This window comes from Strix uralensis, unplaced genomic scaffold, assembly GCF_047716275.1.
Source record: "Strix uralensis isolate ZFMK-TIS-50842 unplaced genomic scaffold, bStrUra1 scaffold_88, whole genome shotgun sequence".
Classification (NCBI taxonomy): Eukaryota; Metazoa; Chordata; class Aves; order Strigiformes; family Strigidae; genus Strix; species Strix uralensis.
This window is the reverse complement of record NW_027436737.1, coordinates 114,645-186,733: the sequence shown is the minus strand read 5'-3', so window position 1 is coordinate 186,733 and position 72,089 is coordinate 114,645. Positions and strand designations below refer to the sequence as shown.

Here is a 72,089-nt window from a genome sequence, read left to right as displayed (position 1 = left end):
GAGACAGGTTCCAACACAGGCCAAACACCGAGCAGGAACCCAGCGAGAGCTGGCATCTGTGAAAACACAAACATAACCCTCGCTCCAAGTTAATATCTCATTCGGTTTCTGTTTCATCTTTCTTAACTTCCTTTTTCCAGGGTCGCACCCATCGACTCGGAACCCATCTAGTGCCAGTATCGGTAATAACGCAGGCATAGCCTTGACCCGTCATTTTTAGTTCCACAGGTCCTTTCCACTCTCCTATAGTAACATCTTTGTACTGAGCAAAAGCACCATCTCCACACCGGCTTATATCAGATTTCAGATCCATGCTATGTATTACTACTGGTGGTTCCTCCCTATCACCTGTGAGCCGTAAGTACTTTAACACATACACCGCTTTTGCAAATGGTTCTGCAGCAGCCAAGACCTCTCCCCCATTTTGTTTTTGCAAAAGCACTTTTAAAGTTTGATGCGCTCTCTCCACTATGGCTTGCCCCGTGGGGGAATGTGGTATACCTGTGATGTGACGTATACCCCAGAGTTGACAAAAAAGAGCAAATTTTTGAGAGGTATAGGCTGGTCCGTTATCAGTTTCACGGATCAATTGAACTAATTTCCCATATTCTCTGGCGCATTCTGCCCTACCACAATGGTAACTTCTCACAGCTTAGTACTTTTTCACAGTTCAGTGTTGCAGCTGTCCGCTGGTTTTGCCTGCTACCTTGACACATCTCAGCAGTTTCTTATCTATCTTCCAAGGCCTGTTCTTCATCAACCCTAGCTATTGCTTAGAGGCTGTGTAAGGCTGACAGGCCAATGCCTCCCACAACTCCCCTTTCTTTGTTTTGCAGCAGCACCTGCAAGACTTATTTCGAGACTTTATCAATTAAGGGTTAGGCAAACTTCAAAAAAACACAGCATACTTAAAACAGCTTCACAGAATGCTAGAGACAATACAGCAGTTACAGTTATTAGGTAAAAAAGAGTAGGCTAATTTCAGTACCCATAACTAAGGGATATGACTAAATACTACAAAAATAAACAGTAAGGAAAATACGAAATAACACGCTTGCTTAATGGGGTGCTAACATTCAGATCCGCAATTGCTGGGGAACCCTGGATGCATCGAGAATTTAGAGTGCCCTTCCTCACAAACCAGAAATCCTACGCGATGCGTCCATCTGTAGGTGAGGCATCCAAAGTCGCTGCAAGCAGGTCCAGCCTCATATATCCAAATCAACAGGCCAAAATAACTGGCAATTTTCTTTGAGCGGAAATATCTGATTTCATCCTCCTGTTGGGTTCCACCCAGAGCCTGGCCACCACTCAAGGGGGAAAACCAAGGGAGTTTCTAATAAGGTTAAACACTTAAGTTCCTAATTCTTAATATTGCTAAAGAAAGAAAGTCAAATACACACATTCTTACAGCATTTCATCCTTATTAATAGCTACATTCTGTCTAAGCTACATCTTTCACTAGTGACTAGTAAGCCTATAAATTTCATCAAGGAGTTGCAATTACTGTTAGCATTTTCTCTTAAAAGAGTTGGCAACTGCAGTGTGATTAAGGACAGAGATAGTGTATTTTGTCCTATTGCAGCAGCAAGCATTACCCATACATTCTGCTTAAATGATCAGTTGAAGAGACCACAAACTGTCGACACAGGGGCATCCACAGCACACACAGCTGGCTCCTGAGTGTCCACCAAAAGCTGCCTCTCACGCCTCAGGTGTAGTTGCGCACAGCTTGCTGGTAACCACCGGGACTGTAACCTGTGAAAACACAAGCATAACCTCTTCCCCAGGTTATTAAAGGATATGGTCCTTCCCAGTTACACTTTCCAGGACTTGAGCCTTGCCCTGGATTTCTTGTTGATCTGATATCTGTGATGAGAAGTGCTGCAATATTGACGGCACCTATTTTAACGATCCAAATGCAGCAAAGGGAGTGATGTCAGATTGCCATAATTCTGAGGAGTGAGTCCCCGAGGGTTGACACCACTGGCTGTTGAAGAGAGGGAGTCCTTCTGGCATTCAGGGCAAGTCGCAATGATGTCTTCAGCCTGATGCCTTGATAAAGAAAACTGGTTTTGTATTGCCCTGGCATTTTGGTGGAAAAATTGCATGTGAAAGCCGTGCTTACCGTGTTTCTGAGATGGCATTAGCTGCACGGTGGAGATCTTGTTTTTGCTTTCTCTGTAAGTACTCTGGGTGATGTCAGTGAAGGATCTCTTAAAATATAAAGCAAGCTATGCACATCATCATTAGTTAGGCCCAACAACAGCTGTATCCAATTTATGGCTCCCAACAGTTTTTGTAAATCATTTAAAGTCTTAACATCAGTTTTAAGTTTAACCTGTTGCGGGACAATGGTCTGTCCACAAATTCTCCACCCCAGGTACTGTCACGGTGATGATATCTGTACCTTTTCAGGCACTATTTGCAACCCCACTTGAGATACTGAGTCTTTGGTTAAAGCAAGAGCCTTTTCCATGATCTCCTGTGTTTCTGCTGCTATAAGGATGTCACCCATATAATGATATATAACAGCCTGGGAGACCTGCATTGTGGCAGTATTCTTTATGCCTTATGGTAAAACAACCCAGTGGTACCGTGTTGCAGGTTCACTAACATTAATACTGGGAACAAAAAAGGGAAATTTAGATGCATCATCCAGATGCAAGGGAATGGAGAAAAAATCAATCTTTCAGATCATTTATTACAAGATGCCAGTTTAGGGGAATCAATGTGTTGGAGATCATGTAAAAGTCACCATTTACCACTTTTCTTTAAAATAACAAACACCAGGGGGTTCCAAGGACTGGTGGTAGGTACGATATGTCCTGCACTTAACTGTTCATGAATTAAATCATTCAGGTGGAACAACTTTTCCATTGGCAAGGGCCACTGACTCACCCACACAGATGATTCTGTTTTCCAGGTTAGTTTCAGGGTGGGTTTAGGGGTGGGTTGTGCTGCAGTGGCCCTTAAGACAAATTTCATGCAATTTGAGTTCCCCATGGAGCCATACAGTCACGACCCCATGATGTAATAGGTGTTTCCAATATAAATGGATGAATATTTGCTACCCAGTTTTCTGGGCCCCTTACATGGATGAGATCTCTGCTTTGAAACGTTACAACATGACCACCAACCCCGAAAAGCACTCGAGTTACCCGAGCTAACGGCCAATCTGCTGGCAGATATTACAGTCACATCCACACCAGAATATAAAATGCCTGTCAGTGCAACAGATTCTTCTGCTTTAGTGAGGTTACATTTTATCAGAGGTCGACTTTGTCTTCCTGTCTGAGCTGAAAATACTTCGGGAGTACTTGCTGATCCAAATCCTGAGTCACCCCAGCCTCTCGGCATACTATTAGGAGGAGCTGTAGTAAAATAACAAGCTGAGTAATTTTTGACCCTTTTGTTACTGAACATGCGTCTATGACCTCTGGTAAAACGAACAACCCCTGTAAGGTTGTTGATGATTTTTATGACAATACCCTTCTCAGATAGATGGTACAAAGGTGCACTCTCCCCACAGAGTATGCACCTGAATTCAAGACAACAATTAATACAGAATTACTGCCTCCTGCTAGAGGAGTTATTTCAGCTATGACACTTCAAACACTGAGCCCAAACAAACAGGCAGCACCGATGACCCAGCGGGTACTATGGCACTCTGTCAAAGAAGTCTGCAGTCCGCAGCTGCCGCTGGGCTGCATCTCGCACACGCAAAGCAATCACACAAAGAGGCCTCTTACACTTATTACTCACACAACATAAAATGATAAACGCTGCAAACATCAAAACACTGTTAAGAATATATAAAGCCATTGCTTATTGATTATGTGGGGCGCTGCATGCCAGTGTCAGCAGCTTCTGTAAAAACTGCTGCTTTTGGCGGGGGGGGGGGGGCGGGGGCGAGAGCGCAGTGCCGGTCTCGGCCACAGGCGGTTAAGACTGAAGACTCTTTCAGCCCTCCCATCAGCACCATCATAAGTAATGATAGTGATAAAACTAAGAAAGTCCCAAGCCCCCCAAGCATCATCATGTAACTCAGGATTAACATCAATAGCGGCATGTAGTCAGGCAATAAATTTTGGATAGGGCTCCGTGGGCCCCTGTCTTATTCCTGTAAATGCTGGCGCTGCTTTTTCATTGTTTTTAAGGCCAATTCTTCGGTTAACGGTAATGCTTCTGGTTGAAATCCGACTTCTCAGTTGGAGCTAGCAAAAGGGCCTGCACCTGTCAGCGTTTGAGCTTGCACCTCATACAGAGGATCTCCTTGCTGATGGGGTGTGGCTGCGGCAGCGTCACAGGCCACTTGCCAACGTTGGAAAAATTGCAATTGTTGGGAAGCTGTTAGTAAGATTTGTACAATCATGCGCACATCAAACGGAGTTAATAAATGTGCTGTAAAGATATGCGGAATTACTGAATTTGTATATGGTGATTTCAACCCATATTGTGTTACAGCTAATTTTGCCTCCTTAATCACTTTCCAATCTAAGGCTTCCCACTCCTTGCCTTGTGGGGTTACTGTTACCGGGAACGTCATTGGGCCAAGTTCGTTAAACTGCCCCTCTATTATAGAATCCCGAATAACTCCCAGCCATCGGCTTGCTGGATTATCATTACCACTCGCGCGTTCCAGTGCCCCCCCTCCCATTTGAGCCAGTGCCCCCCCTCCCATTTGAGCCAGTGGCCCCCCTCCCATGTGGGCCGACGATGGCAGCGACCTGATAGCCACCATTTCCCTCTGACCATCCCCCTCCCCACCCGTGTCGCGGAGGAAGGGGTTAATAGGAAGAGGGGGAGGTGGCGGTGCTGTAGGGGTGGGCTGAGCCGCTTGCTGCATTCGGATTTCAAATTGCTCTAATTTTCTCATGAGTTCTTGCAAGTGCTGATCTTGTAAATCATAACGAGATTGTTTCTGCACCGGGGTATCGGGGGCGAGGGCGGGGGCAGGGCTGGGTCAGCGCCGTCCTCTGGCGAGGTGGCGGCGGCGGCGGGGGGGTCGGGCGGGGGGCGGCGGGAGAGGGGCGGGGCCGTGCGCTCCGGTGATTGATCTTTTGGGCTTGAGGGGAGGGGGAGTCGATCTGGAGTAAATCTGTTGATTTTTGCTCTTGATTTTCCTGCCGCACGGGTGCTGCGCATGAAGCGTCCCCGTCCCTCCTTTTAGGAGCCGCCTTGGGGAACAGGGATCCCACAAACGTCCCAGCAGTGACGGAATCCTGAGAGCCAGCGCGTTCTGCCTCTGCTGACCGGGCAGTGAAAGCAGAGGCGGGGGTCTGCAGTTCCGCTTTCAGTTCTTTCAGAGTGTCTAGGACCAATCTCCACACAGTGGAGAGTTTCCTACTGTCTTTAGAGCCTGAGCTAATGTCATCCCACAGCGCCGCAATGATCTTTTTCCAAGTAGCAGGTTCAAAGGCTGCGGTCACTGAGGGGATTAGTCCGCGCTGCCGAGCCCACAACAGCACCCTCCTCAGGTTCCCCTGATAAGATAATCCTCTCTTAGAGAGTATATGTTGGAGGAGCTTAACCACTGCTGCTTCTTCTTTACCCAGCGTGGACCCCATCTCCTCCCCAGCCGCTCACCTGATCAGGGCGAGATTCCCAACGATTGCGTGCGTGTCTTCCCAGGTGCCGGGGCAGCACCTGCTACGGCTGCTTCCGCCCCCTCCGGACCGTCTTCTCTTGCTCGGGCGAGCACCAACGGGAGGGTCCCAATTCCCCAGGGCTTGAGTCCCGCGTATCTTCAATGAGGCTCCCTCGGGTCCCTGTTCGGGCGCCAGTTGCTGACACGGAAGTCTCGGACACAACTTAGATGACCAATTTGATCAAGTTGATGTCACTTTATTAAAGGCTACACAGCAATTTATACTCTATCACAAGCTTCACGCGCCGCTATCTTATTGCTAATAGGCTAAAGCTACTTGTTCACGTGCCTTTCTGCCCTCTATGATTGGTCCCAGTGTGGTGTCCACGCGCTGCTCTCCCCCCAGGTAGACCCTCTGTTTTCCACATTCCAACATCTTTATCTCTTGGGCAGGAATGTAGTTTCTCAGGACGTCTCGGCCTTGTTTTTGTCCTTGAACACAGCTGCAGCTTGCTGTTACAGTGAGGCCCCTTGGTCTGGACCACTCACAACATGTCCGTTGTTCTCCAGCGATGCCACAGTCCCCCAGGCTGCTATATATCATTATATGGATGACATCCTTATAGCAGCAGAAACACAGGAGATCATGGAAAAGGCTCTTGCTTTAACCAAAGACTCAGTATCTCAAGTGGGGTTGCAAATAGCGCCTGAAAAGGTACAGATATCATCACTGTGGCTGTACCTGGGGTGGAGAATTTGTGAACAGACCATTGTCCTGCAACAGGTTAAACTTAAAACTGATGTTAAGACTTTAAATGATTTACAAAAACTGTTGGGAGCCATAAATTGGATACAGCTGTTGTTGGGCCTAACTAATGATGATGTGCATAGCTTGTTTTATATTTTGCGAGGAGATCCTTCACTGACATCACTCAGAGTACTTACAGAATCACAGATTCATCTAGGTTGGAAAGGACCTTGAAGATCATCTAGTCCAACCGTTAACCTAGCACTGACAGATCCCAACTACACCATATCCCTAAGTGCTATGTCGACCCGCCTCTTGAACACCTCCAGGGATGGGGACTCCACCACCTCCCTGGGCAGCCCATTCCAACGCCTAACTACCCGTTCTGTAAATACTTCCTAATATCTAGTCTAAACCTTCCCTGGTGCAACTTGAGGCCATTACCTCTTGTCCTATCACTTATTACTTGGTTAAAGAGGCTCATCCCCAGCTCTCTGCACCCTCCTTTCAGGTAGTTGTAGAGGGCGATGAGGTCTCCCCTCAGCCTCCTCTTCTCCAAACTAAACAACCCCAGTTCCCTCAGCCGTTTCTCGTACGACATGTGCTCCAGACCCTTCACCAGCTTCGTTGCCCTTCTCTGGACATACTCGAATAATTCAATGTCCTTTTTGTAGTGAGGGGCCCAAAACTGAACACAGTAATCGAGGTGCGGCCTTACCAGTGCCAAGTACAGGGGCAAGATCACTTCCCTGGCCCTGCTGGCCACGCTATTTCTGATACAAGCCAGGATACCATTGGCCTTCTTGGCCACCTGGGCACACTGCTGGCTCATGTTTATCCGGCTGTCAATCAACACCCCCAGGTCCCTCTCTGACTGGCAGCTCTCCAGCCACTCCTCCCCAAGCCTGTAGCGTTGCTGGGGGTTGTTGTGACCCAAGTGCAGCACCCGGCATTTGGCCTTATTGAAGCTCATACAGTTGGCCTTAGCCCATCGCTCCAGCCTGTCCAGATCTCTCTGCAGAGCCTCCCTACCCTTGAGCAGATCAACACTCCCACCCAACTTGGTGTCATCTGCAAACTTACTGAGGGTGCACTCGATCCCCTCGTCTAGATCACCAATAAAGTTCTTAAACAGTAGTGGCCCCAAAACCGAGCCCTGCGGGACACCACTCGTGACCAGCCGCCAAGTGGATTTAACTCCATGCACCACAACTCTTTGGGCCTGGCCATCCAGCCAGTTTTTTACCCAGCAAAATGTGTGCCCATCCAAGCTGTGAGCATCCAGTTTTGCCAGGAGAATGCTGTGGGAAACGGTGTCAAAGGCCTTACTGAAGTCAGGTAAACTACATCCACAGCCTTTCCCTCATCCAATAAGCAGGTCTCCCTGTCGTAGAAGGAGATCAGGTTTGTCAAGCAGGACCTGCCTTTCATAAACCCATGCTGACTGGGCCTGATCATCTGGTTGTCCTGCACGTGTTGTGTGATGGTACTCTGGATGAGGTGCTCCATCAGCTTTCCGGGCACTGAAGTCAAGCTGACAGGCCTGTAATTTCCCGGATCATCCTTCTAACCCTTCTTATATATGGGTGTCACATGGGAATGGTGTATGGTGGGAAGTTGGATGGTGGATGGTGGGGAGATGGATGGTGGATTGTGTGATGGTGATTGTTGGATGGTGGATGTAAGAATGTGGGATGGTGTGTGGTGGAAGAGTGATGGTTGATGGTGGGATGGTGGATGTTGGGAAGGTGGATGGTGGAAAGTGGGATCGTGGACGGTGTATGGTGGATGTTGTATTGCGGGATGGTGCATGGTGGATGGTGGGTTGTGGGAAGTTCATTGTCGATGGTGGATGGTGTATTGTGGGATGGTGGATGGGGGATTCTGGATGGTGGATGGTGGGAAGGTGGTGGGAGGGTGGATGGTTGGAAAGAAGAATTTGAATGGTGGATGGTGTATTGTGGGATGGTTGACGGTGGGAAAATGGATGGTTGATGCTGGATTGCGGGATGGTTGATGGTGGATTGTGGATAGAGGATGGTTGATGGTGAGATGTTGGATGGTAGATTGTGGGATGGTGGATGGTGTATGCTTGATGATTGATGGTAGATGGTGGATGGTGGATGTTGTATGGAGAATTGCGGGATGGTGGATTGTGGATGTTGGTAGGTTGATGATGGATGGTGGACTGGGCGATGGTGTATGGTGGAGGGTGGGAAAAAGATGGTGCATGGCCATGGTTGGATTGTGGTATTGTAGATGGTGGATTGTGGGATGGTGAAAGTTGGATGGTTGGAAGGTGGATGGTGCATTTTGGGATAGTGGATGGTGCACGGTGAACGGTGGGAAGGTGGATGATGGATGGTGGACTGTGGGATGGTGGACGATGTATGGTGCATGGTGTATGTTGTATTGTGTTTTGGGTAGAAGGAGGACGGTGTATGGTGAATTGTGGGATGGTGAATGGTGGAATGTGAATGTTAGACTGTGGAATGGTGGGTGGTGGGTGGGTGACAGTGGATGGTGGGAAGGTGGCTGGTGGATCTTGTATTGTGTGATGGTGGATGGTGTATTGTGGGATATTGGGTCGTGGATGGTCAGAAGGTAAATGGTGGATGGTGGGTTGGTGTAAGATGTATGGTGGAAGCTGTATTGCGTGATGGTGCATGGTGGATGGTGGGTGGTGGGAAGTTGCATTGTAGATGGTGGATGATGTAATGTGGGAAGGTGGATGGTGGGTGGTAGACAGTATTGTGGGATGGTTGATGGTGGGAAGTTGGATGGTGGATGTTGGATTCTAGTATGGTTGTTGGTGGGAAGATGGATGGGGGGTGTTGGATGGTGGGATGGAGGATCGTGCATGGTGTATAGTGGATGGTGTATGGTTTATGGTGCATGGTGGATATTGGATGGTGGGAAGGTGGATGGTGGGTTGTGGATGGTGGGTGGTGCATTGTGGATGGCTGATGGTGTGTCGCTGTTGAGACGGACACGACAAACACCAAATTGTGCAAAATGGCTACTTTATTGTTCTAACAAGCTTTTTTATAACTTTATTAAGAGTATGTATCCATATATGATTGGTTTAATTAGAGACTAACAGTTCATGATTGGATGACCTCTTCTCTGTTGCACCCTCAATAACCTTCCTTTCCTTGAGGTCAGGCAGTTCCGGTCTGGTAGTTCCTTACTCTTGTTTACTCAGCTCTTCTTGGGACTTTCAAGCCTCTTAAGGGTACACGTTTATCTGCTCAAGGTCAATATCAAACTTACATTCTGATCCCTCGGACCAGCCGAGGTCTCCCAAAGGTATTTTTTTTTTAAAAAGTGCTTCTGTGATGTAATAGCATATTATAAAATATTTGGTACAGGTGAAAGCTCTGTTAACGTCTCTTGTTCCAAGTTGTTCACTCTCACCCCTTCTGTGACTTTGCCTCTAATGTCACATGATCAATAACTTGAAGATTCCTTGAATGGAAATATTTGCTCAAGTAATTTGCAGATTGCAGTTAATCAGAGTCAGCTTCAATGGGCTCACCGACCATTTCAAGCTATAGTGTTTCATTTTTGCAATCTGACCCCGAGGCATTCTGCTGTCTACTGGAAGCATTTGCCCAGGTCTCATTAATACTGGAAGGAGATAACGGTTTTTATCTGATTGGATTCCTTTTTTCTAGGTACTTTTGCCTCCCGTGTTAATATTTTTTTGTCCTTTCCAATGCTATCCTAAAACCCAAACCAAAATAAGTAATACGGGATAGAAGTAATGTACACATTTCCCTGTGGAGTAAGACATTGCATGCATCTCCTTAGAGTAAGTCAAATAATACTTTTAAAACTAGTTTCTGCCAAACTTCAAACAATGTTATCTTGTAAATGTTATGTGTGGAACAGGTTAGCAAATTGTAAGAACAATCATTTCAAATGCATCTACTTCTATAACTTCCTTGTTTAGGTACTTGTGTAGTAGCTGTCTTGCCTGGGAGTCACGAATGCTGCGTTCCTCTTGAGATTGGCACTAACCTCCTCATCCAATAAGCAGGTCTCCCTGTCGTAGAAGGAGATCAGGTTTGTCAAGCAGGACCTGCCTTTCATAAACCCATGCTGACTGGGCCTGATCATCTGGTTGTCCTGCACGTGTTGTGTGATGGTACTCTGGATGAGGTGCTCCATCAGCTTCCCGGGCACTGAAGTCAAGCTGACAGGCCTGTAATTTCCCGGATCATCCTTCTAACCCTTCTTATATATGGGTGTCACATGGGAATGGTGTATGGTGGGAAGTTGGATGGTGGATGGTGGGGAGATGGATGGTGGATTGTGTGATGGTGATTGTTGGATGGTGGATGTAAGAATGTGGGATGGTGTGTGGTGGAAGAGTGATGGTTGATGGTGGGATGGTGGATGTTGGGAAGGTGGATGGTGGAAAGTGGGATCGTGGACGGTGTATGGTGGATGTTGTATTGCGGGATGGTGCATGGTGGATGGTGGGTTGTGGGAAGTTCATTGTCGATGGTGGATGGTGTATTGTGGGATGGTGGATGGGGGATTCTGGATGGTGGATGGTGGGAAGGTGGGAAGGAAGCACAAGTTATTTGAAACTATGAAATATTGTATTTGATACGGGGAGCTATCAATCAGTAATTTCAGAGATGTCAAATGGCTGAAGATATTTCTATTACTTCCACACATTTGAATCAATAAAGAAATCCTACACGCAACAATCAAGTAATTCAGCATTCTTCCAATCCTGCGCTTATGTTGCAGATGTTTTTTGGTGAAATAAGAGCTATAAGGCCATTTGATGATTTAATAAGCAACCACGTGCAGATGCATCTGGCTAACACCAAGAAGTTAAACTTCCACAGCTGAAGTTTTTAATAAGGTAATTAAATATAAATACATATTTTATGTGGGTTTTTTCACCAATCATTTTCTCCAGAACACAAACCTGGATATCACAAGTCTACAAGCAAGGAAAAAGCTTATTTGTGCAGCAACAAATACTGTAATTCTGTCTTCTTCAGAAAATATAACCGTTCATTCTATTGCCAGCTGCTTTTAAGGCAATTCACTCCTGTCAAACACTCTCAAGTACTCACTCATGTCAGCTTCCTCCCATACTTCTATCCTTTGAGCAACTGAATCCATAGGAGATTGCATGGGGACATATTGCCAGCCAAGAACCTTTCAGCTGGCTTGTCTGACTACACCCGAAGTTTGAAAGGTCACTCAGGGGAAGATTAGTCTTTGGGGTTTTGCACAGAGCCTGTGCAATCATTTTTGGTGCTGCTTTGAGGCAATAACACATGTCAGAGCAGAAGTACTATTTAAGGGTTATTGACCACAGATGACAAGAAAAGAACATCTAAATCTACCCTGGTCCGTCATGCACACAGGAGCATAGGTGGATAGCTTTCTCCATATGCAGTCAGAATTATCCACTTGACATGGGGTCTCCAAGACGAAGTATACCTGCTCGTAAGGTATGATACCTTCAGGAGATCTAAAATAGACATGCTGTTTAAGGTACTGAGTTATTTCATCTACACATGCTGCCTCTCCTTTATCCACTTCATTTATTTAGCCAGAACTTTCTATTCTTTCTAATCTGACATGAAACAGCACTGAAGCATCACATTAGCAATTCGTCTATGATTCAAAGGGACTCCTTGTTAAAAGCAAATCACACTTTAAACAGTTGAAAACGAAGTGAAAGAGGTGCAAGCTCATTTTACCCAAATCTAATTATTTAATGAATTGAAAAAGCTGATCTTTCAGTTAAACTCCCAAAAACTGTCTTTGTCCCCAGACAAGAGTTTCAGAACTCATTTTTCAGCAGCAATCTGTGAGCACATGGAGGCTTCAAGTGCCCAGCAGGGAAGGTACAATTTGGCATTACGTTCTGAAATAAGCCAAAGCTTGCTTCTCAGAATAATCCTTATTCTCATAGATAATTCAAAGATAAAACAATGTTATAGCACCTACATGAAATGCACCCCTATAGCAGAATACTGCTTTTGTTTAGTGTCAACATCTCTAGGCAGAAAAAAAAAAAAGAGTCCAACTTTATCCATCAATACAAAGACCTATAAATATTGAATCCAGGAACTCTGGAAACAAACTCTCCCTTAATGAATCTGATCTCATCCTTTTTCTCAAGCCTAGGAGGACCTCTAGTTCTGCCCAATGAATTTTACAACGGAAGTACCTTTTGTCTTTGTTAAAAGAGAGTATATAAACTCCTGTGAAACGTTCATGTGCAGCAATGGATGAACAGGTTACAGTAGGCATCAGTGTATATAAACCAACACTTTGTCTCAGAATCCTGACCCAAGAAACAAAACCCTGTCCCAGGGCTATATATTCTAATCGCTTGTGTGCACGGGTAGTGTCAAGTGAATTTAGTCCAGCAGGGTCCCGTTCTGCACTTTTTATGCAGCTTGGCTAAACAGGCTGCAAAGTGCGTTAATTTAAAACAAAGCAAAACATTTCCACCCCCCTGCACCTCCCAGATAAAATTCCTGGTGTGGAGACCGGCTATCTCAAGCAGTGCCTCGGCGCCATGTCCTGGGGATTTTGCTGTCGTACGTGAGACATGGTAACCGACTGCAGAGACCCAAGTAAGCATGTTTTACTAAAAATATTTTCTTTTTCCTCTCTCACAGCCCTAATCAAGTTTCATTAACGTTCAAGTACTTACATTATCTATGGAAAGCTATTACTGAAAAATCACCCCAAAAATATTCCGCTCCCTTGTCTCACTCTCAACTCCAGAAACAGTTCCCCTCACTTTATGAGCTGTCTGATCAAATGGTGCCACTGTTCCTCCTTGTTTTCTCAAAGAGAAAAGTTTGACCTATATGAAGTAGTGTCCTCATATTTTCCTTCCAGAAAACTTCATTATGTCTGTAATTGGAGTGCCATGAGCATGGCAAAAGAGAAAGTGTTCACCCCAAAGAAGCTGAAGTTGAGTAAGGAATAGTCTTTTCAAAATGAGGCTTAACCACTGGAAAAGTTGGAGCAGCTTGACACTAGTATAGGCTATTTTCTAAGAATTATCCCCAGCGTGACGTGCTCAAAAGGAACTCTTCAAAGACAGCGGTGTTGCTGTACCAGGCACTTTGCAGGATTCAGGTGTTACATACTACAGAAGACTTTCCTTCCTTGTGTGGGAAAACAAAACACCAAAGAAGTGAGGCCAAGTCTTAAGAGACTGTTATTAAAGTTATAAGGTTAGAAGCTTATTCTGTTGGGAAACAGAAACTTTAAGTATCAAAAGTTTTCAGTGCATAGAAGAGATTGATACTGAACGAGGTTGTCCTATTGCAGATAGTTTCAGGAACTAGATTTACCCAAATGGGGGTGGGGGGCGGGGAGAGCAAACCAGTGGAAGTCACTGTTGGTACCCCAGGAGACTTTCCTTTGTGGGATTTGGGTTCTCTCAGCACACCAGCAGTGCATGACCAAAATCCATACACAGAAGCTTGTATTCCCCTCGTCAGCCAACGCTGCAGAGATACACGCATCACACAACACTGCTGGAGTACAACCTTCCTGCGGCCAAGGGAGTTCTGAAGAGAACAAGAAAAGTTTCAGTATTACCATGTGAAAACATAGACCAAATTTCCATGAAATGGTGCTTGCCTTTGGTCTTTGCTAGGTAAAGAATTGATCTCTCCTCCATTAATAGACTAACACTAATTCTCTGTGCTCTGCAAGCTGATTGATGAATCTTACACTAAGGTAAGACTAAATTAAAGAGTAGGCCTATTCATGCTCAGCTTTTAATCAGTTACAGCACTTATGAGAAAAAGTCAGAAGGCAAAAGGCAAATGATGTCCTAAAACACCTTTTTGCTTCGCTGTCCAGAGGAGCTGAAAGAATGACAATACCCAGCCAGTCTCAGTATTGACCAGGAAAAAAATTATTTCCCATTACTGCCAAAGAACTGAAAGTGACACCTTTATATGTGACAGTACCAAAAAAACCTTTTTGCTTGAATTCTTTTTTTTCCTTCCTATCACACCTGTGCTCTTCCTGCTCAGGAAATAATTGATACTCCTGACATAGACAAAGGTGGTACACAAAGTCTGACCCATTTTCTAGGCTTCCAACACACAGGCTCAAACTCCAAGAGCTGTAGGAAGTACAGAAATCACCATCCCTTGACCAAAGCAAAGGGAGCATGCTTTATTTCTGTATATATTCAAAATCAGTAACCATGGAGTTTGATAACCAAGTCTCCACCTGTGGAGGAAGTTAATTCAGTGCAATTCTTGCAAAGGCTACCTTAGGGACAGAAAAACAGGGTAAGGGAAACAGACAACATTTTTGTACATGTGTATATAGCTACTCTAATGCCCAGATTATATTGAAAACACCCATTCAAATGACTTCCAGAAAAAACAGGTTGTCATACAGCCTCCAGATAGCTCAGCAACACTGATAGAATTTTAGTAAATACAAGAACTTAGAAAAACTGGCAACACAGGTGGAAATACAGGGGCATCCCCGAGTGTCACAGTGGCTTGACTAATTTGAGAGATTCTTCTTCCTAGTTAGTTGCAGATAACTAAACTAAAATTTACCAGAGTCATTGAAATAAACTGTTAAATGTTTTGACACTTGTTATTTACCAACAAAATCAGAAAGAAGCACAAGTTATTTGAAACTATGAAATACTGTATTTGATACGGGGAGCTATCAATCAGTAATTTCAGAGATGTCAAATGGCTGAAGATATTTCTATTACTTCCACACATTTGAATCAATAAAGAAATCCTACACGCAACAATCAAGTAATTCAGCATTCTTCCAATCCTGCGCTTATGTTGCAGATGTTTTTTGGTGAAATAAGAGCTATAAGGCCATTTGATGATTTAATAAGCAATCAAACTGCCATTCAAGACAACACGATGACATATGAATTTCACTGCAGGCAAGTGCCAGGTTATACACAATGGAAGGAACAATCCAGCTAAACAGGCACATGCTGATGGGTTCTAAAATTAACTGAAACTGTTCAGAGAAAGCAACAAGGGTCAAGATGAACAGCTGACTGAGAACATCTGCTAAAAATGGAGAAAACCAGACAAAATGTTAAGAGAAAGACAAAGAATAACTATTCCAAGTACTGTCCTATTGTTTAAGACTGTTATATGACTTCACCTTGTATATTTACTGTCTCCAGCTACGAGACTTCTGTAAAATGAGCAACTAGCACCTACATGAGGCAAGAATCTTCACTGCTGTGCTCTTCTATAGCCCTGAAAGATCAATCCAGGTATCTGGACACGGATAGCAGAAAATGGAAGATCTCAGGAAGGACAAAGGGGCTCAAAGTATAAAATCCTGCCTGTAAAGAGATACTGCATTTATTTTTATTTAGAATTATCTGATCATCACCTGAATTTTACATCTTTCTTTTACAGAACGAAAAGAGGGAAGAAAGAAGATGTCAAGAGCAAGCTTGACAAGGAAATCTAAGTTCTCATTCACACAGACAGATGAAGACAAAAAGTTGAAGCAATGGAAGAACTGAATGATTGGTGGATCAGGCTCACTTTGTCACTTTCAAGTTAGAAAGAATAAAATATCAATCTTTCTTTGTTGAAGAGTATAGGGGTACAACTCCATTTTACAGCCATGAAACTAGAGAAAAGACAGTATGAGAATCTGATCTTACAAGTCAGGATCTACAGAACTGAACTATGCATTATCCTTATGAAAAGACATTTCATGCTCAGACAATCTACTGGATAACAGCAGAGAAAACCATGTCAGAATTTGTTGCCACTGAACTGACTCACAGCACATTTAAGTTACAGTCACATAAAGAGGAAAGGAAAACTACTTCTACTAAAGAAATACTAATGACCATTTTTACGTTGATTTGCATTTTTAAAGGTATCACATTTGTTAAAACAAAACTGCAACAGGTATTCAAAGTCCCTTTTTTTCCCTCTCAAGAAAAACAACTTTAATCTCATGTTCAAGTCAATCTGATTCTTTTTGTCTTCAATCAAACAAAAGACAACAGAGAGCAGCAGTCCAAGAAAACAAACAGAAAACCCCACTTATAACTTAAATCATGGAATCATTTCAAAAGGACAGTAAAGTTGCAGCTGTACTATCAAAAATAAGCAGCACTTATCTGGCTGTATGAGCAAACTATCACTGCCTCTACAGACCAACTGGTTGTTGCTGATGAACCAGTATGGCTTGGAAGGAGGGAACAAAAAAAAAAATAAATCTCAGACTCAATGTTGACAGAGAATTTCTGAAAAATTTTTGTGGTCAAGACAATACCAAACCTCAAAATGCAATCCTGTAGACAAGATATTCTTCCTGTGGTGCTATACACGTGCAAAACAGACTGATAAGGAGTTCTTTAAACAAAGGCATCATAGAATCATATAGATGATGGGTGACAGACCAAAATGCAGTAATAATCAAAATAATCCAATAGTCCACGTAAAAACAGTGTTGTATGGTTGGCATTAATTCAAGAAAATAAAAATAAGAAAGCTGCATGAGCAACAAGTTAGAGTACCTGATCACTTACTGGGATTGTCTTGTTCCATCCATGCCAACAGCAGGTCCTTGTCAATGTAATTTCAGCTCTTTCTGAAAGGTGATCAGGACTGTTCCTCAAACAGTGCAAAATCCTACGAAATACAGTCACTGCCCGTGACTTAGGTAAATGCTACATTGGTGAAACCAAAAGGGTTTTAAATGTTTACTCAGTCACTGATTATAAGCTGAAACCTTACTACATATAGCTGTTCTAGTTGAGCAGAACTGGATGGTTGGAATAAAACGTCAAATGTCTGAGAGTGGGTCACTTTAATAGCAGATTATAATTATCTATGGATATTATAATCCCCAAAGAAATAATATTGTGCTTATAAATTCCTTTAGAAGAGTAAATAAAAGACAGTTAAACCACACCAGTGATAAAAAGCATATTTCTCCACATAGTGCCAATTCCTTTTTTTGTCACTTCACAGAATTTATTGCATACTCATATTTTTTTCATTAAAAGTTATGGTTGGTATATTGGCCAGCTGAAAAAAACAACTTAAACCATTCCACACAGGCATAGTTCTTACTGCACAATGGATAAATTATGAACACTTCCAGAGACACCATTCCTAAAAAAAAAATATTCAGACACAAACTTCTTGAACAGTATTTCAACTTTAATGGAATCAGAACAGTAACCCATCAGAACAATTCTATACATCTCTATAAACACTTTGGAGCATGACTAAGTACCTATTACTTCCTATATACAATCACCTGAAACAATACACTGTAAATATGCCTTAACTAAGAAAATACAAACATGCTTTTGCAAGATTATTTAGCTCTTTTTGAGCGTAGCTGTCGCTTGATGATTAGCTGATCGCTTTCCTTCTCTTTTTTTCTATAAAGACCTGAAAAAGATGATATTTCAAGAGTTACTCAGCATTTCTTCAGTGACAAATGACATGTACTTCTAGACCCATGTAACCAACAACATGTTTTTTCCCAGAAGCTGTTTTCAGAACGAATTTTGCCTATTATCTTCTAGTCAGAGGTCTCCAGAACAGAGACACCATTTTAGTGCATCATAATAAGCAAAAAATACTGGGAACATATGAAATCCCTTTTTTTGCTGAAACAAATATCAAAGTCCAAAGAAAACAGTGATCTGAAAGCAGCTCTCACTTCTTATCTCTAATACTCATTTTGTGAAACAAGAAGCGTTCAGAAAACATATTTTTAGCTTAAATTTCTTTAGCTTTCTGACTTTCCCAGGATTCAGTCTTTAACTTTTTCTTCCACTTCCAAGCTCCTTAGCTTCTTTTGCCCTGCCTTCCTGTCATTTCCTTCAGCCTCCTGTGGACAGCATTTTGGTTACTGCTGCATCTATTCATACAGTTTACAGAAAAGTCAACAGAATAACTCAGTATGGGCAAATGCTCACCAGAGCGAATGAAAAAGGACTGAACAGAATGAAGAGATGTACTTCTAACAGCCAGAGCACGCTCAGCACTTTAGTTACTGACAAAACCATAAAGCTGGATTTCAGAAACAGTCCATCAAGCCCTGGCCTATAAGACTCTCTATAGGCTGGTTTAGACAGGGCAACGCAATTTAAGCACACGCAGAAGACTACTGAAACTGTGCTTTGAAAAGCATGGGTGTATCCAAATCCTAAAGTAACCCTAATAGCAGCTGGGCAGAAAAGGAATCGGAAATTACCTCAGATGCTCACTTGCCCTGCAAAGTTAATCGTACATGCAGACCTTTCTCTTCAGTGTTTCAATCATGCTATTCCAAATCTATGGATTCCTTAATGGTCTCTATTTCTGTTATCCCTTCATGCTACTCTTAAATGAACACCAACTACTGGAAAAACAAATTAAGACTCAACTGCTGTACTAGAGGAAAAAGTAACACTCCACATACCACAGCTAAGGTATCTAAGACTCCAAATGTGAAGATATCGCCATGACTGCTATATAGGTGATACAACAAGTCAGCAGTCACACACAGAGAAGATAAGTGAGAAAACAGAGAAAATTAAAGTAACACATCAGGAAGAAAAGACCAAAAGAAATAAGTCAGTACTTTCAAACCTCTTCTGCAACTTGACTCAATCAGGTTTGTTCTGTCCCCCCAATAGTTTATTTTAAGCCCAGATTACAGAAATAGATTACAGCAGACAGAACACTAACCCGTAATCACTTACCGAAGAATCAGGGATATCTAGAGGGCAAGAACTGTCCGTTGAACACAGCTTTCTCTTAGATCGTTTTGGCTTGAGCTCCTTTCCTTTGACATTTTCTGGTTCTGCAGACTTGGGAGAGCTTATTGTTGCCATCAGCTTCTTTGCTACAAGAAAAAATTTATTGTAAATCAATGTCTTATTGGTTTTATGAGCCTCAAAATTAATGAATAAAGGTTTAATGAATAAAGGTTTATTAAAATCAGTTTAAAAATGAAACAGATGTAGTCTGAAATTTAAACATAAAAATTCAGACGTGGTATGTATTTGACTACCACAGTCTTCTATATCCTGAAACAGTTTTCTATAGCTTCAAATGCAAAAGCTTAAAGGACACATTTAAATAGCACCAAAAAAATCAATTGGGATTCAGATTTCACTGGATGTTAAATACAACAGGAATTGAAAACCAGGCTTAACTTCTTTGTACTGACAGAAGCACAAGGTTGAGTCAATTTTCTCTATGTACTTGTATAGTTTTATCAAACTAGTACCAGCTCTATGAAGAGATGAGTGTGTGCATCTTATGAGCTAGAAGGAAAGAAGAGATCCCAATCAATACTAAGTTATGCAAAGGAGGGAAAAAATACAGGACATGGTAATAAAGGTTACAAATTAGACCTCATTTGCTCAAATAAAGTATTTCCAGGGTGAAATTTTGATTACTCTGAATTTGGCTTCCATTGATAATGACATGTTGTCCTCATGGAACCACTCTGACAAATGTGAAAAATGTTAGAAATCCCACTATCTTAACTGTGCATCGTGAATAATGACTAACCTTGTTTTAACCAGCCAAATAGTAGTGTCTTTTAGAATTTAACACTGGTGATTCTTTGTGCCCTCTGCTAATTTTAATCTTTTTTTTTTAAAAAAACCCAGTAACTCAGAAATCATGTCTTACTGTAGGAAAGAATAAAAATATATTCTTCAATGGAAGGTCCTAGCAGTTAATTTTCCCAAGGCTATACTTAAACTTGAAATCCATTAACTGCTTCAGAGCTAGTTTATTGAACTCTTCCACATATTTTCTGGAGATACTGGCTTTCAGATTCTGTAGAACTAATCTTCCTCTCCTACATACATACTTCAAAAAACATTAATACAATTTCCACAGAAACAAAACAGGAAGTGGGGGGGAGATTGCTTATAGAACAAGGTCAGATCTGGGTTTGAATTCAACTCTTGATTTTTTTAGATCAACAGGTCAAGTTTCTGAAATTGCCTTTAACTGTTTTACTGTAAGCAAGAACAAAGTAACTCAGACATTTTGAGCTTATCATTGCTTTTATGATAAATTTATATGCACATAGTCCACACTGCATCCTTTCGCTCTACCTGGCTTACCTTTCACACTTAACCTAAACTTTAGAACCATGTGGTCCTTGTAATCCAGTCGGCCTCTTCTACTCTGCAAGATTCAGCAGAGCAGGCCCCAGCTCAGACTCCATTGTTTCATAAATGAAAGAACAACTGGATGCAGCAGACGTGGCCTTTAACAGCACATACATTAACAGATTACAGTAGAAAAAAGCTATTCTACAATACCCAGATAACATGGAATAAGCCTTATTTATTCTGTACAAACCTTTAGAGTGAAAAATAACAGGAGAACTTTGGAAAAAATCTCCAATTTTTTGTAGTGTTCCATCTTTCTTTTTAGCTGACTTTTTACGTGAAGTAGATTCTTGCTTTAAGGGGTATTCTTTTCTTTTCTTCTGTGTAGAAGACATCTGTACAGAAATACACAGTCATTGTTTAAGTCAAAAAGTTGACTTATCTTCAAGTTTAATTCCATTTTGTTTGGCTTCAATGTTATTTTCAAGCTGACATTTTGAGCTTTGCTACCGAAACCTCTGCTCATTAATGATACTGCCGCAGCAAGCAATGTAGACAACCTTATTTTATACCCAAAAGAAAAAAAATTGTCAGTTTCACAGAATACATCTAAGGGCATGAGTAATATAGGAAACAAATAGTTTCTTTTAAAAAAGTAGATTCAAAGTTTTAGAGTATTTCATTAGACTAGCTGTTCTAGTTATAAAACAGAAGAAAACTGATGGTGAAAATAAATCTTCTGTCCACCCTTTGAGCCTGCCCAGGTTACTACTAAGGCCTAAAATCATATTTTTATAGTTGTCATGCATATAGATGACACAAACCTTAGTTTTACTTCAAAAGGAATTGCCTATAACATGACATATGCTAAGAGTATGCTCAAACTAGTCTTCATAACTACTCAGCATGCAACATCCTTCCCTGGGAATCCCTGTACGCTGCAGCCAGTACACGTTCTGGGCAAATACAGACTGACTCTCCTTGGTTAGCTTAGAAAGTTTAGTAGGAAGACAACGTACGTGTTTAAGAATCCTATTAAAATACATAGATAAGGATTAAGATACTGCTGCATAAGAATGTTTGCTCCTTTCACAAGTCCACCTTTACAGAAAAGGTGGACTTATGAAAGGAGAAACTAACTTCAAAATTGAACAAAACCAAACTATTTTCTTGTTGCTTGTAGAAGGTGAATTAGTCATAGCAGGTTTTGCATTTTCTTGTTCTCACTTTTCACAAAATCCTAAGAAAATAAACATGACAAATTTTAACTAGGATTCTTCCGGAAAGAATAATGATTACCTATATTACAGAAGCAGCCACTATTTAAATGCTATGACTAACAGTAGGGAGGCATTGACTACTGCTGGATAGAGGTAACTATTCAAACGTGAAATAAACACTAAACAAACTTGTGGAAGGGAACTAGAAATGCCTGTAGTCAAACCATTCTGACATTTACTATTTTCTTCTCTCTGTTATTTCCTATACTTTTGACTTTAAGAGATTTGACAAGCCAACACCCAAATTGAAATTAATAAATCTAAGTGTAAATTTGGATTTATGGTGACAAGTATATAAAAAACAGGTTGGTAGCACAGTGCCATTGTTAAGCTGTCTTTTAATGACATCTTCTATCTTGTGAAGTGGTGCTGAGAGATTTCAGATAACCGACAGCCATACCAACTGATAACAGCATCAGAAAATGGAAAGAGGATTTTGTTCTTTAATTAGAAGGGAGCCTCTGAAAAAGATTTGGTTTTGTTTGTTTCTAAAACACCAGGGAGTTTGTTTCATTTTTAAAAAAATTTGACATGAGCAGTATGTGGTTATTTTAGCACTACAGGTTTCCCCTCAGTTTTAGTTTTCACAATGCTTTTCAGTTTTAGGAAATTTAAAAAAACAAACTGTGTCTTCAGTAGACTTGTAACAGTTAAAGTTACTGAATCATTTTATAATCTGTTTGGCATATGTAACATGAAGATAAATATTTAAATATTTAAATATGGGTACAGAAGGCCCCATATGCAGACCGGACCCGCTTCATAGGGAAGTCTGCTGCCTCCCTGGGGGCCGCGTCAATGACCTCAAGGCAAAACTCCCCACTCTAGTGAGACCCAAGGACTACTACCCTCTCCTGGTTTTTCAGGTAGGTAGTGACGACATTACTAGGAGAAGTCCTAAAGCAATGAAGAGAGATTTCAGGTCCTTGGGGAAAGTGATTAAGGGGTCGGGGGCACAAATTGTGTTCTCCTCCATCCCTTCAGTTGGAGGGATGGATGAAGAAGAACACAAGAGAACTCAACAGATGAGCTTGTGGCTCCAAGACTGGTGTTACAGTCAGGGCTTTGGATTTTTCAATCATGGGTTGGTATACAGGGCACCAGACCTTTTGGCATTAGATGGAATGCACCTGTCCCAGAGGGGGAAGAGGATCATGGGACAGGAGTTAGCTGGGCTCATTGACAGAGCTTTAAACTAGATTTGAAGGGGGAAGGGGGAAAACATCAGCCCATCTGAAGTACATGTATACCAATGCACACAGTATGGGTAACAAACAGGAGGAGCTTGAAGCCATGATGAAACAGGAAAATTATGATGTTGTGGCTATTACAGAAACATGGTGGGATGTCTCCCATGACTGGAGTGCGCCTGTTGATGGCTACAAGCTCTTTAGAAGGGACAGACAAGGAAGGAGAGGTGGTGGGGTGGCGCTGTATGTTAGGGACTGTTATGATTGCCTTGAGCACAAGTGTAGCGAAGACAGGGTAGAGTGTCTTTGCGTTAGAATCAGGGGGAAGGCCAACAGGGCAGATGTTGTAGTAGGAGTCTACTAGAGGCCACCCACCCAGGACAGAGAGGTGGATGAAATATTCTATAAGTATTTAGAAGAAATCTCATGATCGCTTGCCCTTGTTCTTGTGGGAGACTTCAACTTCCCAGACATCTGCTGGAAGTACAGTACAGCAGAGCGAGACCAGTCCCGGAGATTCCTGGAATGTGTGGGAGACAACTTCCTGACGCAACTGGTGAGAGAACCAACCAGAGAAGGTGCCCTGCTGGATCTCCTCTTTGTGAACAGAGAAGGACTGGTGGACAATGTGGCAGCTGGAGGCCGACTAGGGCACAGTGATCATGAAATAATAGAGTTCTCTATTCTTAGAGAGGCCAGGAGAGGGCTAAGCAGAACTGACATCCTGGACTTCAAAAGGGCTGACTTTGTATTGATTAGGCACCTGCTTGAAAGGATCCCTTGGGAGACAATCCTGAACAGTATAGGGGTCCAGGAAGGCTGGGCACTCTTTAAGAAGGAAGTGTTAATGGCTCAGGAACAGGCAGTCCCCAGGTGCTGTAAGAGAAGCCAGCGACAGAGAAGACCAACCTGGCTGAACAGGGAGCTTTGGCTGCAACTCAGGGAGAAAAGGAAAGTTTACAGCCTTTGGATGAAGGGACTAGCCACTCACAGTGATTACAAAGACACAGTGAGGCTATGCAGGGCAGAAATCAGGAGGTCTAAAGCCCAGCTGGAAATTACCCTGGCTTCAGCAATCAAGGATAACAAGAAATGTTTCTATAAGTATGTCAACAGCAAAAGAAAGACCAGGGAGAGTCTCCATCCCCTGCTGGATGCGGGGGGAAACATGGTAACAAGTGATGAGGAGAAGGCTGAGGTCCTTAATGCCTTCTTTGCCTCAGTCTTTAATAACAAGACTAGTTGGACTGAGGGAATCCAGCCTCCTCAGCCAGAGGACAGAGACTGGGAGAACGACCCCCCTGCAATCCAGGAGACAGTCAGTGACCTACTGCATCACATAGACACACACAAGTCTATGGGACCTGATGGGATACACCCGAGGGTGCTGAAGGAGCTGGCTGGGGTGCTCGCCAAGCCACTTTCCATCATTATCAGCAGTCCTGGCTGACCGGGGAGGTCCCGACAGATTGGAAACTGGCCAATGTGACGCCCATCTATAAGAAGAGTCGGAAGGATGATCCAGGAAATTACAGGCCTGTCAGCTTGACTTCAGTGCCCGGGAAGCTGATGGAGCACCTCATCCAGAGTACCATCACACAACACATGCAGGACAACCAGATGATCAGGCCCAGTCAGCATGGGTTTATGAAAGGCAGGTCCTGCTTGACAAACCTGATCTCCTTCTATGACAGGGTTGACCTGCTTATTGGATGAGGGAAAGGCTGTGGATGTAGTTTACCTCGACTTGAGTAGGGTCTTTGACACCGTTTCCCACAGCATTCTCCTGGTGAAATTGGCTGCTCGAGGCTTGGATGGTCGCACACGCTTTGCTGGGTAAAAAACTGGCTGGATGGCCAGGCCCAAAGAGTTGTGGTGCATGGAGTTAAATCCACTTGGTGGCTGGTCACGAGTGGTGTCCCCCAGGGCTCGGTTTTGGGGCCACTACTGTTTAAGATCTTTATTGATGATCTAGACGAGGGGATCGAGTGCACCCTCAGTAAGTCTGCAGATGACACCAAGTTGGGTGGGAGTGTTGATCTGCTCGAGGGTAGGGAGGCTCTGCAGAGAGATCTGGACAGGCTGGAGCGATGGGCTAAGGCCAACTGTATGAGCTTCAATAAGGCCAAATGCCGGGTGCTGCACTTGGGTCACAACAACCCCCAGCAACGCTACAGGCTTGGGGAGGAGTGGCTGGAGAGCTGCCAGTCAGAGAGGGACCTGGGGGTGTTGATTGACAGCCGGATAAACATGAGCCAGCAGTGTGCCCAGGTGGCCAAGAAGGCCAATGGTATCCTGGCTTGTATCAGAAATAGCGTGGCCAGCAGGGCCAGGGAAGTGATCTTGCCCCTGTACTTGGCACTGGTAAGGCCGCACCTCGATTACTGTGTTCAGTTTTGGGCCCCTCACTACAAAAAGGACATTGAATTATTCGAGTATGTCCAGAGAAGGGCAACGAAGCTGGTGAAGGGTCTGGAGCACATGTCGTACGAGAAACGGCTGAGGGAACTGGGGTTGTTTAGTTTGGAGAAGAGGAGGCTGAGGGGAGACCTCATCGCCCTCTACAACTACCTGAAAGGAGGGTGCAGAGAGCTGGGGATGAGTCTCTTTAACCAAGTAATAAGTGATAGGACAAGAGGTAATGGCCTCAAGTTGCACCAGGGAAGGTTTAGACTGGATATTAGGAAGTATTTCTTTCCAGAACGGGTTGTTGGGCGTTGGAATGGGCTGCCCAGGGAAGTGGTGGAGTCCCCATCCCTGGAGGTGTTTAAGAGTAGGGTCGACATAGCGCTGGGGGATATGGTGTAGTTGGGATCTGCCAGTGCTAGGTTAACGGTTGGACTAGATGATCTTCAAGGTCCTTTCCAACCTAGATGATTCTGTGATTTAAGAGTAACATTCAGGTGAATAAAACAGCAATAAGATACTTCTAAAATTAGTTCCATGTTATTGAAAAATTACTTAGCTAAATGTTATCCCATCAGGATATGAACATCTACGCTATGAAAGGATTTATAAATGGATTGGTAAAACAGTCTTCTCAAAACATGGATAACTATGTTAGATGAAATATATTCATCTGTAGATAAGGTTCAGTACTTTTCCAGTGCCTTCAGAAGGATGGTTATTTTTACACTTACTTTTCCAGCAGCCTAAGAGAATACTCCTCTCAAAGAAAATTGGTTCAAGACATAGGAAGTTTAAATCAAATCTGGACATTATTCCAGAATGAAGCGTTCAATTCCAGATGAATTAACTTACACAACTTTTAACAGTTACTTTTGCAATCCAAGTTTAACAAAATGAGTTTATTGAAGTACTGTTGAACACTAATCACTGAAGTGACCGTTTCTCTTAACTATTTTACTAAGAGATTAAAAAAACATCACTTGAGAACACTTGAATGAGAATGCTAGAAAACCATCAGACACTTCACTCTCCAGCTGAGACAAACTCAGAGTGATCACTTGCCACTTATGCAAATGACCCACAGGTCATCTCCCTATACTCACCTGTCAGCTTCAGAAGTCCTTAGAAGTACAGAGATTCATAAGCCCCACAAGTAGGATTACAAGTAAGTACCACCACAATGAGGTATTAGGGTTTCATAGTCTTTGTGTCTTAGAAATAGCTCTGTTCATGCTAATGTTGATAAAAGTCAGAGGAAAGAAATGTGCGGTTCAAGTAGGAGCAGTGAAGATTTTTACCACCCTGAACTGCTGTGAAGCCTTAGTCTCGCACATAAACACCACAGCACACTAAGAACGCTGGCACATATAACCTAGCACAACTGAAGGAATTAAAGAGGAATTAAGTTCTACAGAAAACAGGGAGGTTCAGGTGCTCGTGCAATTAGTTCTGTATATTCCCTTTAAATACAAAAAGATCAAAGAAAACACAGACTGGACAAAAAGTCAAAGGAAGTGGTCTTGAAACTCTGAAATGCAATGATTAAGCCCAGAGGCTTAACTTTTAATTGCCTATTAGAAGAGGTTATAGTTGATACCAATGATTGCTTAAACCAAAAGAAGCAGTTCTATTGAACTGGTCTCTAATCCTGCAGATCACAGCTACAGACAGAAGCAAATAGTAAGAGCAAGGAGAGAGAAATGTAAAAGGTGAAGAGGAAGTACATATCAGGGACAAGCGTCCAGAGTCTGGATAAATTGAAATCTATGACTTTATTCAACATAGGCCAGAGATCCACACCTTGGCAGGGGGTGGGGGGTGGGGGGGAAAGAGGTTTAAATATTCTCTGTATATATCCTTAGGATCTCAGTGAGAATCAAAAGGATAGGATTTTAACAAATGATCAGAGTAATAAATTGAAAGACTACACAACACATTTTGTCAGTTGGTCTAGGTCATACCTCATCCCTCTCTTCACTTGTCCTTTTCTTTCTTGGCTTGAGCACTTTAACTGTAGCTGGTAAGGTGCTGCCCTGGTGTTTCACCTCCATCTTATCGGGTTCCAGAGGTGTGAACTGAATTTCCATCTCTGGTTTTGGGAACCGACTAGTATTTCCACTTTCTGTGGACACTTCTGAAGAGTCAAGGACAATTTCTGAATGCTCCTGCAAATACATGGAAATTTTAAGAACACAAGTTTTAAAATAACTGAGTTAAAAAACCCATAATACACATCTTTCCCCAATGGATTGCAAAGTAAGCATTCCATTTCCCAGCTTTCACTTTCAGAACACTTCTAATTGAAGGAATCTACTTCAACCATAGCAGAGTTTAACCCTTACTTTCTAAAACTTTTTTGTTACATTTTAAAAAGTTAACGTTTCTATCTACAGTGACAGAACTTGAACTCAGCCTGATACTTTGTTTCCAAGTCATTTTGCTCAAGGGCAGAGACAGTCACAGTTTTCACAAGTAGCAGTAGTAGAATGGACATGACTTTCATCTTAACTCTGCTGCTCCTTAGGAGCTAGGCAGTGATAGCAGCTTTTGAGAGAAAAGTATAACCTTTCTCTAGCCTATCTTTAAGGAATTTTCCCTTCCCCTTCTACACCAGAGAAGTTGTGTAAGTAACAAGGTCCAACTAGCAAGCTACAAGCCAAATTCAACCTATGAGAGGCTTCTACATCACTACCTGTTCTCTGGAGGAAGAGCAGGCATTAAGGCAGCCTGCAGCCCACAAGCTGAAAACCTTGTCTTGTACCTGCTTACAGCCAAACTGCAAGAACTGCACAGTGAGGGTGGGATGGAAAAATCAGTTTGACAATTCTTCTTCCTCAGCAGCACTTACCTTCCACCATCCACCCAACCTGTTTTTCTTAGCAAAACCAGCAAGTGAGAGCTGTGGTCCTCCCAGCTCCTGCATCTCTGTGGCAGCAGTTCAGCTGCTGGCTAGCATACAGGAATGGATTCAGCAGCTGTTTGAATGAAACCTGAAAGACAGGCTGCTGGGGTGGTTGGTGCTTAGAAACTGCAGGTGGCTGCTACTACTGCTGCTGGTGGGGTCCCAAACAGAGCAGCTGCTGTGGCTTCTCGAAGGGCACTCTCCTCCTCTCAAAAAGGAAAGTGATCAAAGCTCATGGAAAGCCCAGAGATAGTCACATTCTGCAACAGGCTCTGCTGGGATTCTGAGTAAGAATACAAGCACCACTGCATTCCCAAGAATGGAGTCGGCTAATAGAAACATTTTTCTTTATAACTGCTATTTCATGAGAGTTAGCCATCAAAAAGTTACACAGGAATGGCTAGTGTCATTAGCTAACACAGCTACACACAAGAATCCTGTAGTGGAAGAAAGCAAATCCAATTTGCCCTGCTACTGCTCATCCATTTAAAAGGGTTTATATATTTGTTTCAAGTGACTTATCTAATAATCAGCCACTTCATAAGCATTGGTGAGAGGTAGGATTTCAAGAGCATGCAGCTGAAGTCAGATATAGCTATTCACATGATTATGTTATACATCTTTTATTTCTACCAAAAGCCACTAAAATGAGGTGATCTGATCGCCAAGAAAGGTATTTGCAGAATAAAACTTTAGAATTATTCAGACAACAGGATACATTTTCTTCCCTATTCTGCATTTAGCAAAACCCATACAACTGCATAAAATTTTTAAATTTCAGTTTTGTACCAACCTCACTTAATGAAGAGGCACTGCCAGGACACTGAGATAATGAATAATTCCCTTTAACTGCGTCATATCTAACTGAAATACTTGACAAAGTATAGGATTAGTCCTGCTTTGTTTTTCTATAAACTGTAAATATTTAGAACGAGAAGAGATTATGCTAAACTGTAAACCTCAAAATATTTTGATTTTTCTAAAGCTACAATATAAAAGCTCAAGTGCAGACAGCTAATGAACACCTGGGCTGAGAGACAACACAAGTTTAAGGCAGTAACCTCTACTCACGATGCCATCATGAGATGTGCCCTGCTGGGTCTCACCAACAGTCCGTCTAGTTCAATATTCTGCCCCAAGAGTGGCAAAGGGAGATGCTATTTAAGGATAAGATAGTGATCCTGGTCACCTTGTCATCTGTCCTCTCCATACTCTCCCAGCATTCTTAGCTGTGCATTACAATTGTCAGAGTCTACACCACTGTCTAACCCTCAGAGTATCCATTTAAAAATATATTGATGGATTTCTACTACAAAATTTTTCTAATCCCTGCTGACAGTAACTGTTTCCACCACCTCCAGAAAATTACTAGCTGCTTCATATAGGAATATGTTATTTTAGCTGTCTTAAAATTATTTCCTATTAGTTTCACGAAGTGCTGCCCAGTTCTTGCAGGATTTTAACAAGGACAGTTCTGCCTTCTGTTTACCCACCGCAACCATGATTTTGTAAACCTCAGCCCCACAACCCTCTGGTGGCCTTAACCTCTCCTAATCACAGTGCCAGCTTCTTAGCCTCTCCTCACAAGGCAGGAGACACACATCGTCTTGATCACCTTAGATTTTCTTCTTTATCTCCACTATATCTTTCCTGAGAATTATTTGACTTCCCCCCAAAACTCTACCCCATTCACTTCACACCATAACAGTTTATCACATGATAATCCTGGTAGTAGCCTCTCCTTATTCATAACATCAAGTACTGTGGCTACTGGCTTGAGGTAAATACTTCAGCACCAACTGTTCACAACAATTCTTCTCTGTAACTAATTTTATAGCAAAAATAACTAACTTTATGGTGCTCTCTTAGCTGCCATTACAAAGCTGTATAAAGCAATAACCATTCTGAGAGCTCCTCTCTACTCCCTCATACATCACAAGCTTTATCTATACGGCACCAGCTGAATTGATGAAGTAGCAAGAAACTGGCCAGTCTTATTTGGCAGTAGACAGGAGAGAGATGAAGAGATGCATTTCATCATTCAGTCCAGTTCTGCCACAAGAGGAGAATCGCATCTTCTAGCAGCCAGGGGAGGGTCTGCTAGGAAATCCATGTTCAGCTCTCTTCATTACTAGTTAGCAATGGAGTCACGGAGCATTAATTCAGTTTGGGAGGAAAACTACCTCACTGAATACTGCTCACGTAGCACACAGGGATTTGGTCAGAATCAGAAGGCTCAGTACAGGTGCAAGCCTTTCAATTTTTGTTCAGGAAATATGCAAAGTCGATCTTTTCTTTGTGTAAACTTCAAATATTGTTTTGTTTTTAAGTAAGATGCAAGATACCGTTCTGTTCTTGTGAACCCCATACGGGCTGGCAGCTCTAATTACAGAACCATCTCTACTACCACACTATAGGTGGTATCAGGAAAGTTGTCTGAGCTGAAATCCCCTTAGCACTGACATAACCAAACAGAGGTGACATCACAAATATTATGTCTTCAAATCTCTAGAATCTGGATTAGTTAACTAGTTTTTCCCTCAGGTACAGAAGTTTTATAGTGTATAGAGAGGTGGTATTCTCTTAACTAGAGTACTTCTTTTTCTGAGAGGGAACTTGAAAGAGGGAGAGAGAAGAATAAACAAGAACTCAGAATTAATGATATAGTTAAAGTACGAAGAACTACAGAAAGTAACTTTTGGGAGATTCCCCACATTGCTGAAATATATACTGAGAAAACAACAAAACAAAGATGTTACTAACAACATATCATTAGTACATACTTTCTATAAATATAACAAACATACCTCTTTGTTTACAGACTGATCTATTTTATCTTGTCCTTCAGGTAAAGGTACTTCTGCCAAAGACTGAAGACTTTTATGGTTAACGCCTTGTTTCAATTCCTTTATAAAGTCATCTTTCTCAGCCAGCTGTTTTCTTAGTTCTTCTGTATCAGTTCCCTCATCCTAATAAACATAGCAAAAATTGCCACAAATTGCAGGATTGGCAAAAGAAATTAACATGTGCATGAGCATCATTACAATTACTCAGTAGCACCAGTTTTAGAATTGCAGGCTCAAACAGCCAGCTGTCCAACAAAAAGCCAACAACTTCATGTATGAGTGGCCTCTACTTAAAGCCAAGAAAGGTCATACAACAGCCTGGGAAGATGCAATGCAAAATTTTTATTTTAATCTACTTATGTAGGGTTATAAATTTCACCTCCCATTGTTTGTGAAGTTCTTGGTTCTGTGCAAAAGGCAGCTGATGTGATAGTTGTTTCAGATTTCCAGTCTAATCAAATTGCAATCAAATGATCAAATAGACTTGAGTGTTTATTTGAACTACTAAGTTTTTTGAAACTTCAGTTACTGTTACAAATTCAGTTTCAGAAAAGCATAAAGCTTTTTTTTTTTTGTATTAGCTGCAAACAATTTCAATATGTTTGGAATAGAGCCAAAACATAGTGTTTTGCAGAGTTAGTGAATAACAAAAGAAAAATCACAAAAACAACTGAAAAAAAAAATCCCACAGAAACAACAGAAAGAATGAGAGAGGACCTTTCCTGAATCATTTACTGCAGCTTATTTCAGTTCTGCTATTTCTTTATCTTTTTGTATGGTGATAGAAGCCAAAGTCTTGAGCTGTACTTCCAAAGCTTCTATTAATTTATTTCTTTCTTCACGCCACTTTTGAAGATTGTTGTCCTTTTCTACCAGCTGTGCAGCAAGTCTTTCCTGAATGGGGGAAAAAATAGGTTAGAATTGAACACCACTTCTACAAACCATCTGAACTGTTCTGACAGCTTAGTTTGGCATAGTCAGTACTATTTTATGGCCTCAGTAGACTTGAGAGCCTATGTAGATCTTAAAAAGCTCACACAGAACTAGTTTCACTACAAATATACAAAAGCAAACCATGCTTCAAATGAGAAAAAACTGTATCTATATTTATACTGTTTGTGAAGAGAATTTTTGTCAAGAACCACCACTCCTGCTTGCCCACTTACTGATTTTATTACTGGAAAGTCTCAGGCAAGCAAAGTCACAGACAAAGTGAAAGTAGTCCCAAGCTCCTAACATCCCCCTGTACTGATTGCAGGTCCAGAAGGTCATTGCTAACTACTTCTAGATGCAAGTACAGTTTTAGATTGCACAGATTCATACAATAATTTCATATGCTTAAGAAATTACAACCTTGATACAGCCCAGTGACCAGGCAAGGTATCCACCTTGTTATTAACTATCAGTCACTCTACTTTGAAAGTGGTATGGGAGCAAAACCACTAGCATTTTGACCAAGTATTTTTACTGGAAAGATCTGGAAAGAGGCTTTTTTTGTCAACTACTGCTTGCTTCTTCTCCTCCTTCTAAAGCCTCATAGGCTTCTCCCCCCCCCCCCCCCCTTTTTTTTTTTCAGAAAAGCCAAGCAACAAATCTTGTTTTTCAAAGTATGTTTTCTTAGCTTCATTAAGTAGCAATTCATTTAAGCATAGGTTAATTATTGGTGTTTTACACACAAGATGAATTTTGAAGAAGGTGGTGGTGGTGATAGGATAGAAAGGAACAGGCACACTAACTTCCATTACGTATTACGCTTTTTCATTTTGTGACACTCCTATTCTTCCCTTTCACATTGAGATGATCTCATGTAGGCTTTGTCATGTGATAAATGAGGGGACTTTGACAAAGGCCAGCTCCCCTCAAGCACCCACACTGTTAACACTTGACACGAGATCTGCTCTGTACTAACGACTTATGCTAGAGGACTCTGACGAGACCTCCAGTCACTTACAATTTCTGCTTGCTGCTCTACATAACGTTCTCTGTCATCCGCAAATTTTCTCATTTCTCTGTTGTGATGGCTCTCAGCTTCTTTCACTTCACTCATGAGTCTCATTTTTTCCTCCAGCCAATTCTTTTTATCAGTTTGATACTTTGTCTCACTTTCCTATTTTAGTGGAACCAGAAATAAAGCCATAGGCAGAGATTAAGCAACAAAAAAAAGAAGTCTTAAAATCCAGATTACCATTAAACTCATTAATTTCAAAAAGATAACAGAAATACTAGCACAGTTTTACTCCAGCATATTCCCAAGTGCAAGTATTATATTCTCATTTGTTCCTTTCCAGTTAAAAAAATTGTTCAGCAGTTCTCAGAACTTATTATTCGGACTGGCACATCTTCAGGGAACAGACTTTTTTCCCTCTAAAAAATGCTCTGGGTAGGTCACAAACACTATTAAAGTTACACCAAAGGTAATGGCAAAAAGACCCTTTTTACTTACAAATTCCCAATCTTTTATACTTGCAGAACATGTTAAAAAACCTACTTCAAGACTGAAAGGCAAAAAATGCAGCAAAATTTGAATGGTAAACAGAGAGAGTGTGTAACTAAGAATGTCGCTTCAATCACAGCAACTTTGCCTCCTTCTCTGCCACAATCAAACCTCTTGTCAGACATTCTCCCACATAGGACCTGAAAAGCTGCTTGAGAAAAAAGTCTACTTTCTAATCCAAGGAGAATTAAGAGGTAAATCCTTAGTCTAACAGGAAGGACTTACAGGTCACACAGCAAGCACAAGATCTTTAAACAGTCTGATTTATTTGCCCAAGCAACTGACGGGAAAAAGGCTTGAAACAATCCAACTCTTGACATCTGTTCAAGACAATTTTAAGAGGAGCCCAGCTAGAGAAGCACCGTCCATGGTAGCATAACATAGTGAAGGGTGCACTCCATTATGGAGCATCAGTGATGCTGTATATTACAAAGACACCACATCCAGACTTTGCTGCACTGATGCACGGCAGTTTTTAGAGGAGGTTTCCTTTACCAGAACTTGCCACATTGTGCCCTAGTTCTTGAAGATAGCAACACAAAAAAAATTTAGACTCCTAAATGAAAGTTATGGCTTTAAACCTAAGTATGAATTACATCACCATGTTTTACCTTCAGTTCTTTTCGCAGCTTTATTAATTCCTCATTTTCATCTATGTTTTTTTCTGTGGTTTTGCTCATCTTTTGCTGCCAGTCACTATTGCTCTGGTTATCCAGCTCTCTATATCTCTGCTTCCATGCTTCCAGTTCTAGTCAGCACACAAAATGAGGTTATATAACATCGTCTTAAATGCATATTTGACCACATTCACATCCTTCTACTAAAGTTACTTGGATTTATCAGCCATGACCACAGAGGGACAACAGAAGCCTTTAACTGTTAGAAGTTTGTTATGTACTATATAAAATTAATGCCTAAATAACACTCAGCAAATCAAAACAGAGATTTAAAGCAGCTATCACAATACATCCAAAACAATTTTGTCTCCTTGCTCCCTTTCCATGGAGAGATTACCCCAAACTAATCTGTTGGTCTCTTCTAATTTGGTTTCAATCACTTGATCTTGTTTAATATGAGTCTGTTCTTGTTCTTCTAATGTCATCCGCATATCTTCAATTATTTTTTCCTTTGCACACAGATCTGAAAATATATTTACAGATGAGCCCCCATCCTAGTTCCCACCATTCTCTCCCAAAGTGCCTTCATCACAAGTAATTTCCCCCATTTCCTGAGATCTAAAGCTCTATTAGAAAGAAATAGAGTATCTCTACTAAACTTTCCAAATCCAAAATTCTGAAGTGATTCTCATCAACTTGATTTAGGTGAGCATTTCATTGTTAATGTCAGACTAAGGCTTGTATTATACGAAAACCTAACTATTGTTCCACTGCTAAATGTTTATCAAACCTGCAAAAACTGTTATTGTGCTAGTTCATGTTTCAGGGTTTGACTTTTTCCACAATAGGCTTACTTTCAGAGCAACGTTTTCTTCCCACTTTCAATAGAGTCTCCTCACAATCCTTGAATTGGCTGCTTTCAATCAGTTCATTAGAGTTCTTTTCTGCCAATTTTCTTTTAATGGTAGTTACAGTGTTGTCCTGTGTTAAAATAAGATAAATTACTTTGAAGTTTTACAAAGTGAGCACTTAATAGGCTTAGTAATCTTTTAGATGCAAATATTTTTACAAATCTATCTGGGTAACCTGTATATGGGTTGTCAGAAGAACAAGTCAGTTACAGATCAGTTGCTTAAACAAAAAGCAGGTACACCTTCAGACAGTAATAAGCACAATGCTTTGCACTGTACAGAAAGTAGAGCAAGAGACTAGGAAACTACGAAATGCAAAAGGAGTTTACCACCTGAAGTATCCAGTGTCAAAAGAGTTGAGGAAATCCATGATTTGCTCAAAGGGCCAATGGTCAGCTCTACAAGTTCATCACTTTCTTGTCATAGTTGGTAGAGCTGGGAGTCTTAACCACCTTCAGCAAAGCCACAGATCATTTTTATCATGAAAGATCTGATGCAATTTGAAAGCCTAGTCAGTTCTGTCATACATACTTTAGACTATGTATTTGACCAAGAATAAAGTTTCTTTACTCACAAGATGACACAAGTGGCAAGCCATGCCGGTTGCCAAGGACCAATCACTCATCTAAGTAATTCATTAAAAGAAACAATGATCTATAGAACAGACTTGAGGTTTGTTGTCACATTTTAAGTTTCATCCCACACAGTCTCATAGAAACGCTGGACAGAGCTAGAGCCTGTCTCTTGGAAGGAGCAGTGATAGGAAGCAGTCATCACAACTGTTACCACTCTGAGCATTAATACTATTGAAAAGCTAAGTTGCTCAGAGGCAGAGAGGGAATAGAAGATTAAGTATGGTCAAAGCTTTAAGTTCACAGTGGAAGAGAAAAATGGATCAGAGCGCTGCCTAAGTTTAACTTAAAATGTTCTCAGAACTACATTTCAGGTTACAGGGCATCAGGCTCAAAAAAACACCTAACCGCATGTTTTGATTTTTTTTTTTTTTAACCTGTGTACATGTAGCCAAGCCAGCCTTTTGGCATTCAGCAGCCAGCAGCAGACTAGCCAGCTGCAAATTTTATTGATCGCATCAAAAGCAGAGATACCCTGGCCATCCACTCTTAGATCAAACTCTGCTCAATACATTCATATTATTGCTCTGCCTTAGAAAGTTTGTGTGCATCATGGTAGTAGGTGGGACACACTGATTTTTGTTGCCAATTTACACAACCACTGTCCTTCTCACACTAACTTCTAACTTCAATTAAATTTGAGCTTTTGCTGCAGCAAAACCTCCTTTCCTTCCTCTTCCATTCAGGCAAAAATAAAAAAGACAGTGACATAATCCCTCTCTTCCCACAGCTGGAGTCCTCCCAGTTTGAGTGTTGTTTTTTTCTTTAGAGTGGCTCTTCATAGTCTCATCGACAGTCCTCCAATAGTAACTCCAGATCACTGCTTCCAGAAATCCTATTTTCCACACACACCTCTGCACACATTTTGCCGTAACTTCAGTTGTAATGCCAACTTCGCCTGCTACCATTTCAAGAAAGTAGCAATTACTTACAGAAAATTTCAATTTTCCAAAATAGTCAAGTCCGTTATAAGCACAGATTTAATTTTTTTGTAAACAGAAAATTGAGATGTCTAAGACTTACATAGTCTTTTATGGTTTCTTCTAAACAGGATATCAAATCTTGCAGTCTCGTGATAGCATCATCTTTTTGCTCTGCGATGTCCATTAGTTCTTGAATCCTTTTATTCTGCGTATTCATTTTCTTAGAAAAGAAAGTAGTTCAGTCAATGCTAAATTCTTGAACTATACAATGCATTTAGAAGCAAGATCAGTTAAGCTAAGCTTGATATAAAAAAAGCTAGAAACATACTACAATAGCATTTTAAGCTACTGAAATTTTGTACTAAAGCAAGTAATTTTGCACAAGTTTTTTTTGAGAAAGTTACCTCAGTTGCTTCTTTAAGCTGCTCAGCAGCCTCATCCGATTTAATCATCTGCATTTCAAAGTCTGTAACAGGAAGAGAAGCCTGCATCAAATAAGTGGCTATTACATAGTTTACTCAGTAATCCATTTTTCCAGATCTTCTGGTACTTTAGTAGCTTTTGAATAGACTCATTTATTTTTGTGTTGGCTTCTACTTACAGGACACATTTCAAAAGTTCAGGTTTTTTTGAACAGAATTGGGCCCTGTAACCCGTATAAAATATAGATCATGTCAAGAGACTTCTGCTGAAATCATATTATGAGGTATTGATACTTTTATCTATGAATGTTCCACAGAATACCTGAAAACACTGCATCAGCAAAATGTGAAGTGCTGGGATCACAATATAACCATGAAATCAAGAATAAATAATGTTGACATGTTACCCCCACAATTCAGAAGTCTTCAACTGACAGTTCTAAGTTTTGTCTTAAAAATGAAATAATCAAGGCCTGTGGAATTGTTCAACCCAAACATACACAAAACAATTGATTACCACCTATAGAGGTAACATACGATTTGGTTCCAAAATCCTGCTCAACTGGATTATTTCTATTTTACAGTGTCATTTCTTTTTTCTTTCACATCACACACACACCCAGCTCACCTTTGGTTTTCTGTGTCAGCTGTTCTTCAATTTTGATTAGTTCATTGGTTTTCTCTGTCAGCTTTTCTTTGGTCTGAGTTAGTTCAGTGCTAGTTTTTCCCAGTCGCTTTTCAAGCCAACCTATAGCTTCCTGTGGGTCCTCCAGAGACACAATGTATCTGTATGTTTCTTCCGCCTGCTTTTTGGTATCAACGACATCATTCTGCAGAGAATCAATAACATCCTCAAGATCAATGTAGGTGCCTGGCCTTATGCCATGTTCTCCATCCTGAAAGATAATTTATATCCATTTAGAAGTAGCAAATAGTTACACAATATCCATTATTTCTACTGAAAATTTCAAAGAACGTTATGTACTCAAACATCTAAGTACAGTTAATTCTGACTTCAAAGCCATCTTGTAGGTTCACAGGCAATTTGATTGCCAGTTTCTCTCTACCTTCACACAGAATTCTCCAGCATCAAGTAACAGCTACTTTATTTTTAAAGCATTTAATGGCCCACCATCACATTCCCTTTTATACCACCACAAAAGCATCCCCTCCAAATTTAATATAAAAGCTAGCATTTTTACCCGATGAGAACACTGAATGAACACAGCAAGCAAACAGTTTTAGAAGGAATACATCTGAAATTTTCAAATATCAGTAAAAGTTTGTGAGGTCAAATAAGTTTGTGGTAACTTATCAAATTAAGCTGTACTTAAAACACTGACTTTCTTTCCTCCTTGTTTTTTTAAAAACAAAGGGTTCGAAACTCACAAGAACCAGCCTCAACTTCAGAGTTTAGTTATGCTTAAGTGTATATACAATTATCATTGCTTCAGTTGTAGCCACAATAGCCTTAAGAGGAAAGAAGTCTCTGGGACCACTCCAGTACCATCCATATATGGGGTCTTAGAAGTCAGCTTCAAATACCTTAAACAGGCACTCAATGCAACAGTTTATAGCATAATTGCAGCTTTTCCCCCAGTTTCTTTGTACACAGTAATTCTCACTTTGTGTTGCAGAAATGCAGAAAACCCCAGATTCCTAAATGCATATCCGAGGCACAGCAACTACTCCTATTGAACATGATAAATATATCTTGCTGAGGATACAGTTAGGCAGCATGCAATTCCTTGAAACCATTCTTCTAATTCTTGAGACGTACCATCACCATAACAGGTAGTTAGTGAAAGGGATGTTATCAGGGGCATAATACCAGAGGTCCAGCTTGTTCACTGCAAGGCTTATCCTTTAGTTCATTTTCTTCATCCATGTCTTCAAGATCACCATTTACAAGTTCCTTGAAGATTTCCAGGCGTCTGTCAGAATCTTCTTGAAGCCGTTCTCGTTCATAAGAAAGGAACTCACTATAGTAGGGAAAATAAGTCAGATAAAAGCTAGCTAGTATGAGCTGCTACAAAGTTATTAGTACAGCTGCCTATAAACAAAGATGTTTTTTTCTTTATTTTGGCACAATAAAACAATACACAAAATGGTGTTGCTACACCAGAGTACGCACACTCCTGAAGAATGAGGGGGAGACATATATACACAGATATGGCTAACACTTGACTACAAGCATTTTTTCTAAGCTTCTTGAGCCAGAATACCCATCTGAAGTATCACTAAGACTGCAGTAACCAAAGAATTTGCAAGTGTCACTCTTTCTACAGACATCCTATCAAAGCTCTTCTGTTAGGGAGAGCTCTACAGGAACACTGCTGACAGATTACACACACACACACCCTATGTGCCCCAAATCAAAGCCTTTCCTACACAGTATTTTTCCTGAACTCATAGTCCAAACAGAAACTGATCTATTAACAGAGGCAGTAAGTCTAGCAGAAGAGTGTGGTCTCTTATAGCCAAGAGACAGATTTAAGAAATAAATGAATGGAATTTAATTTTTTTTAATCATTAACTTTAAAAACCACTTAAAGCTAACTTACTTGAAATATATTTCCTGCTCAGCAAAATATTGGGCAAATTCCTGCATCACCTCTTCACGAATCTTTAGTTCCAGCAGTAACTTATTCTTCTTTTCAGCAATAAGTTTGTTCTTCAACTCTTCTATGAGATTCAGCAGCATCTAGAATTACCATTAGTATTAAGTTTTTCATAACGACATGGTTTCCCATAAGTGAGATTTTTCTCATTCCTCAAACACTACAACACCACTTTACCCTTCCACCTGACAAAATTTCTTCCAGTTCTTTTATTAGCTTATTCATAAACAGGAAGATTTATGAGTAGATCAGAAGATCTCTTTGGTACTAAACACAGCAGTTTATAAGTTTGCACAGAGCAGGCATTTGTAAAGAACATCCATTTTATTACAAGAATTCTTGAAGTTGTCTTAAACAGGCTTAAGCTCCACAGGATTTGGCTCTTGTTTTCCAGGTGCTCATTTTTGGGACAATATTAATGAAACCTCCACAAAAGAGTTTCTAGTCCTCAGTTCCCTCCTCATCTTCCCTAGAAGTGACTAAATTTGCTGTTCCTTAAGGAACAGTTTTCAGCATTTTCTTGTACACAGAATACAGAGAAACAGTCTTCTGTATTGCTAAAAGCAGGTAATACTTGCTGTGCATTGACCACAGGCTACCAAAAGGAGAGAAAGCCAGATCTGCAATTCTTACTGCTTGGTCTATATTCAGACACATTATAGAGTTTTCCCACAACAGGCATCATCACATCATGAGTAATCCCACTTTTAGTTCTTAATGCTGGATTTAGATAAAATAAGGGTGATCAGAAAAAAAGGTGAGAGGGGGGAAAACCAGAATAATACCTTGCTTCAAGACTCCATGCTACGCTAATTCTTAACATACCCCTGGCACATACCATGTACTCTTTTTTTCCCATAATAACTTTATTATCTTCATGTTTCTGCACTGCTTCTTCTCCTGACATATGCTGTTCCTCCATCTCATTATCATCTTCAATCACATCTTCTAAGCTCCTGTCCCATAGGACAGTAACTCTTTTCCTTGAAATTGGCATTTTAATGTGACTAAGTAGTGATGATGTTGTTGATTTCTGGTCAAATGACTGATCTTGGACAAAAACAGATGTGTCCATAGCTAAAACCTACCCAGAAAACAAAGAATAAAGTCTTCAGTATTTTTTAATCCTCTACTGGCACTTCCAAGATATACCCGCTGCACTTCCCTATAGGTCTCCTGAGCACAGTACTCCCCCAGTCTATCATCTGTTCAGAGTCACTACTTCAACTGGTTTCCAGCTAGAGTATAAAGGAGTCACTTTAGAGTCTAACCCTTCTTTTGATTGCAGGAACACCAAGTTTCACTAGCTTGACAACGTACAAGAGGGTTGCCACCTCATGCACCTTCAGATTTCTGTATTTCCTATACTTTGAGTTTCTAGTTGCATTACACAAATGCCATCCAACAAATTCTGTTTGTTTTAGTGTTGTACTTAACCCATTTAGATGAGCCCACATTGTAATGGCCTGGATCTCTTGTCCTTTGAACATATTTAACTGTCAACAGAAGTTTTCCATGGTTTCCATTAAGGCTGCAGCACTGATCCCCAATACTTTTGTCTTCCAACTCCACCAGGGTTCTATCCCTGCACTTACTCCTACTCATTCTGCTTAACCTCCACCTTCCCACTGAAGCTCCTGAGGACATAAAGACAACCTTTCAAATTCTCTTTGGTGCTCAACCTACATACCTCAGGTGAGCAATATTCCACATTAAGATAGCAGTAGTATATGGGGCAGCTAGACTTGCTACTAGGTGAGAGCATGCTATGACTACAGAAGAAAAATTCACCCAGATCTCATGGAATTTCTTCCAAATATAGCAAGTGTCTTGTCAGGCTGGATATTTTATGGGAATTACGGATTTTTAATAGGAAATATATGTCCCAACAAAGCCTTTTTAAAAGCTTTACAAGGAAATAAAGCCTGACTAGGAGCAATCAGAAAATACGATTGCAACATGAGACAGAAAAACCCAGTCACTAAATTCATATTCTTAGGAGAGAGGGAACCTGCTCTTTAAAGGCAAATCAGAAGTACTGATCAAGATAAACTGCAACACACTTACTTTTTGTGCAATGGCCGAGAACTTTAACACATGGAGTGTTTCATCATACGTTGAAGCACATTGGCTTATGTTTACTATCATGTATACACTCCCCTTTCCACTGAAGAATCCTTGAAGGAAATGAGTTAGTTTACTTTCCCGAAAGGGTATGTGCTGCTGCGACCTTTAAAGACAAAAGAACAGATGACCAGATGTTTAATAATTTCCAGTCAGTGTAAAAGCTACCCAGCATGAAGACTTAAAAATATTTATTAAAGTAGTAGTCATTAAATAAATTAAAATTGTTTTGGACTAGATGCAGCTGTTTGTAGAGAGACCATGTGGCTGTTGTGACTGTGGCTTTAGCCATTATCTTAGATAGGCTATAGCAATATAACCAATGGGAGCACTTAAACTGAAAGTGTTCAACGTTTAGCCTTGGGCAGGTCACACAGCCTCATGCTACACCAAACTATACCCCAACCTCTCTCTTCCCTTCCACATTAATGAAGAGAACATATCTAGTTCTAGGCATGCAGTATCCAACATCATCAGAGATCTCTCTCACTCGGTATCCGGCCTCTGAGAATGGACAAGAGCAAGTGCCTAGGCAAGAAAATGAGCATACACCAAACACATGGAGATACTTTTCAGAACTTTCTTCCTAATCTCCCAGCAGTTTGGCACTTCCTAAAAAAAAAAAAAAAAAAAAAAATCACAATTTGTGCCCTTGAATTTAACAGCTGGGGATGTAGTTTTTGATGCTTATAGGAAATTTTATGAGAATTCCTAAAACATGACTGAACGCACACTTGCCACCAAATAGGTTGCCTGCATTTTGGACACATAACAGCTATTCAGTTACATGGACAGTGCTACAGAACTCAGGAAGGCAGCGACACTCCTACCAGAGTACATAGACAGCTCATAAGTAGCTTTGCTGCAGGACTGGTAGTCCAAAATAATTTTAAGAAAGTTTCTATTTCCTATTCAACTTGCAAAGGGCATGTATTAACACTTTAACAATATAGAAGAAATGCTCTGAAGCATGATCTCTTAAAATTCCAAGTTATTGGGATCAGAAGAAGTCATTCTGAATACATTAACAGCCCTCTAAGCAGCCGCTAGTTTTAATGCATCCTTCCTATCTGGAAAGAACAGAAAAATAAGACAGACTGTAAATTCACAGAACATAATCAGGAACACACGCTAGCAAAGCTTCTTCATCTTAAGGTGTTACAGACTTTGAACAGGCTGTCAGGAAGAGTGCTACGGGGTAAGTGAATTTGGCAAAGCACATCCATCAGCAGACTGGGTTCATTTAACTTCTGGGACAGAAATAGAGCTGCAAATGAGAACATGTGGAGAAAGCAGTTCCTGGACAGTTATATCCAGCTGTGACTATATATTGTACTGTTTTTTAGACAACTAGCTTCTTGTATTATTTCACTCTTATTTAGATCCCCAAGGTAGGGCATAAATAGCAGGAAGGCTTTCTTTTGTCTGCATATGGTTAGCTGGATCAGGAGGAGAGTGTTAAAAGTTATGTCAGTATTTATTAAAAAACAGACAAATTTTGTCAAATGGTGCACAGTTATGATAGCACAGCAATGTTCTGCTGATGAAAAAATGTTACACTAGAAGTATTAGACAGTTGAGTTAGTTCGTAAGGAGTAATAAAAGGCTAAAAATTTGACACTTACTATGACACTGGTGAAAAGGGGGGTTTAAACTTATTCCAAAATTTGATTTTTTGATAAACCAAGCTCAGAGGAGTAAAGTTAAATTGCTAAAATATACAATAGCATGCTTAAAGGAGATTAGAATTGATGATTTAAAGAGCAGAACAAGGCAAGTTTAAGATAACTTTGGTAGATCAACAAGTCTATACATCATTTCCACCAAAAACTTAGTATTAGCATTGCATATTTTAAACATTGTAGGTAATACCTAAAAGCCACAACCAGTTTGCAATTCGTACAAGGACTTACTTTGACTGTTGAGAATTCTTGAGTGCGTTAATACACTTGCCTAGAATCAGAAGAGAGGTGTTTATATTTCCACTCTCTTTCAATCTATGACCTTCATTGTGGGTCTTGGCATATCTTTCTGAACCAGCAAGATCACACAGTGACAATCTGAAAACAGATAAGGAAAACTCCCTTTATTTACCTTAGAACATGCACAAATTATTCACTTTTTAAAATGATCACTGTTTTTAGAGGAAGAATTTCTTGATCTTCATCTGCACAAACACTTCCATTCTTTTCAGTGTTGCTTTCCCAATCAAATTTTACATTACTTCCTGACAAATCTTTTCCCAACACACTTCTTATTTCCCCTCCCCGCCCCCGCCATCCTCTTCCTTTTGAGGACTTAGACGAGTTCAGGTATATAGCAGGCTAACAGAACCTTGTGCTGAACAGAGGGGACAAGATATAGAACAGCACTGCAACCTGATGGCTGGAGATAGAGGGCCAAGTACTGCATGATTGTAGAAAGTGGGGAAAAGGAGTGGGAAGTGGGTAGAAAGTGCATGAGCTTCTACCAGGAAGCACTGGGTATATAGTCAGTACCAGTACACCAACACAGAAGATAACTGACAACTTCATCACAAAAGAAGAGAGGGTCTCTGCTCTGAACTTACTCATTGACTCGGGTGACTTGTGGGGCTCCTGAATCTTCAATTTTTAGTATCTTAACTGTGAATATGCTGTGACTAAAAGGAACAGTTTAAATCAGCAGAGAAGATAAAGTAGACTAATACCTTCAAAATATTTTTAGCCTCCACAACATCTGTTCAAAACACTGTTGAATCTGTCAACTTGTCTCAGCATATACTCTATCAGATACAAACTTTTAAAGAGATGCTGGTGTAGCCTTTATTTTGCTTTTTCCTCAGACATTTAGATGGAATAAAGCTAAGTGCTTTTGCTTGAAGGACAGTATTTGATAAATCTGTTAGCTTTTGTACAGGTTCATCTTACTGACGGATTGAATCCTTTTGACTAAAAACATTGGGTCACACAGTGCTAAAGGATGCCAAACCTAGATATCTAGACCCTGTTAAAGCCTCTTCCCCTCCTAAAAGCCACAATCCATATTTTAGTTCCCCCTTCCTCCCAGACACCATCCTATGCCCAGTGCTATTCAAAAAGTTTCTCACCTTCTGCTGGAGAAAGTATTTAGCTTCGTGCTTGCGATACTCTGGTGTTTCAACCCCAGTTTTAGAAGTCTAAAAGCTTCTTTAGAATCAGAAATCTGAACCCACTGCAGACCTTTAGGAAGAACAAACACAGTAATCTTGTAAATATCATTATCAAAAAGAAAGAAGGGATTAGGGGATAACGTATGCACACCAAGAATAATACGTTTATTTGAGACAAAAACATTTTACTAAGCATGCTTCAGACAGAAATTATGTGACGACAAAATCAAGATTCTTCCTTCCATGGGAAAGGAAGGGCACATATCTCTCATCATTTCATCTTATTAGCACACAGAAATATGCTCCATCCAAATTAAGTGAGCAACCTTAGCCTCCACTCTGAAAAGCCAAAGCACAGGGTCTAATATGAGCATGAACGCCCTATGTTCATACTCATCAAGGCAGAATTCTACCTGGACAGCTTCTCTGGTTTAGCCTACGATTTTGAGGGTGCGGGGGGAAAATCACCTAGACATCTTTCAGGGCCATCAAGTTAAAAAAAAAAAAAAAAAAAAAAAAAAAGAAAATCAGTGAAGAATTTTGTCTGCAATATGATGACTGTATATCACCTTGGTATGGGCTAGAGTAAATACCTACAACCCTACTAATGGAACTTTATGGCCTCTGTTAAACTAGAGGTCACCAAAATTGTACTAGCAAAAATACCAGCTGTGAGGAAGAAAAATAAGAAAATCATCAGCTGGTTTTCCTCAAGAACATCAGGAACAGCCTTATACCTCCAAATGTTATAAAAAGAGATTATGCTGAAGCATAGCTCAAAGCAGACTATTTCCTACTTCACACCTCTTCTAGTCTTTGAAGAAATGAAGGAGTTGGGTTTATCATCTGATTCAGCTTTTTGAATTATAATTTGGCATATAAAAGATAAAAGGAGCAGGCCAAACACCTCCAAAAAAGCCTTTAATCTAGAATTGGTGTCTTGATTTTCCAAAGAACCTATAAATCAAATAGGATTTGAAACCTGTTATTTCCATGGCCAGAAACAAACACTGAACTGTTAGAGTTCTGCTAACCCCCCGCCTCCCCCAACCCACAACAAATCACATCACAGGCTTCATTAGAGTACTGTAAAATGTAATTTGCAGTCAGACTGAACTTTCTCACATATTCTCTGAAAATACTAACAAAATAGAACTGTTGAGCCAATTATAACTATAGGTAAGAATTTGGAGTCTTTTTTAAGAAAATGGAAAAAATCAAAACACTAAAAAATTTGTCAATTGTTCTCAATATTTCTCCCATTTCAGAGAAATATCAAGTCAGTGGAGTGCACGCAGGCTTTTAAGAGTTACAGTTAACAACAGAGAGAAAACACTATTAAAGGTACAGATACTTCTGTGTATGTAGATTGTTGCCTTTCATACCCAAGGCAGACATTTCTGGTGCCACAGTGAATACAGTTAGGAGTTTTCTAATCTAGAAATAAATATTATTACAGGAAGACTGACTTCTCAAATTACACGTTTGGCAATTTGCAATGTATTCTAATCACCTTTTACATAAGAACATCCCTTGATGTCTTGAGCAAGGCGTAGTGTTTTTCTTTTCTTGTCATTTGACATAGGAATCAGTAGATCATAAAAACATTCATTGTAAATCTCACAAAATGAAACCCAAAGAGAAAATTTCACGTGATTTTTCGCAGTTGTGCTAGATTGTTCTGAGCCTTTTAAGAGTTCTTCCAAATCTGTCAAGTACAAAATATTACAAGTCAGTATAGACCTTGTAAAATAAACTTTATTCAAAAAATTAATAAGTGAAGACTGATATTACAGCAGCCTTCTAAAAAGCACTTACCCCAGACAAAAATCCCTTGAAACTTTTCTCCCCTTTCTTAAATATCTGGAAGTCACATGCTTACCCTACATATCTGCCAGACACCTCATCTACCACTTCCTTTCCCACTTGCAAATTCTATCAAAAACATGCAGCTTTGTTAGAATTATTCAAGTCTCTTCAATGTCTTTAAAAGAATCAAACTGACAAGTACATATCATTCTAACATTTTAAAGCAAACCTAGTATTTAGGTAGTTTTTAAATGCTAGAATTAGGTTTATCTAATTACATACAGGGTCAGGATACCACTAGAAACCATAGCATAAGTAGTACTATTTTTCCTTGCCATAGTTTCATCTCATTTAATGTCTGTTCAGGTAAACTTCTAACCATTTTATCCTTGTGTTTTCTGGCCAGATAAATTGATCACTATCCAATTCACAGGCATATAAAAATGCCAAGCAGTCATTTTATTATTAACATAGGCCAGAAGTCAGTTGTTGACTTTAAGAAAGCTTCTTTGCCTGCTTTAATTGCAATTCTTTAATATAAAACATACCCTTACAACCAACTGGTGCTTTGCTGTTAGTGCTATCTTGATGGTCTACCTACAAAAGAGAACAGAGGCTTTAAGATACATCGTTGACAGTAGATCACCAGTTCCTTTTGTAACAGCTCCTACTAGACAGTAATACAGTGTAGTTGCAATATGCCAATACAAAGATCCTGACTAGGCATCATGTCTAGTTCAATGCACCTGTTCACTCCTATTGAAAGGATTGTTCTTACCTTAATACTCATCCCTGACACTTCCCTTACATCAGGCCCTATCACAGTACAGAGCACTTCAGCTCCCTGAGCCAGAGGAAAACTAGCCACAGAAAAATAGAGGGGTGGGACCCCACAGAGAAACAGGGTGATTTAACAGGATGATTTGCGGAACTCCAGTTGTAGTTTACACATTATTCTTAACCTGGTGAATCTAGAGAGTCTGGAAATTTTTTAGTATTGGTATTTTGCTAATTCAGGATTCCGTATCTTACAGCTTCCTAGGTCAACTCTCAGAAATAGAGGTAAATGTAGAACACTTGTTCACTTAAGAAATTAAGTGAACAACTTACTACTACATGATACAGGCTGTATCACAGTTGAAATAAAGCCCAGGTTTTAGAAAGAGAAGGAAAACTTCCTTCTGCTGAATTCTTAAAAAAAAAAAACAAAAAAAAACAAAGTAAAACAAATCCCTACAGATAGAGGTTAATACACACACACTCCATTCCCACTCTTAGTTTTGGTTGTTTGGTTTTTTTAGGCACAGAACTGCAAAGAAGTGCAACTCGTCTACCAAAACCAGTATGCTTAAGAGAAGAAACATGGATTAAAAAACAGGTGTGATTTGGGTTGGGTTTTTTTAATGTTTTGTCAAGAGCATATGTCATATAAAGCTGGGATTCCATAAAGCAATTCCTGAAATAGTTAAATACGTGTGTAATCAAAACTTTCAGGTTTAAGCTTTACGCATATAAAACACCCACCCAAACCTCTCTCTGTTGAAGTAGGTGCAAACTTTGAAAACTGTTGTTATAAGAACAATACTTCAGCTTAGAGATTTAGTGGCAAAACTACAGGGGACACATACATGATCGTTTTTTCTGAAGCCCTTAAAGACTGCTAGAGCTAGATAGAACATAAGCCTGTGCTTTTGAAGTGAAGTCTTGAAGAACTCTGCTGCCACCTGCCTTCCACACTGGAGAATTCTAGTTAAGTAACTCGGATAAAAATCAAGGTAACAGATAGATTCCATCCCACAACAGCCACACCACTGTATTATAACCCAGCATACCACTAGGCAGATAATTCTTTTCACTAAAAATAAAAAATGCACTGCAATCCATTTCTAGTTCCAATTCCTAGCATATGCTCAGTTTTCTTACATTATTGCATTCATTTCAGAGTTAAAGACACCAGGAAAAAGATATGCTTATACAAAATACAAATCCCCACAACTGTAATTGGACTAAACAGCTTTAGAGTTCCAAGCAATTCATGAAACTGAAGTGTATTTCTGGACTACTCAATAGTGAACTGTTTAAGAATAAAGTCCAGCAGAAACCTGTTTGAATTCAAATCTTTAGAAATCCAACAGCTTTATAGCTCTGCTGTTCCAAAAAACCCTTTGCTTCCTTTGAGGTTATTGGCATAGACTGGAAGAGGGGAACAACCTCAAAATCATTCATTTCTTTCAAGTATCCTGGAAGAGAGTAAATTGTTTAAAGGAGCAGACCTACTAGCATCCCCGCAGATGGCGAGACTATTTGCATTCCATCCTTATTAAGCACCAGTAACCCCAGAGGATAAATTATCAGATGCTCAAACTATAGAAAAAAACCTTAGTGTTTACATTCTATAAAGTATTCAGCCACAAGGCAGAAATTCACAGAACAGGGTTCATCAGCAATATTGCTCACTTTGCTGCTCATCTGAAGAGCTACCTGACAGCAAAGACACTTCCATACTTAAATACAGAGAGTTGCTTCCCATTGAAAAATGAACATGGTAACATTGAGCTATCTAAAGATGCATGTACTCGTCAGTACAGAAAGAAGTGCTCCTCTACCTCTTTTGTTAGGCGAAGTATTGAATTTTTAATAGCAGTTTCTTCTTTCACTTGGTCTCTAGTCAGCCTTATATAATCTCTGCACCGATGGGGTTTGAAATCCATTGCTGTGTATAGCCTCCCTTGAATACTTTTAAACAACATATCCATAGTCCTTGGCAGAATACCGATGTCATCTTCTGTCCCTGAAAGCAACATACCAAAGAAAGACCCTAATTATTACTGTGAACAAGATATACAAATAAACAAAGACAGAAAGATAAGCAACTCTAATCTCAAGGCATACATGATGGATTTGGAGGCCACTTACAGCACGAAGCAGTGGGTTTTTTATTCTCAAGGTAATAGCAATGTCATTAGTGTTCTGAAAGGTATTTGGCTTTCAGCAACAGCTCATGCTCTACCCCTTAGACAGTAAGGGGCAGAACATAAAAACTGATGGGGTGTTCTGCATAAACTTAGCCTTAAGGAAAAAAAACAAAAAACAAACCAACCACAACCAACGCACATTCAATAGAGATTTGCAGTTTTTCAATTGCATTTCATAGGCTGCCTTCACTCTCTCTCTCAAGGAAGTAATCTGCAGATACAACTGATGACTCCTCTCTCAGCTGCAGTCCTGTACTAATTCCACAGACCCTACCAAAAAAGTTCTAGAAGCCTTGTGAAGACTCACTCCTTTCCCTGTCCCAGACCCTTTCCTACCAAAGCATCCTACTTTTGCACATGAAAGGCAAAAAGGAGTCAGATAAAAGCCTCAGTGAACACTTGATCTTTCTGAATCCAGATGCAAGTTTAAAAAGGGTTCACTTAACTTTGATTTCTAAACCAGAGAGGAGAGGAAAGAGGGGAGAATGGAAGAGAAACAACTATCCTGTCTCAGACTGACAGCATTATCTTCCAGCCTCTGATAACTCCTACCGCTCCTGAGACAGATGGGCTTTCACCAGTTACAGCACTAGCTGTGCTGCCCAAGTCAGAACCTATGTAAAATCTAGCTGGCACTCAAACACCAAGCTAGGAACCAAATAACATACTAAAGTACTGTTGGATTACATTTGTTTCTCCTCATCTACTCGTAATTTTTTGTTTCTCGTAATGCCACTTGTAATTCAACCTCACATGAACAAAGTAGCAGTCACTGGCAAACAACAAACAGTCCTAAAAAACTGTTGCATCTTTCACTTAAGTCCCTTGCCATTGACTGAATACAGACTGCCATGTACTGCCACAAAGGAAAGGCTATATTGACAATACTGGGAATAACAGAAGAGGAAATCATGGCACCCCGTAGGCAACATTCTGCCCTGACAGTTCTTATCACAAGTTGATAGTTAAGTCCTAGAAAAATATAATAGCATGAAAAAGTCTGCAGAGTCTGAAAAGACATGAATCAAAAAGTCTTGAAAACCCACACAATATAGCCCAAACTAGCCAAGCATGCGGGACTGTACACTTTAGGAATTTTGGGGGGTTGTTATTTACCTATTATTTATTAGGACAGAGCATGCCATCATTGCCCCAGATTAATGATAACTGAAAATACTGGCAGTAGTCTTTAGTTATAATCTACCTAACAGAAGATCACTTAGAAGACAATGTCACTTCAATAAAGATCAATTTCATATGGCATAAGACATAGTGTCCTTCTACTACTTCTGTGTATAAAATAAGCATTATAGAATCTAGAACTGCCATTTTATTACAGGAGAAATTGTTTCCATCTAAATCAAGCCACCTTATTTGTTAAAATGTTTTGAAAAATAATTAAAGAATGACATCTTCCAACCAGAAAGGATATTGAGCTTTAACAGTACAGAAACAGTACATCAGGAGACAAGGTCTCCTAGGATATTATTGATAAACTCAGAAACTCGAGACAAGACAGAAATACTTGGAAGTACTCAAATATGTTTCAAAACATTTATGCTCTGCCTGTAATAATTGAAACGGACTCAAATACTATTCCTTATTTGGAGACAATGCATATAAGATGCATATGACCTTTATAATAATGATTAAGAAAATATGAGTCTGGACTTACACACTTTTCACATTCTGATATACAGAACACATATTTTCTTAACTCCCCCCTCCACCCTCTAGATACTTGGAGGAAAAAAGAAGTCACATACACCTGGTTGAAATTATTACAGCCTTACAAAGCAATACCACTGTATGTTTACGTAAACTCTGGCAGTGACTGTCAGTTGGCAGTTTAGTGATATTGGTTATGGAAGGAGACTTTCAAAGGCTATTTATTATTATTATTATTCAAGAGAAGCCAATGTACAGGGCCTACAGCTTAAATAAAGGAAAGAGTTATAATATTTCTGCTAGAAGTAATCCTCTCAAAAAAAAAAAAAAAAAAAGGAATTTCATTCAAGAACACATTTCTACTTATACCTTGGAATGTGTAGGTTTTCCCAGCATTTGTAACGCCATATGTAAAAATAAGACGATTATATCCATCTAAGAAGTCTTGCACTGGTTGCTTCATGGTGCCTTCAAAAAATTCTTCTTGAGTTGTTTCAGGGGCAAACACCTGAGCATTACCAAGAAACATCTTTATTTTGTTTCAGCAATCATTAGAGACTTTTAAAGAATCCTTTAAATTCTGTATGTTTATAATCTTAAAGACTATTGACAGTTTAAAAATCTAGTTGGATTGCTATTTAATAATATAAAGTTAAACAAATTTTTCCAGGAAAAGATTAAAAATTTTTAAAGACAATTCATTTACTTGTGAAAAAGTGAACTTCTGTCCAACAGTTTTTTCACTCAGTCGACTCAAAGAATATTGGGGTGGCTTCAGTATGACACTTGTTGAATCTTCAATCGAAACACAGCTCTATTAAAAGGAACCAGAAACAATGCAGGCATGAAAAGTGTATGAAAAGCTCAGCTTAGAGGAAAAAACAAACCAAAAACCCCAAGTATACATTTAAGGTATTTTCAAGTTATATAAATGTCACACCTGCAATTCATTTTCTCTCTCCAACGATGTAAATGGCCTAATACGCAGGCAAACTTGTATGTGTCCCTTAGGCTCCAAAACGTTCCTCTTAAATAAAAAAAAAATAAGGAAGTTAGAAATTTGACTAGCTTCTTTGTTGGATAGCTAGCATCTTAAGGCAGTTTTATTTTCACCAGGCTACTTTGAACAGACTTATTTGATGACAAGAGAAGCAAAAGTAATTCACTACATCAGTTTTCACAAGTGCTTAGGCCTCTGCAGAAGTTCGCTGTGATAACTTAAGAGTTCATAATCTTGCAGCATATATATATACACACACACACGACACTAAGGCAATGAGAAATCAAGAATGAAACCCACAAAAACATTCTATGATTAAGCTGCTCCAAGACTGATGCGCCCAATAAGGTATCAATGCAGTGCCACACAACTTAGTCTAATCCTATCTATCTCCTCCAAATTAAAAACATACTAAAGATGCTTTTCATCTTCTCTGTAAAATTCTGATTATTCGTATTGATGAAAAGACTAAGCTTATTAAAAAATATCCAAACAATGCAAACGTTAAAGCTTTCTTACCTGGCTTGTGTCCGAGTCTGAAGAAACCAAAGAAAAATCACCAGAGAGATCTGTTTTAAGGTCTTCCACACTTACTGGCCCTGTTCTTTGAAGTGGCTCAGCACTAGCAATATAGGATGGTCTGAAAAATTCCTCTTTATCCAAATTTGGTTCCATCCTGCGAGATAAAATAAAATCCTTCTTTTGTTTTCTGATCACATAACATAGAGCTTCTGAAGTCTCTTATATAAGACAAGCCAATCTGAAACTGATAGCTGCAGTTTCTTTAAGGAGAAAGCTTTCTTTATCCTATTCAAAATTTACACAGCAAGTTTCTGATAGCTGGGGAGAGGGTCTGCAATGGAGTTCACATCACGATGAAACAAGACCAGCCATTCTTCTTTCAATGCAAAGCAACTGTTTACGAGGGAAAAAGCCTTACACATATACCACAACCTTGCTAAAACCCATGTTTGACAAGGAAGATAGAATTAAAAAATAAAAACACCAAACAATCATATTGTTCCACATCCGTTTCTCCATCATCCCATTATTGTGTCCATTTAGAATAAAAGTTCATTGCAAGAGTAACCCAGACTTCATGGTTATCTCTGCAGGACCTGATAAATAATTGGTATTATAAATATAACACAATGTAGCTTAATGCATGACAGAGTTCAGAAAAATTCTGAAGACTAGCATATAGTTTTAGCTATTAAGGGGACACTAGAAAATTAGACCTCATGCCAGAGGGCAAGTTACAGAATTGCTTTTTAGTAACTTTTTCAGTCATTTTATAGATCAGCAATTCATCTATTAATCCAAAATTTAATGATTTTTGTGCATCTCAGAATCTGGGCAGTGAAAATTTGCTATAGAAAATGAAAGTAAATTGATTCAGCGTTGATAGTAGACAGGTAGATTTCAAAATAATCTTTAAAAAGTGCATTTTATTTCAAAATATTAGCATATTTTGTCTGCCCTTCACTCTCCAGTTGCTTTTTCCTGTGATGTTACAGACGTGGCTTGGCAGCTTTTGTTATGAATTAAGTTTAACTCATTGGGCTCACAGACTATGACAGCAACTCACTGGGCTCATAGACTATGGCAGCAAGCATTCCAGCAATTAGACATCTACCACATGGTCTCCTACAGTTTTGAAGCTTTGGACATGATGAGTCAATGGTCTAATACTACATTCCCATGTCTATGCTACAGCCACGTATATATATTTTGTCTCTAAATACTAATGGAGAACACACAGCATTCATTAAAACAGTGGACAGACCAGGGCTGGTTCAGAAAAGGTGTTGCCTATTAAGCAGTCGTAATATTTTTGTTCCGCCCAGCAAAAAACCTGAAATATGCCAGCACTTTGGTGTCAAAACATTTAACAGTTCAGCCTGACTATCTAGCTTGTAAAAGGCAGATACAAGGCTTCATGAAGCCAGACAAACTTCACCAAGAGGCAAATGAGGTAAAGCTATACATAAACTAAGCAGCAATGTTTAGTTTAATCTACAGTTCTTATTTTGTCAGACAACTATATGAAAACCAGGAAAAACTTGGCCTGAAATACTGACAAAGCTTGAACAAACACCAAGTTGGGAATAAGCTACTACTGGAAAGAAACATACCTGTGCTGTCACGATCTAGAAGTCTTCCTCATCAGCTACACAAAGTCACAGGGCAAAACTCTTACCAGACCTTGACAGGAAACATAGTTGTTAGGTAACTGACAGTTTAGTTGTTTTAAATATAAGCTTATTTTAAAGTGTGATTTGTCGAGATTATGCTCTCACTCTGTGCTTTTTTACCTAAGGGGCAAAATACAAACATTAAGCTATGTATGTAAAGCTGGAATTCAAAGCATTCATATGAGCCCAGCATTCAGATAAGTCAGGTTGAACCACTAATAGCATGTAAAACACAAGATGCAAACTGTCCATCTGTCTGCACATTGTGTCATACAGCACTGTAATTACCTTAGATGTTCTGGGGTAAACAGGTATACTGCCCGGCTGTAGCCTCTAAAATGTACTTGTATACTGGGATACGTTATTGTAATTCTGCTTATCGTGACAACAGAGTTTAGAGCTGCAGACACCTTAAGAGAAGGGTATCCAGAATGGCACACAAAGCAAAACCTGGTCACGGTACACACACAACCTGTAGCACTGTCACACAGCACAAGGGTTGAAAAGGCTCCAAACCTCACAGCTGGCAGCTTATAAAGAAACATAACGCATCCGTACTTACACTTTAAAAAATTTAAAAGAAAAGTTTTCCTCCGCAATTACCAATCTCTCACTGCAAGGCTTCGCAGTGTTGTCCCGTTCTTACGGGACACTGTCGCATGGCCTGGTCATAGCCCTGGACGCTACCCGTGACTTGCACGCCCCTCAGCAGTACCTAAAAGTTTTCACACACACATCCCCCGCTCCACAAGTTTTCACCCACCGTAGTGCCAGGGGAGAAGCGAGGGGAAGAGGCCTCAGCACCGCCCGCCACGCAGACCCCCCAGCACCGCTTCCCAGCTCCGCGACCCCGAGGTCGAAACCGCCGCCTCCTTCCCTCCTCTAGCGAGCGGCCGGCAGCCCGACAGCCCCACAACCCCTTACCGGAGAGCGCACGGCAGGCTGAGCGAGCCCAGCCACCGACTTCCGCCAGGCAACCGTTGCGACTCACCAACAAAACTAAGGCACGGCCGCGATTCTTTTCAAATCTGACCAATGGCAGAGCTCGGCGCCGTCACGCGACCGCCGGCGAGGGAGGGCGGACGTTGCCGCGGCGAAAGGCTCGGCGGGAAATGTAGTCTGGGGGGGGCACGCGGCGGGGCCGGGCCGGGCCGGGCCGGGCAGCCCGGCTGGCGGTGCGGGGGGGAGGTTTCCTCTGAGGCGGCGGCTGGGCTTCGCAGTGGGGGCGCGCTGCGCTGCGAGGGGTGTTCTCTGAGGCTTCTGTGTTGCAGGCACCCAGAGTATGGAAATGTACGGATTTAGGTAACAAAAATCACCATAAGTTTCTCTTTAGACTCAGACAGGAATTCTTTGAACTTTAATAAAGAATGTCTGCCTGTTTTAAATTGAAATAAAAGGAAAAGTAACTTGAAAGTAGTCAATAACTACCAAAACCAAACGTTTGTCTTTCATTTGAAGAAAATGCCAGCTAGTGCAAGCAATTCTGTAAAAGAATAATTCTACACAGATCCTGTATCAGCTGCTTTGATGAGGTTGTCTTTAAGATTATATCCCATCTTTCGTTAAACAGAGGTTGTGTCGTATCAGTAAAAGATGTGTGCTTGATTTCAGTTCAGATGCAGACCATGTTGCAAGAGTCGGTGTGTTTTAACAGCAGAAAGTGATGCGATTTTGGATTTGAAATTGCTTGCCAAACAAAACCGAAAAGCTCTTGTAGACATTCTTTAAGACTTAGGCTAACTTTTTTAAAAGTATTTTAGTTTCTATCCTGAACAGAACAGTGAATTCAAACTACTGAACTAACCTAATGCCAAACCACCTTTTTCATACCAGGAAGGGACTGAGAATGGTTCTCAAATAAAGGGGAAAATTAGCTCCTGCGAGCAAACCTGAAAGTTGTTCTCTTCTACTTGTTGAAAAGGAAAACTGAAGATCTTCTCGGAATATTTTTCAAGGTATATTCCTAAAAATGTTGGGTGCTGTTTTCTGCAGAACTTGGGGCATAACAAAGCTCATAGTACAAGCAGTATTTTGGTTTTGTTTGAATATTAGATTTCTGAAACTGATTTTAAAATACTGCACATGCTGCGTAATTTAAACTAGTATCTCAAAGGACTACCATCAACATACTAAAAGAGCAAAACACAATCTAACATGTGCTCCTAGCCTCACACAAACCATGATAAAGAAAACATTACATCAGCATAACCAACCCAGCCTGTTTTGGAGTGGGAGATGATGAAACTCTATCTATGTAAATAACCTATATGGCTTTTCACCAATATATTCTCCTTAAAGTAGTTTATGCAAGGACAGCCAGTTGCAACAAAAATATCTGCTGCCAAAAGTGTTAACTCATTAGCTCCTGAAATTATGTTTCTTTTTAAGTCCTCTATAACTTGTGGAGCAAGGTTGCCACTCTGCAAGGGGAAAAGATTTTTTTTATGAATTACTTGTTACAGCTCTCATCATTACCCTTAGAAACTTATGCTCCTTATATTTGGGACAGGATTGAAAAGTTGTGGATAGTCTCCTCATCAGAGTGATGAGATGATGCCCTCTGAGACAGCGTATCTCGGGTAGCTTTTACACTGCTGTCAGAAGAAATTAGAGACACAGTCAACACTTCTGGGACTTGGCCCAGCATCCTTCAGCACATCTGAGCAGCAGCCAAACCAGAACTGGCTTCAGCGTCTTTGTACTCAACTCATCTTCCCCGGGGAACTGACAAAGCACTTCAGTTTCCCCTCAGCACTCCTGGTTCTGCTGCGCTTCCCTGTGCCCTGACAGCGCTGCCTTCCCATCCTGGTTGGAGGAGAGTCCTTCTTCTGCAGGGCTTGTTTGGAGCTGACTGGCAGGAAAGCTCCCGTTCCTTGTCACAGAGGTGCCTTGGAGGAAAATGGTGTGCTGCGTTACCTTCTTGGTAGTCTGCCATATCAGCCCCTTTTCACCTGTCTTTCAGGGCAGTGCGTGTCATTGATCTTGTGATTTGCACAGTCCTGTGGGTGCATTTCACACTGCCTTTAATTTGAACCTATATAGTGGTACCCTCGTTGGCCCAGTGCCATCAATTGCCTTCAGGTGACATTATTTCTAAGTCATATACAGCTGATTTTGTGAACTCATGACTTTGCAGGCTGTTGATTTGTGCATTCTTCTTTACTGATATAGGTATATTTTCCTTTATGTCTTTTAAGCAATAAGCTGCTTCTTCAGTGTCACATTTCCCAGTTCATCCAATATATTTTTTCCACAGCTGACTTTCAATTCTTCAACTATTTGCTTGTTTCCTGCTCAAGATTAGCTTTAAAGGCACAAACTTAAGAGAAAAATGACTTGAGTTTGTCCGTGTAATTGTTGTGCATCAGCGTGCATACGTTCAAGCCTTCCCTTGAACCGAGGGGCGCAGAGGCAGTCACTGGCAAGCAGACGATATTCACGTTGCGGTCCGGTGTCAGTCGGCCAGCACAGCGTCTCTTCCTTCAAAGGGACCTGAACTTACGTCAATTAACGACGGGAGACAAGGTGACGGGGCCCGGAGCGCGAGGCCCGCCGTAACGTCCAGCCGTAGCACCTCGGCCCCACCGTCAAGGCCCCACCGGCCCCGCTGGCCCGGCAGCGCTGGCGGAAGCCGCCTCGGCGCGAAGCGAGGCCACAGACCACCCGCTGCCGCCCCGACCCCGCCGGGCCCTCGCACCCAGCCCCGGCAGAAGGCGCCCGGCCTGGGGGCTGCCGCGGGCGCTCCCCAGCTCGGGAGGCGTCACCCCGGGGGCAGGTGACGGCGTCGAGGCCCAGGAGATCCGAGCGGGGCTGGGCGTCCCCGGCCGGGAGCAGGCGGGGTCCAGCCCTGCAGGGTGGGGGGCGGCTGGCTGGAGCCCCACGGCGGTGTGGGGCCGGAGCCGCAGCCGTCCCCGGCGGTATCTGTAGTCGGGGCCCTTTCCCCAGGGGCAGGGGCTTTCTGCCAGCCGCCGGCCTCCAAATGCTGCGGCTGTTTCGTGGGTAATTTGGTTAACTGAGTAATTGCGGGAGTTCGGGCAGGGTGGGAGGAAGGAGTTGGCGGATGGTCATGAGGCCGCTCCCTTGAGGTGCTCTGGAAGCATAAAATACAGTCTGGAAAATGAATCCCAGACCCACCGGCAAAGAGGGGGCTTGAGCAGCACATGGCAGTGTGAAATAGCCAGCCGGGGGCCTGGGGAGGAAGGAGGGGATCGCTGATGGGCTGCTGGAGGCAAGCCATAGCACCTGGTGCTGGACTCGGGCCTTGACACTTGGCCTCTGGCGGCTTCCCAGCGCCAGGGCTGGCTGCTGTGGCAAGTAAGGTGTTGGGGTTGCCTGTTGCCCTGTGGTCGTTTAAAGTCATTCACTGAGAAGAGAAGAGACAGGGAGCTCACAGCTGGAGGCATGGTTGTGTTAAGGCATGTTTAGGTACTGCTGCATGTGTGCTTTTCATAGATGCATTGAGGCCACCTGGTCCCATGACAGGGTTTTGTGTTATAAAAATGTGCTACATGTGCTCAGCATATAATTTTCAAATCTTCATAGCTTCATTTGAAAGCATGTACATGGCAAACATAGTATTACTCCTTGAGCAGGAGCTGTATTGTTTTGTATTGTATAGAAGAACTATATTTACTAAGATGTATGTTGTTCAATTTGAATAACTCAAGACTTAGTCCTTGGAAAGAGTGCAACTGAGACAAAAAAGCTATTGCTGTTTCTCCCTCCACCCTGGTTATTCATTCTACCCTTTGATTTATTGCATAATTCTCTGATGAGCTAAAGAGATCATTTCAGCTTTAACCAACCTTTTAATCTTGTAATTAAACCAAATAGTTTCAAAATCGATTATTCTCTGCAATACGGTAATATAAATGATTACTGTTTTGAAGGTCAGATCTAGCATTTTGAAATCAGAAACTTCTATCTCTCATCAACAGGCTTAAAAATGTACCTGAAAACATAATTGTGTGTCTTGGATCATTACGCTTACCAAGTGTATGAGTGTACTTAGGTTCTCAGGTCACTTTAATTCGAACAGCTCTTAAAGAAGCGTGTGTAACCAAGTGCCTCACAGTAATAGTGTTCTATACTGGCTCTAGCAACTAAAATAAGTGAATGGCTTGGATATTTTGAGGAATTAGTAATGCAGTTTTTTTCAGTATTAGTGTGCTGTATATTTTTTACATCCATCCATCCATCCATCCATCCATCCATCCATCCATCCATCCATCCATCCATTTAAATCTTTTGTTACTATGATTAGGAAGCTTTTCAAGGCAGGATCATTAGGGCCTTCCATTAGCGCAGTTGTACTCATGTTTGCCTAATACAGTGCATTCTTAACCTCACAGGAGCTTTTTAACATCATCACAGCATAAATGATGATAAAGTATGTTTCTTAAATGTTTCTGTGACATACCCTACTCATTTAAACTGCCAATCTGGAGTAAAATTTAATAGACTCTCAAGATGAATAATAATTGAGAAATATTTTGTGTATGTATGTGCATATATATATATTTATATGTTTTACTACCAAAGGAAACTGAAGCTTTACTAACTGGAGGGGAAAAAAACCCAACTTTTATTTTTCTTCTGCGTTTTCTAGGGTCTTTCTGTAACTCTGGCACAGATGCTGTAAGACCACCAGTGATGGCTAAGTATTTTACTTCTTTATTGCTGAAAGGGGCTGAAGCATTTAGACAGGAGTTGGCTGATCAGGCCAAACAACACAGTATCACAGTAGTCAATGTAACAGCAAAAGTGGCCTCCGTTGGAGAAAATGGTAAGAACTGTTTTCACATTGTGACACAAGTATTTGTCCTGTAAATGTTTTGTCTGTTTGATTCATTTTGTTTGTCAGTGTCAATGTCTGATGCAATTTGTTGTCAAATGTCAAAACATTCAGTCTGTTTTGTCTGACTGATTCATAGTCATGTAGCAAATAGCTTAGCTATCAGGTATTTAAGATACATGTTGTGAATAGTAAAACTATTGTTTAAAAAATATACGGTCAAAGGTTTTTTTGTGAAAGTGTATTTATACAAGAAAAGATGACTGCTCTTAAATTGCGTGCTGTCTTATTTTTAAGAAAAGTCTGCATAGATGGCTTTTCCGTAGAACTGGTTGCTAAATATAGTTTCTGGGGCATTTGTGATGTGCCCCAGAAAATTAACTCCATCCCAGCCAGAGCCGGTACACTGTCTCACTTTGGGTTGTGATCATGCTGAATCATGTAAACCAGGCATTTTTGAGTTACTGGTAATCACATAACTGAAAACCTTGCCATAGAAAGCACAAGCAGAAAGAGTGACGGTTGGTATCAACTAGGTGTGTAATATTCTTCTCTCCTAGCCGACATTCTACTGATGTCTCAGGACATACTGTTAGAAATAGCTATACAGCTGGAATAATAAATCGAATCCTGTACTTAGAGAAGTCAGTATGAGCTTTGCCGCTGTTTTCACACAGCCATCTTAGTTTTCCTATGGGTTTCAAGGTTACATCCTTTGGACATAAAAATAGAGTGGTATGGTTAATGCAGAAGGACAGATACAGTACAGGAACACTGGCTACTTCAGAAAATGTTTTTTATATGTGCTGCTTATATTTCATGAAGGGTGTTTGAACTGTGTATCCAAATATTGTTTGGTTCCCTAAAATGTCCCCTTTTTTCTTTTTCTTTTTCTTTTTTTTTTTTTTAATTTCTAAACCTATGCCTATGTTCTGCAAATATTTGCATAATGTCTTTTTATCTCTAAGTCTGGGACTAGGCCTGTTTTGCACTTTTTGCCATACATGATGTTAATTATTTTTTTTTGCAGACAGTATGTTAGCTTGAAACCTCCAGGTTAAGGGCTGGGCATGAATTCCAAATCTTACTAGTAAAACTATTTCTCTCCATGTGTTGTTGATTCTTTTTCAATCATCCACAGAGCTGTGTAAATACCAACATGGGTAACCATTATTTAAAGGTAAAAATCTCAGGATTGACTTTCCTGAAATGAAACATATGTTTGAATTTTATTTCAACTGAGGTTTCAGAAGTTTTATTTCAGTTCCGGGCTGCTTATGGAAATTCTTCATGGTGTAAGAAATTCAAGCTTTAATCCTTAGGATTACTTTTTTGAGAATACTGTTTCTTCTTTTGTAGTGTTATATAAAACAGAGGCTGTAAATAGCTGTCTAATGGTCCCAGAGCCCTCAGAACAGCCCAGAAAACTTTACCAAAGGCATTCTGTTGCTCGTTACATTCTCAACTGTTGCTGTCCTCTTACTAGAAGCTTAACAAGATAAATAAATTGGAACATGAAGTCAATACATATCTAGAGTCATGCCATTCTGAAATGGGGAAACTGGCCAAGATACCAAGATATATCTAAATAAATATCAGATATTTATCTGATAGCTGAAGAAACTGAAAGATCTCCACTAAAGGGGGGTGTGTGTGTACATATATATATATATATATATAGTTCTGTGTAGAAGCCAGAAGACTGGACACTTCTGTGTCTCAAAAATATAAGGTGCCTCAAAAAGATGTGGTTCAAGAGTAAGAAGCTTACTGCTCATGTAACATGGGCTAAATCCAAGGAGCAGGATATGTTACAGTGCAGCCATTACAGTATTTCAGTGTAGTATTACTCATCTTTCTGGCTCTGACACCCAAGACAGAGCTTCTTTTATCCTTGGCAAGTGTCAACTGTCTGTCTTGACCTCAGAAACTAGTGCCATTCTCTGATGTTATGTACCATTCCTCGGAATGTCATCATGGTTTTGGGCACTCAGGGCTTCTCCTTGAACTTAAGTGAAGATGTGACTGGAGTGGGATAGTCATGCCACTGACCTTCAGATGTTTTAACTTGGGCTTCCTGTAGAGCCAGTGGTGAGAAATGCTCAGAATAGTTTCAGGCCTAAGTTAAACTCTTGTTCTTTCCAGTTATGCTACATGGTACAGCTAAGCAATATAACCATAACCTGAATTGCCCCCTGGAGGAACCTTGCTTTCTAGCCGCTTAGTTTAGATGTTAAATTTAATGTCTAATATTGGGTAACACAGTTATCCTAAAGCATGATAAAAGGGCAAGGAATTAACATTTAGAAAACAAATTTCTTAACCAGTCACATCTTTAAAGGACTTGAAAATAATGGCTCTTTGACAATAACAAATGGCCCAGGGCATTTCCTGTTTTGGTCTGAGCTCATCTTCCTTTTTTTTTCTTTTGTAAGCTTATGTTTTAGTAGTATTTCAGGCTGGCCATTGCCCATCCTGTAGGAAAAACAGAAGGCAGGGAGCTTAATACACACTAGACATCTGCCCTGCATAGAATGAAGTCATACTCCTGAAAAGAAGAGCCTGTATTTGTGCCATGCGATGGGACTACAGTGTTCTTTGCAGTCCTTGAAGAGAAGCACAGTCTTCTTCCCTGAAAGTGCACCAGCAGATGAAAGATGATGAAAACTCATGAAGTCTCTGTTGCTTCTCAAAGGGTTGATTAATGAGCAGCTAGTTTTTTAAACATGTTTTTATACCATTATTTTCAGCCAAATCAGCAAGTAGATCCATGTGGCCAAACAGGTGCTGGGACAGCAGAAGAGCAGGCAGAAATGCTGGTGGGACAAAAGAGCAGGGCTGCTTCTCATCTATTAGGCAGTCTTAGATTGGCTAAATTGCTTCTGAAGTTGCATCTTTGGCAATTCTTCAGCAAGGAGTCAAATATGCAGGAGGCTGGCTGGATTGCAGCCTTTGGGCATATCCAGACTTGCAGAGTTAGAGAGAGTATTTCCAAATGTTGTTCAGCATAAAGTTCTCCATTTAATGCTGCCCTGATGTTGTCACAACATGCTGCAGCCAAGGATGAGAAGAGTTTTGAAGCAGGCCAGGCTTCCTTACTGAAAGTTTGCTCACAGCTGAAATCTGAAGAAATTGAAAGGTTTCCACTGAAATGATGAGTGTTACCAAGCACTGGCTGATCTGACCCTCTGTAGTCAGAATAAACCCCATTTTGCAAAAACTGAGCTGTAAACAGCAAAATTCTGTTGTTAGTAATTCAGTTTTGTGCATCTGAGTTTCCCTTTGCTGTTTCAACAGATTATAGGATCTGACTGCAGTTCCAGTCAGGTGCTTTTGTATAGTGTTGCCAAGTACTGTCATGTACTGCATCATGTATGGGGGTGCACTGAAGAATACACAGACATTTATAAAGCACCGTAAGATCTTTCTGGGTGAATGGTGTTATAAACCTAAGATAATTATTCCAACAATCCAAAAATTCTGTATAAAGCAGATTTTGGCATTGTGAAAAGAAACAAAACATGCAATATTTAGGGGTAAGGGAGGAATCCTTTTATTTTAAGGATAATATTAGTATAAAGTTAGAAATGAGTAATTTTCTAACTCATTTCTAACTGGGTGACTCATGCTCTTGGCAAATTAATTATCCAAGACAAATGATTCAGAAATAGATGCTATAGTTTTATTATTTTTTTAATCAGATGGCTATTGCTGTTACAAATAAACATGAGGCTTGATTTCAGGTATAACAAATGTAGCTATACGCTGCAAATTATGCCACAGTGCTGCTTGAGTATGTGTTACACATGCCAATTTTTCTTATCTGATGTTTTGGTTTCAGTTTTAGGTGAATGCTGTAGTAGCTACTGGGTGTCTAAAGCAGCTGTGGCCACCAAGAATCTCAGCAGTGAACTTTGACAAGGGAAGTCTAATGTGGTATGTATTTCTTTCCATACAGGAACTGTGATTTATTAAAGCCTCATCACAGGAACATTCCTATGAACAAACTTTTCACCTCAGAATTCTTAATAAATTGTTTGATGAATATTATTGAGAACATTGACATGGGGATGATGGAAGATCCATGCCATCTTTGTTTGGGATGGATATATTGTATTGTTGGCTGTAACCCCCTGTCTCTGTTCTCTTTCTTTTTTTCTCCCTGCCCTGCCCCTCCTCCTTGGCTGCAGTTTGTAAGGGAATATCACAATGCAGGTCTGATCTGTTGAAACCACAGCTAATGCCCATGCCTGCCTCTGATGGGAAGAGAACACAGACCACAAGTTTGGGATTTCTGGCCTCTTTTTAGGCAAGTCTGTTGCTTATCTTCCCCTTTGCCCCCCAGTTCCCTTTGTTCCTGCCCTTCCTCTGTATCATTAATTCATATCAAAGTTCAGTGTTATTGGTTGCTGGGAACGCAGTTTCATTTGGCTATACGTACACTCTTCCCTAAAAAAAGTCAGATACTACCTCCACGTTGCATGTTCATCGTGCAGTGAAAATATGGAGCATGATTTTATTGTAGTAGTTCTGAATGATTTTCAGCTGAAGTAATGAAGAGGAAAGTCAGGCACATTTTTGTGAGGGGTTCATGTTTCTCAACTATGATTCTTAAATTGGAAGTTTTGAGTTTTTAATAACATTAGAAATTATTCATGTTCATTGCAGATACCTATACATCCTTATTCTTAAAAGGTAGGATATTTGCTAGCATAGCTGAAATTATTCCTGTAGTGAGACAGGAGAATGTCTAAGGAAAACTGCATTGAGTAATAGTTTCTATTCTCTTTATTTTGTTCAGTTGTAAATATAGTAGACAACAGATGAAATAGCTATTGACGTAGAGAATAACACAAATTATGTCAAACAAGGACTTCAAACAGTGTGTTTTGAGGTCAGTAACCTGTGTGCCTAGAACTTTGGTCACACTGGTGACAGCCAGCTGACATAACTTATGTGGATGTACATGCAAAGATAAATAGGTAGCTTTTTGCTGAATTTTCCAAGCAGAACAGCAAGATGTCAGTGAAGGTGTATGTTTCTAATAGGCTCAAGGTGCTTCAACAAAGGAAGCTGTTACAGGTAAATTCTCAAATTGATGTGAGACAGGGCCAATAAAAATTCCAATTGTTTATTTAGCAAGCGGCAACAAGCAAAACAGCGCTGGGCGGCCGGGGAGTTCAACTCCACCAATGGCGCGCACTTTCGAAGTTTTTTTGTCTTGCTTATGTGTTACAAAGTGATGTATATTAATGAAACTCTCATATATATTCATAATCTATCCCCGCCTACCCCCGCTTCATATTTTAATGAGGTTTCTCTGCGCAGTAAACTTCAACAGTTCTGGGCGGTGGTCGCAGAGTCCTGAATAGTGGTCGTAGAGATGAAGTATCTCCTCTTCCTCGCCGTTGAACTTTTCACCCCAAGGTTCTGCGCAGCCTCTGTAGTTCTCTGACATGTCTCTGCTTGCCTCTTGTCTCTACATGTCTCTGTTAAAGCTCTGATAAGGACGCACCACTATATCTTCTACCTACCCCCTACACAGCCTTGATTTATTATGTTAGTTAAGCTAAGCGCTTTCTGTTAGTCGGTTAGTTTTATACAATGTAGCAATATTAGCTTTACATAGCTCAGGTGGTGATTTACTTCTCCATTGTTTTAACTGAATTTGATGAATAAATAGTTTACTATCTATCACAGAAGCCAATACTGATGAGTTAACTTGCTGAAACTGCAAGAGGTTTTTTTTGCTTGTTTGTTTGGTTTTTATACCTAAATGGATCCTGTTTTCAATAAACAGCATGAAGGAGGAGTCTTTCCAGGGCTCTGCCATATCAAATAGAAGACAGCATGTTCTGTCTGATGAAATGTAGGTTTGACTGCTAATCGGCCAACGCAAAGCACTGCTAAATTAATAGCCAATTTTGCTGAGAATACAACTTCTCAGGAACTGAAGGTGTTTCCTGAATCTGTGACTGGCTGAGAAAAATGGGAATTCCTTTTAAGAAAATCAGGATATTCTGATTTTTTCAAACAGAAGTCTTTCATATTTCCATGTCAGCACTGATCCTGCCTAGGCAAATGAGTTAAAAATCGGAGAATGACTCTGGAATACTGCAACTGAATTTTCCAGTTGGGTGTCGCAGTTGAGACGGACACGACAAACATCAGATTGTGTGAAAGCGACCAAAATGGCTGCAAAAGCCCCTTTATTGTTTTAACAAGCTTTTTTATAACCTTCTTCAAAGTAGGTGTTCATACAGGATTGGTTTACTTTAGTAACTAACAGTTCACGATTGGGTGATAGTTTCTCGCCTGAATCGTCAGGACAGTTCTTCTTATCTTAGTTCTCTAATCTTGTTTCCATGGCACTTCTCAGGACTTTCTCGCCTCTCATGGATACACTGGAATTTCTTCAAGGTTAAATTCTTCTTCAGTTAGACTAGAGGCAGACCCGCTGCCTCCCCCGACAATTCCCCCTTTTTGTATTTGTGCTAGAAATATTGCAGAAGCAGTCTTCTGCAGGGCCCTTTGCAGAAGACTGACAAGACATGGCAACATCAAAGCACAGTCACAATTACCAAGATCATGACCCCCACAGTTTTGACCAGAGATATCAACCATCCAGAAAGTCCCCATCCTTTAAACATCCTTGTAAGCCAATCCAATCCGTCCTCTTCTGTTAGACGCCTCACACCATCCTTCAGCTGCTGTATACTTTTAAAAATAGATTCTGAGTGGTCAGACAAATTCATGCAACACATTCCTTCAAAATCTTCACATCCATGTCCTTGCGCTAAAAGCAAAAAGTCAATTGCAGCCCTGTTCTGTAAAGTAGCATGTCTAACACTATCAACATCAGTTAAAAGGCCACTTAAAGCTAAAGAAGTAGCGTTAGTCTGTTTGCTAAGCCAACATCCCAACTTATTCAAAGTCGTTAAGGCATTTGCAACACCAACTCCTGGTGCCAATATGGAGGCCGTTATGATCTGGCCTGGATTCCAGAATTCAACGTTATCTCGACAAGAACTTTCAAACCGATGAACGGTCCTTGGGACTCGCTTATGTTTTCGAGTCATATTCAGAATCATTGACACATTTGGTGTTAATAACGTGAGACGTCCGAGGCTACACGGGCCTCCATTTAGTTTAGATGGGACGCCTCCCCAGGCACGATCTCCACAGATTAGAAACACACCAGGAGGTAATGCAAGAGGAACAGCAAAAGATCGTGAGATGTTAGTCGAAGTATAATTGCACCAAGCAGTTGAATTATGATAAGCAGCATTAGTTGCATTCACATTTTGCCCTCTCCGTGTGGTGTTATAGGAGTAATTAAAAAACACACAAGCATCCATTATAACAGAGCCTAGCAACTCTAGCTCTTGGGGTTCTTGCGTAACCTGTGGAAGGTGACTATATACACCATCCCAATTATCTGTACAATTTTTTGAAGAGTTGCAAAGAGAGAAAGCCTGAAGGGTTTGTGGGATTGGCCATGTGTCTACTGGCACTCCCACCAAACAGGTGGAGAATGGATTTTCCGGGTTCGCAGTAGAAAGGCACAAGGTTTCTTGATGTGTCATATTTGCCAAAGTTACCCAGATATTCTGCTTGGGTTGTGGAACTACCCATCCTTCAGCCTGATGCAGGTTCCAGCACAGGCCGAACACACCGAGCAGGAACCCAGTGAGGGCCGGCATCTGTAGAGACACAAGCATAACCCCTGCCCCAGGTTAATAATTCACATGGTCCACTCCACTGGCCAGTAATTAGATCTCTAACATGCACTTTGATGTCTTTTTGCAAATCCTGTTTTGAAAAAAGAGAAGAGAAATGCTGAAAAAGAGGAGGTAAAGAAGAATTATCCCCGTAATGGAGAAAGTTAAGAACATAAACTGCTTTATCTAAACATGCCTGTGGTGGTTCCCCAATCATTCCCCCTTTTTGTTTTTGAAGCTGCCGCTTCAACGTACTATGTGCACGCTCAACAATTGCTTGTCCTGTTGGGGAATGGGGAATTCCTGTAACATGAGTAACACCCCACAAATTAAAAAATGTTTGAACCTTCTGTGAAATGTATGCTGGGCCATTGTCCGTTTTTATTTGGTGTGGTACCCCAAGCATAGAGAAAGCCTTTTGGAAGTGTCGAACTACATCTTTTCCTGTCTCCCCGTTATGTGCTGTTGCTACTACGGCATGAGAATAAGTATCAATGGAAACATGAACATACTTCTGTCGGCCAAATTCATTTATGTGAGTAACATCACTTTGCCAAATCTGTAAAGCCTGCATACCTCTGGGGTTAGTACCAAAATATACTGGTGTGTGAGTTCCTTGGCAGTCAGGGCAGGCGGCTACAATAGACCGAGCTTCCGCATGAGACAAGCCGAACTGCCGTCGTAAAGCTCGATATCCTTGGTGAAAAAATTGATGTGATAATACAGCTTGTTGCTTTATGTTAGGAACAGTATTAAGAGCCATAGCGGAAACAAGAGCATCTGCTCTGGCATTACCTTCTGTATAAAATCCTGGTAAAGTGGTATGACTACGGATGTGCATGATAAAATAAGGTTCTGTCCGTAGTTGAATACTTTTCCAGAGTTCTAAAAGTACATCAAATAATAATTGATTGTCTGACATGGTCAAAACCACTTTGTCTAGTCTAGAAACTAAGTTAGCTACATACGCTGAGTCAGTTACAATATTTACAGGAACAGAAAAAATAGAAAAAACAACAGCCATTGCACATAGCTCTACTACTTGTGGAGAACCATTTTGATATACTACTTTGTTGTTCCAGTTGTTGTTTTCATACCATACTACTGCTGCTTTACCTGTTTTTCCTGAGCCATCTGTAAAAACAGTAGGGCCGTTCACTGGTTCTGGGCGGCTTAAATTTTTTTGACCAAATGGTATTTCTCGAGCAAATTTCAGTAGTGGATGTGACGGCAGGTGATATGACACCTGTCCTTGAAAACCCGCCATGGCTGCCTGTAGTTCATAATTATTTGCCAAGCACCATTCAAAATACCAATTTTGAACAGGTAAAACAATCTTAGCTGGGTCACGCCCTGTTAGTTCTGTACATCGTTTTCTGGCTTTTATGATTACATCAGCAATAAGCTCAAACAGTCCAGGAGCAGTTTTTCGTGGTTGGAATGACAGAAACATCCATTCTAGAATGTGCAGTGGGTCATCCCACTCAGAATTCCACTGCACCAAAGCACCAAATGGTACAGTTTTGTCAATTAGTACAAAGAGTTGCACCAATTGAGACAGATCTATTCGAGAAACAAATTTCTCGTGTATAGATCGTTCCACCATGTGAATTACCTTTAATGCTTCCTCAGTTAATACTCTGGGTTCTGTTGGATCATTGGAATTTTTTAATAATTCCAATAAAGGTTGCAGTTGTGAATTGGTCAGTCCGAGATAGGGTCTAATCCAATTCAGAGATCCCATTAACTTCTGTACATCATTAAGGGTTTTAACTTCAAGGTTAAGTTTCACAGGTTGAGGCATTACCTGCCTACCTGTGACTGTTAGTCCTAAATACTTCCAGGGTTCTACTTTCTGCACCTTTTCAGGGGCGATAACTAATCCATAGTGTTGTAATGAATTTCTAGTCACATTCTCCATGTCATTCAACTGCTCCTTGTTGTTTGATGCTAACAGGATGTCATCCATGTAATGGTAACAATAACTGGTAGGGAATCTTTCCCTTACAGGTGACAAAGCTTGTGCCACAAACCATTGACAAATTGTTGGTGAATTTTTCATGCCCTGCGGCAGAACTTTCCATTGATATCTTTTTGCAGGTTCTGCATGATTGACAGAAGGCACAGAGAATGCAAATTTTTCCCTGTCTTGACAAGCTAATGGTATTGTAAAAAAACAATCCTTGAGATCCATGACAATGATTTCCCAATCTTGAGGGATCATGGCCGGTGAAGGCATGCCTGGTTGTAGAGCCCCCATCGTGGCCATGACAGCATTGATCTGCCGCAGGTCATGCAAAAATCGCCATTTTCCTGATTTCTTTTTTATCACAAACACTGGAGTATTCCAGGGGCTCTGAGAGGGTTCAATGTGTCCAGCAGCTAGCTGTTCTGCCACCAATTCTTGCAGGGCCTTTAATTTCTCCATTGGTAGGGGCCACTGATCCACCCACACAGGGTTATTCGTTAACCAAGTTAAAACAAGCGTGGGTTGCCTAACACCCTGCAGCACAGTGGCCCCCGTTAAAAATCCGTAGTAATCTTCACCCCCCACTGTGACAAGCAATCTCTCCCCCATAGATTGAGGGGAGCTGCTGTCACATATGGTTTAACGACTGCTTGTTGGCCCTCAGGATTGGTGATCAGAATTGCCGTAGCTGCTGTTCTTGCTCGTGCGGAGCCTCCCAGCCCCACTACCCCTGTGTCCACATCCTCTGTTGGCCAGGTGGATGGCCACAGATAGTTAGAAATAATAGTCACATCGGCGCCCGTATCTAGGAGCCCCGCAAGCCTTACTGTAGTCGGTGAATGTCCATGATTTGACAGCGTGCACGTCATATGTGGTCGAGATGATGAGACAGTCTGAGACCAGCACACTTGAGGGGGTCCTGTAGAACCGAAGCCTCCATCGCCTCGCAGTCGCTGTTCTGCTTTTGGGACACAACTCAAAAAAGGAACAAGTTGAGCAAGACGAGTACCTTTTGGAATCGTAACAGGTGGATAAAGGGTCGAAACAAATGCACAAATTTGACCCGTAAAGTCAGCATCAATGACTCCCACATGCACGATTAATCCGTTTAAGGTGCTACTTGATCTTCCTATAAGTAACGCACTCAGTCCTCGTCCTATGGGACCCCTCGCCTCAAGAGGGACCTTAACAATGTCTTTTGTAACTATAGTTATTGTGTCGGCAGTGGATACATCCAACCCTGCTGAGCCAGTAGTTGCGGCTGATAGCTGCTCACAGAGGGGATTTGACCTGCTGTCTGGAGGGGATTTGATGTCCTCGCGTGCCCTCTCGCACTCCTCTTGTGGTTTCCCTGTATCGGTTGCCCGTTAGCATGAAACTTGGAACGACATTGTTTCGCGAAATGTCCCGATTTCCCACATTTATTGCAATTAGTTCCTGGTGGGACAGTCATGGGCTGCTTGCCTGCCGACCTTCTGTTCGGGCAATTTACTTTCATATGACCGTCTTTACCACATCCAAAGCATTTTCCTGTATTTCGCATGTTCATGGCAGTAGCTAAAGCCGCCATTTTATGTTCCACTGTACCAACCTTTGAACATGCGGCCACCATGTCAGGAATAGAAGGATCTCCTGGTAAAGACTGTATTATCTTTTGGCAGTCCTCATTAGCATTATCCTTTGCTAGCTGTTTGCATAACATTTGTCTTAACGTTTCATCTTCTACCTGTTTCTCCAATGCAGCAGATATTTTTTCTACAAATTGCAAAAAGGGTTCTTTAGGACCTTGCCGGATAGCAATATACTTCTGTTTTGGAGCTGCCATTTCCATGGTTCGCTTTAATGCTGTAATCCCTATGTGTTGTGCCTGTTCAAGGACAATCGGAGGCCACGTAGCTTGCAGCTGAGGGTTACTAAATGGTCCCTCGCCAAGCAAGGCGTCTTCTCCGAGTCCTAACCTCGGATCGTCTTGTGGCAGTCGAGCATTATTTTGTGCAGCTGCTCGT

The 72,089-nt window shown here is 40.9% G+C and overlaps 1 protein-coding gene and 1 long non-coding RNA gene across 2 annotated transcripts; one reads left to right on the top strand and one right to left on the bottom strand.

Annotated features, from left to right (window-relative positions):
- Nucleotides 1-17,518: 17,518 nt before the first annotated feature.
- LOC141938487 (kinesin-like protein KIF20B) lies at nt 17,519-53,079 on the bottom strand. The gene is made up of 27 exons (XM_074857344.1): nt 52,924-53,079; nt 52,345-52,431; nt 52,111-52,218; nt 51,774-51,912; nt 49,368-49,552; nt 47,310-47,358; nt 46,466-46,660; nt 44,911-45,022; nt 44,392-44,463; nt 43,736-43,882; nt 41,766-41,928; nt 40,537-40,782; nt 39,642-39,781; nt 38,909-39,059; nt 37,706-37,973; nt 37,060-37,121; nt 36,756-36,875; nt 35,044-35,170; nt 34,587-34,712; nt 34,184-34,320; nt 33,030-33,185; nt 31,796-31,972; nt 31,040-31,201; nt 27,292-27,495; nt 20,702-20,846; nt 19,078-19,220; nt 17,519-17,776 (listed from the first exon to the last, which is right to left on the bottom strand). Exons 1-22 carry the CDS (start codon nt 53,077-53,079, stop codon nt 31,820-31,822), a joined length of 3,099 nt encoding a protein of 1,032 aa, XP_074713445.1. The 3' UTR covers nt 17,519-17,776; nt 19,078-19,220; nt 20,702-20,846; nt 27,292-27,495; nt 31,040-31,201; nt 31,796-31,819.
- A 3,362-nt stretch (nt 53,080-56,441) lies between these two features.
- On the top strand, nt 56,442-65,258 carry LOC141938486 (uncharacterized). Its single transcript, XR_012627309.1, has 4 exons — nt 56,442-56,554; nt 60,208-60,384; nt 64,235-64,329; nt 64,584-65,258. It is a non-coding gene; the product is annotated as an uncharacterized LOC141938486 (long non-coding RNA).
- Nucleotides 65,259-72,089: the final 6,831 nt, after the last annotated feature.

What these genes read in the sequence shown, in the direction of transcription:
- LOC141938487 (XM_074857344.1), bottom strand. Translation starts at nt 53,079, where the DNA reads ATGGAACCAAATTTGGATAAAGAGGAATTTTTCAGACCATCCTATATT. An exon ending in AGAAGTTCACTTTTTCACAA is followed by an intron (nt 51,913 to 52,110) that starts GTAAATGAATTG and finishes GGTAATGCTCAG; the next exon opens with GTGTTTGCCCCTGAAACAAC. An exon ending in AATACTTTCTCCAGCAGAAG is followed by an intron (nt 44,464 to 44,910) that starts GTGAGAAACTTT and finishes TGTTCCTTTTAG; the next exon opens with TCACAGCATATTCACAGTTA.